This window comes from Theobroma cacao, chromosome 10, assembly GCF_000208745.1.
Source record: "Theobroma cacao cultivar B97-61/B2 chromosome 10, Criollo_cocoa_genome_V2, whole genome shotgun sequence".
Classification (NCBI taxonomy): Eukaryota; Viridiplantae; Streptophyta; class Magnoliopsida; order Malvales; family Malvaceae; genus Theobroma; species Theobroma cacao.
Window position 1 is genome coordinate 14,767,543 of NC_030859.1, and position 72,089 is coordinate 14,839,631.

Sequence of the window (72,089 nt, forward strand, 5' to 3'; positions counted from 1 at the left end):
TTTGCTTTTGTCACAATTCCTAGACATGGACACCCATGGTTGTTCCATAGGCTCATCTAGGGCATCTTCTTCTCTTGTGGCCCTTGAGGCAACTCTTGTCTTAAGCACCATCCTATACCAAGATGAAGCAACACCATATTCAAAATTCATAATTTAAAATTCGTGGGTAGACATACTACGAACTTGGGAGTTTTTGTAGCCTTCGACTCATAATTTGCGCTGTTGTCATAAACCATGAACAAGACTCTACACTAATTCCAACACTCTGTTGACAAACACGGAACAACTTAGGACACTTTAGAACTTAGCCTCTTATCCAACTTTGTCGTGACCTAAATCTTATGTTCGTGACCGATGCATGAGCCTGGTAAGCGAAGCTCGTGAGACTCGAGCAAGCCTTAGAATTCAAAACATACTCAAATATCGAAAGGTTTCAATTCCACATATTCACATATAATATTTAAATTCAAATACATAATGTTGCCCCTTGGCACATAATTCATACATATTATTCATAAGGCCATATATTGGCCATCAAAGCGAGTTCGTCCTTAACAGCCCTTACACAAATTTAGATGGCACATCGTGCCTACATACATAATAGTTAAATAGAATGCAGAAGCTCATGATAGACTCAACGAAGTGAACATGTCAGGTGGGGACTTATTAGATGCCAAAATTGGTATGTCAATGGATAACCCTTGCCACACAATCCTGTTACCTGTTTATCTGCACATGGTACAATAAATGAAAGAGTCATCTAATACTCAGTGAGTGGTGCAAATAAATCAAATATATGTATTTTACAAATATATATACATATACACATACTCACTTTGAACTGTCAATGTGGCCAAATGTTCCAACAAACATCTCCAACGTTAAGGGCATATCAATTATCCTTAAGGGTTTCAAAATTTCATACATATCACTAGGCTTATTATTTAAGCCATTCAAAGTCATTCTCCACGGCACACTTTTGTTTCTAAAGTATCATATCAGATTTCAAATTTATCCAAGCCTAGCCCAGGTTATGTCACATCACTCATAACTCAAATCATAATCATCAAGTGGCCTTTCCTTGAATATCATCAAATCATGTGCGGTGGCCAAGCAACGAAGTCAGATCATGCTTAGGGCAAAGTCGCTGGTGGAGAAACAAATCACGTGTATGTCGAAGTAATGGACAAAGAATCAAAATCATCATTTAGAGTAATCTCCCAGTAGACGACATCACTCAGAGTATTCTCAAACAGGTGGCATCAAAGCACTGTAATCAAAAATCATGAGTGGGACTAATACCACCATTTTTATAAGATATGTAAAAACTACAAAACTTTAGGTTTTTCTTGTAAACTTTAATATAAATTATTTTAACTCAATAAGATATTTTTCTCTAATTAAAAGAAGCCCTTACTCACCTTGTAATGATAAATCCAGTTATAGCCTTTGATTTTTTTTTATTCTCCAAACTTGTTCTTCAAAAATCCTTAAATTTTACACAAAACAATTCTTGTGAAATTCACTTCATAACCTTTGTTTTTCTCTACCAAAAAGTGGTTGCTATGCTTAAATGAATTATTTACACTAACCCTAGTTATTTTCTAATAAACCTACTATAAGAAATGACTTAGGCCCAAATATTTATTAATAACTTGATAGAGGCCTATTTGTCACACTTTATGATGATGTAGTTATCTTTAGTCCAAATATCATTTAGGTTGAGATAATACATTATCCCCATCTTATAAAAAGTTTCATCTTTGAAACTTAATTTACCTTCATTTTCAAATAAATAAGGATATTGCTTATTCATATCCTCTTTTCATTTTCGGAGTGTTTTTTTTAGTGTATGATTGCTCCATTAGACATTTACAAAAGTAATGATTTGATACCTTAAGACTCATTCCTTTTAGTCAACCATTTGAATAAGATATTTTGTATATGTCAAATCTTCTTAGACTTATAAAGACTCATTTTTTCCAACCTCATGGTTCAAGTCGGAGATGTACTTTCTTAACATAAATACATGAAACACATAGGCACACTAGATAACTATGGTAGCAAGGCTATTTTATATGTAACTTCCCCAATGTATCAAGAATTTCAAATGGCCTTACATAACATGGGCTTAACTTTTCTTGCTTTCCAAACCTTATAACACTTTTGATAAGTGACACCATTAAGAAGACATAATCCCTTTGCTAAAATTTTAAATCCTTTCTCTTCTTATCTGTCTAACTTTTTAGAAAATCTTATGAAGCTTTAAGTCTTTCCTTAATCATCTTGATCTTCTTTATTTCCATCTAAACCATCTTTGGTCTAAATAAGTTTCCTTTCTCCAACATCATTCTAACATAAAAGAGATCTACATTTCCTTTCATATAAAACTTCAATAGGAGATATTCTAATACTGAACTAATAACTATTATTGTATGCAAACTATTTCAACAGTAAATGACCATTTCAACTACTATTTTGATCAATTACACAAGCCGAAATCATATCTTCCACAATTTGATAAATTTTCTCCAAATTCAAAAATCCAAGAACTTAAGCCTTATCCAACTTTCAAACAAATCTAACATGCACTTTTCCTTTTAGAAGGGTTCACCAATTATAGCTAAATAAGTATCTATCATAAACTCCTTATGATCATTTATCCAATAACAAAACCAACACAAATATTATTTAATTCTTCAATTTCAATTCTTATCCTGATGTAAGATAGAATTACAAAAGTGCAAATTCTCACAAAATCAATATGCTTCAAAACATGTAAAGTACAGATATCTTAATCATGGTTGATAGGTTAACTTCAAAAGAATTTTAACCTTCTACAACCAATATTCCATTTTAACAAGATCATACATAACAAACACATCACAATTTCACAACTAATATAGGTTCACAAAGTCTCAAGTAAGAAAATCCATAGCTTTTACATAACTAATACACAAAACATCCTTCATTTAATAATGATTATCACTTAACTAAGTTACCAAGAAACCAAAATTCATAACTTAAATCAAATCATACTTTCATTGCGCACTCTGATATTTCATTCAAATATAACCTCAAAGTAACATAATAGATTTTCATACCGTTATAGTTCACCAATGTAATCACATATCCACAAATCTCTTGAGAATTTTCTTCCAATTCATGTCAAATAATTATAACCACATGCCACCTTAAATCAGCATCAACATTAAGAAATTCTTTGGTTACCTCAAAATGTCATAAATTATCCTTTATTCAATAATGATCAATCATGTTACTATGTACCAAATAATCCAAAAATTGTAGCTTGAAACAAAATCATGTTTCCATTGCACACTCTAATACTTCATTCGAATATAACTTCCAAATAGCAAAATGGACTTTCATAACATTATCATACACCAACATAATCAAATGTCCACAAAATCTATTGAAAATTTACTTTTAATTCATGTCAAGTAATTGTAACCACATTTTATCGTAAATCTGTTTAACAACATTAAGAAATCATTTGGTTGCCTCAAAATATCACTTCCAATTTCATTTTCTATTAACTATCAGAATATTTTTTAGCAATTTGACCATCATTAAATTGTGACAAAGATCATACCAATTAATAGATTACATCCATAAACCTTGCACCATAGGAATTCAAATATAAATCCTTGACTATTCAAGTTATCTCCAAATTCAAATATTATTTGCTTTCAGATTTCATAAATCAATTATCAAATAAAAACCAAACTCCTTAAAAAGCATAAATATCAAAACATCCAAAAATTTCTTAAATCAAGTATATTACTATCAACTCCAAGTCAAATTCAAAAAGTAAGAGTAATAAGCAAAATCAATTTATAAATAATTTCAACCAACATAAACTCTAAATAATCAAATTCATGTTAAGGGCAAAGTTACAATTACCAATCAATAACATCACTTAGTATCCTCAATTTTCTTAAATTCTTCAAAATTGATACCACACTCGAAATTCCCAGATATACAAAACTACTATTTAATTATTAAGTCTTACCATAATTAGAAACATCGTTTGTACTTATGATGTATCAAAGTTATTCTTAGCAAAACACATTTCTATACCTCAAAATACTCAATCAAAAATCAACTTTCTTTAAAAAAATCTTTCAATAACCATAACCTTAGCCTTTATGCACAAATTCATAATCTATGCCTTATTGTTGACTCCATATATTTTTGATGATATACCAAAACATTCTTTATTCATTAATATCTAACTTCACCGCTTAAGTGTACAGGACAAAGTTTAATTCCTCTAATAAAATTGATGATTAAAGGCAAGTCAAGAAGTTTGCTCACTTAAAAGATGGGTTAATCAATTAAAGAAGGAAAGAAAAAAAGATTAAGTAGAAATAGAATATCTTTAGCTGATTAACATGGAGCCTTAACCAATTAAAGCATAACTCGACGCTATATAAAAGTAAGGTAGAAAAGGCCTTAATCAGTTAGCACCAAGCTTAACTGATTAAGAAGGTGTTGGAAGTTAAAGACAAAGGCGTGTTAATTAGTTAAGGAATGGGGTTAATCGGTTAGAGCATAAAACCTGAAGTACCTTCAAGCACTAAAATGAAGAAATTCAAATTCAAAAATTTTTTTAATTGGTTGAAGTTGATTTTAATTGGTTAAAGTTGAATGAAAAGAAGCCTAAATCAATTAAAGGGGGGACTAACCAACTAAAGGAAGATTGCTAGAGCTACCAAACAATACAAGTCAGAGAAGGCTTAATCGGTTAATGCTCACCTTTAATTGGTCAATAAAACACTGTTTGCTTATTTGAATTTAAATGCTATAAGACAAAATAGCGGCTAGAATGACATCAAACATGTTCATAATAGCTAGAAACTGTTTCTAACAAAAAAATCTGAATCTTTAAATATAAAAGAAAGCTCCAATGGTCAAAGAAGAAAGAGAAAAGCTATCAAAATCACATTTTGAGCAAAAAGTCAAAGAACCTTTTCTTACACTCTTATTTTTCATTTTTATCCTTGTAAAAGTATTTGAGCTTGATTATATTTATCTTAGATCAATAAGGGTGATTTTTTTTTTTGGTTAATTAGAGAGTAGGAAGCACTCTAAGACTTGTTGTAAAGGATTAGAGCTTGGGTTAGAAGCTCATCTTGTAAAGCTCAATAAAAGCTATTAATTCCATTGGTTTAGTGAAGTTGGCCTTAAAATCCTTGATTGGGAGATCAAAGTAGTGGATGTAAGTCAAGGGAGCTGAACCATTATAAATACTTGAGTATTGTTCATTTCTCTCTACCTTTCTTTACTTAGTGTCTTTTAACTTTAACTAGTTTTAGACCTTTTATCTTATATTTGATGAAGAGCTCTTCAAGTTCAAAAAGCTACCTTCAAAATTTTTAGTGCTATTCACCCCCCTCTAACACTCCATTGAGACCAACACTTATACCATGAGAAGAAATGTTTTCTAATAAAGTATTATTCTAATGAGTCTCGAATTGTAGCTCAATTAGAAACTAATATCACAAATTTATTATTTGGACATTAACAAAGTCATAACACTCTAAAATAGAAGCTTAATGTTCGAACTTAAAAAAGATCACTCAAAATATCAATTCTTATAAACAAGTTTAAGAATTTCTTTTCAAAAAAAAAAAACCCAAAGTCAAACCAAATTGAGCAAATATCTTCTTCGAATGAAAACGTCCATTCATCTCAAGTGTAAGATTGAAATCAAAATTATCAACAAATATCTCAAGATTTGAAAATTTTTATCTCTCATGTCAACTTTAATAATTCATACTAAACTCCAATGAGTTACAATTTAAATCATGATAAAAAATTCACTTAAATTATCCATAAAGAACTCCAAAAATCAAAATTTTAACAATAAGTCTAAAGTACTCATCTTTTGTCATTTGCAATAATGTAAATAATGGATTGAGTAACCATAATTCAATAAGTATAGCGACACACACCTTACCAAATCAAGCATCATTTTTCAATAGAGGAAATTGTGAGAAATAGACTTCGTGATAAGGTAATTTCAGAAATAACCACCCATATAAAGTTATCTGTTTCTAGCCAAAAAGAAGCATGAGTAGACCAAAATACCCTTAAAAATATTGGTTCAAATTAAGGTCTCGATATCTCCCTTCCGCTAGAGGGAAAATAGAAGAAATAAAAAAAATGCTCAACTATTTGAGCTCGGTCATCTTTCTCTCTCAACTTTCTGAACTGTCTTAACTCTGCCAACTCTCTGTTGAGCACCATCGTCATCAGCTTTCTGAACTGTTTGAGTTCTGTCAACTTTCTATTGAGCACCATCGTCATCGGGTTGTGGTCTATCTCTCGACATCTGGCCATATTGTCGTAAATTAACAGACCCTATAGCAGATATGACATCAAGGTATGCTATTGGGTTTGGGTTTATTGCTGCAACACTTAAATTTCTGAAACATTTGGTGCAAATTAGAACATGGATTAGAAACATTGCCCAGAGTTGTTACACGCCCTGCATCTATAACATGTGTTAACGTTATTTTAGCGTGCCACGACATTGGTTATTTTAGGACAGTTCATGTAACAAGTCAATAATTACACTGATTGACGTGTCACATGCCATGGGTATTTTATGCCAGTTCGTGTAAGGACACAGTAATTATAGTGATTGGCGTGTCAGCGTTGGTGTTATATGCATGGCGTGTTACCACATTTTACATTATATGCATGGCGTGTTACCACATTCTACCTTATATGCATGGCGTGTTACCACATTTAATGTTATATGCATGGCGTGTTACCACATTCTATGTTATATGCATGGCGTGTTACCACATTCTACGTTATGTGCATGGTGTGTTACCACATTATACGTTGTATGCATGGCGTGTTATAACATGACTGACAAATTCTAGAAAACGGCATGTCATGCAATGTGTTAAATGATTGACAAATTATTATTGTTTCAAAATTTCAGTGGGGTTCCAATTGTGCAACTTGTGATAAGACACGGTGATCAGTGGGTGGATGGCATTTACAATAGTGGGCAGTCACGAATGCGAGGGGTTAGGAGTGATTTGTCGTTTGTGGGATTGATGAAGCTGGTTGAAGATGTTGTTCGGGTAAATTCAAAAATTGACGAGATTGAGTTACATGCATTGATTAGTACACCTGGAGAGCTATCACAACCAATTATCAAGGACGATGAGGATGTTGCATTAATTTTGCTAGAACAAAGGAATGTTCTGGCTATGTATGTCAGCATTAAGGGACGCCAAACAAATGTTATGTCACATGAAGAAGCTAAACAACATGGTAATCAACTCAATCAAAATGAGATATACAATGCTTCATATGTACCATAGCATTTCGGTCCGTAACCCACAATAATGGCAATTGACGTATGCACAAGAGTTTGTGCAGCCCGATAGACACACGACATTCACAGAATAGTTGGCTGCACAATTTCGATCAGGATGTGCATCTAACCAATTAGTTACTTTTGTCCAACAAATGCAACGATCAGGTGAAACTGTACAGGATGTAATGACATTTTCAAATGAGAATGCGACACTTAAGTACAACACTGTGAGATTGGAGGGTGACACTACGACACTCGAGGATAACACTACATGTGATGAAGGAAATGAGGATTTGTTCCCTACTAGTGAAGATAGATTTTATGACAATTCAGATGATGGGCCTAATGAATGGCATGATGAGAGTTCAAACGAGAACTAGCTTTATGATAGTGACATTCCAATTTGCAATAATGTTGAAGGCGAAACGGAACTTGTTAGAGCTGTTGATGGAGGAAATGTTCAACGTGATGACCCTATATACAACAACCCCATCGTTGATGAGAACGGGATTCGTTCCCTTGGAGCATTGCTCTATGACATTTATCTGGAAAAGGGAAATGTAGGGATATCTCATACATGGGTAATTTCATGTGCAGAAAGGTTCTCCTTCCAAACAATTACAATTGACGAGTCGATATGTGCCGATGAACGCTTATGCAAAGGAAGAATATTTTCCTCGAAAGTCGAGTTGAAACGAGCTTTGAACATGTTGGCTCTAAAAGAGCAATTTGGGATAAGAGTAAAAAGGTCATGTAAAGCTCGTTATGAGGTTGGTTGCAAGGACAAGGCATGCAAGTTCAGTGTGCGTGCAACGAAGTTACTTGAAAGAGGAGAATATTGGCAAGTTCAAACGTTCCATAAAGTACACACATGTACTGTCGATGGTTTACAAGGGTGATTTGCAACCGCAAGTGCGAAGATAATTGGTGAACTTATGTCACACAAGCTTCAGGCTAATGGAGTAGCATTAAGACCTAAGGACATAATTGCTTAGATGAGGGTTTAATGGGGATTGGAATGATTGTATGGTAAGGCCTGGTAAGCGAAAGAGTATGCGGAGAAGCTTGTTTTTGGTCCCTCGGAGGAGTCATTTCAACTATTACCCTCATATTTTTATATGTTAGAATAAGAAAAATCCTAGTACAGTGGCTACTGATGAGGCAGAAAGATTCAAATATTGTTTCTAGGCATACGGGGCTTGTATTCAAGGGTTTAGGGATGTAATGCGTCCTACGGTTGCAATTGATGCGACACATCTGAAAGGCAAGTTAAGGGTGTTCTGTTTGTCACTGTATGCAAAGATGCGAATGAGTGCGTATACCCAATTGCTTTTGGCATTGGCCATGTTAAGGACGAAGACTCGTGGACGTGGTTTTTTAGCAAGCTGTGTGATGCGATTGGTTGTCCTGAAAACGGTATGTTCATTTCTGATCAGCATCTCGGCATTAAGAAAGTAATCCAAAATGCATACCCAGAAGCGCACAACAGTTTATGCAAGTACCACTTGAAGAAGAACTTTAAAAATAAGTTCAAGCGTGACAATGTTTCTATGATTTTCACCCTTGCTCGAGATTGCTATAAGGTTTTTGATTTCAACAGACATATGAACCAGCTCAAGTAGATTCATGTGAAAGCCCACGCTGACCTTATGAGAATAGGCCTTGAGAGATGGGCAAGTGCTTGTTCACCAGCAAGGTGATACCAAATAATGACATCTAACATTGCGAAATGTGTTAACTCATGCTTGAAGCATGCAAGACAAATGCCAATCACTATTTTGATCAAGTTCATCAGAGAAATGTTCCAGCGTTAGTTCCATGACTGGTATGAGGAGGCCATCAAGGTGACCACGCCCCTCAGCCCTTGGGTTGCTAGGCAGTTGAGCAAACGGTTCAATGATGCACATCGCTTTGTGGTTAACCTATCAATCAAGTGGAGTTCGAAGTTAAAGACGAGAAGATGGACGAACTTGTAAACCTGTCCATAAAGATGTGTTCATGTTGTGAGTTCCAAACAGATTTACTGCCATGCAGCCATGCCATTGTAGTAATAAGGTCATAATATCTTTATTTCTTATTTGAACCCTAATTGACATAGTATTTACATTGTGCTTGAAGATTGAGTTCATTGTATTTTTTAGTAAATGCAAACGTGAAGCCATTGAATTCTACGCTGACTACTATAAGACAACCATTTTGGTGGAGGGTTATGCAGGGTCCATTCGCCCGGTAGGCCATCCTAGTGAGTGGGACATCCCCCCTCATGTGAAACAAATTGTCGTCTTGCCACCACCTTGGCAAAGCCAAGCAGGAAGACCTAAGAGGAGAAAGATTCCATTGGCCGGTGAAGGCAATCAAGCACAGAGATGTTCACAATGCAAGACGTACGGCCATAACAGACAAATTTGCCCATCACCATTTACAGTTCCATCCACAAATCTAGCACCATCTCCAAGTCAATCGACGCCTCCATAAGTGCGCTGACCGAAAGCATGTTAAAGTTGAAAACAAATCGGTCACACACACAACAACTGTCCAATACAAAGGACAATGTTTGAAAACTAGGGTGTCTTGTGGATGAAGACAGCTTGTCGGCCTAACTAAATCTGTAACCCATGTGCAATACCTTTGTCACAATTTGCTCTTGCAGTATCTTACATTCATTCATATTTAGATTTTGTGTTTGTTAGTTTGCTATTGTAGATAAGTCTTTATTTTTGTTTATTAATTTTGTAGATATATTATTTCATTATTCATTTCATTTTGCCTGTAGTTTTGAACACTAAATAGACTTGCAAAGTCCTTCTACTGTTACCTCCATATAAAACTTTAAGCCAATCAATTAACAAAATAATAATAATAATCTTGTACCAAGGAGTTTACTTCAAAGGATGCAAGTCCAGAAAGAGAAAATTTTGGACTAATTAAAAACATATGATATGAAATTTAAGATTAAAACACATGACTTGACCAAACAAATTTAAAAAATTTATGGATCATCCAATCAAATTTGATCTATGAATCATAATAATTAATTTTTATTAAATTAAAACATTTTAAAAATAAAATTGAAATATAAGGATGAAAATTTCTGAAAAATATATTATGCTAAGTTGACTGCTGAGTGCATGCAGATTTCTGTGGTGACACACTAACTTCTTGCAGTATTATGGGGTGACACAGCACGCCCCATCTTGTGGTGACACGCTAAGTGGAACCAGATACTTGGCGTGACACGTTGAGTGCATGCAGATTTCTGTGGCGACCCACTGACTTCTTGCTGTATTGTGGGGTGACACGACATGCCCAATTGTGGTGACACGCTAAATGGAACCAGATACTTGGCGTGACATGCTGACTTGTTCTAGTTTCAAGGGTGACACGCCATGCTTGAATTGTGTGACACGCCACGTGGTTGCAGTATTAAAATTTAAAGGCAGTATGTTTTAATTGAGAAAGAAAAAGTAATGTATAAAATAAACAAATATTAAAATTAATAAAATTAATTGTATATACAAAAAATGTACAGACAAGGGCCGATATGTTCAAGGTTCGCTCTCACAACTGTTGGAAAAAATTTCTAAAGCGTATTGGCGACGCATATTTGCAATCATATTTTGCTTAACTCTAATCGATTCTTATTGCAAGATATCATCAATGTACCCTATCATGAACATATCGCAGCTAACACTATCATCCTACCAATGCACTTTAGCTTTTGGCAAATGAATGTCCAATGGCATCGGCATCAAATCCCGTGTCTTCCGGTGTGTTTTGTTGAAATAATCGGCTTGGTGCTAGATAATTGGCATAAATGTCGTAAGGGGTATCATCTGAGCCATTCGCACTCCATTATCCTTAGCATCCAAAATTCTTGCGGAGTCCACCACCTTAATCATCCACCTTACCAAGTCGATCTTCGCTACCACCCAATGCCCACCAACATTGCAAGGTGTGAGGATGAAATCGACATCTTCCCATTTTTTCCCATATGTCGGCTTCTCAACCTCCACGTACGTCCTTAACTCATAGAGAATTACCATAGTCGACCAAGCATATTCAGTTGGAAATGAGGTGTGTAGCATATGGATGGTGTCCTGTGAAGCATGTATACATTAACTAACACTTAATGCAATCAAAACTTAGTATTTTCATAATTGAAAATTTTTCAAATAAACTTAGGAAGAATATTGTGTCAACCACACATGCATGGGTAGTGTACAACTTCGACTTTAGCCTTGTCATCCACTTATAAAGTATGTTGAGGCATGCGTCTATATGTTCACTACTCATTTCTTCTTTAGGATCCTCTAATGTTTTGAAAAAGTCAGCCCTTTGATTCCCTAAAATCTCAACGTTACGCCTGCATATGTAACAGAATGAGTTTGAAAAGCCTTGGTGGATTAATGTTTCATTAAAAAACAATATTTGCAATGTTATTTATGAGCTTACCTCGTGCACTCTTCTTTCTTGAAAGCTTCGTACGCTTCAATAGTTGTGCTCTTTACATCCCGATGGCTCATTAAGGGGTTGACGTATGGACTTGCCTTGTATTTGCTCGCCATTTTCACCCGAGCCGCCTCAATTGGGTCTGAAATTTCTGCTACACTATGATGGACATCAGATGACTCTGTTGTCAACAACCGTGAGCCGCTGGCTTTAAGAGTGCTTTAAGGAAGATGGTCCCCTCTTGCTGCTGGTTCCACTAATGCATCGGCCTGAGGAAGATCCTCTCCTTCCGCCATGACTAAGTGAAGGTCCTCCTCCCCTCTCGCAGATGCATCAATAACCGGATCGACCTCAGGAACAGGGTTTCCCTTAGCATCAACAATGTCATCGTGAATGTGCACACCAGGTTCATCATCGTGCCCATCATTAGCATCATCGTGGTCCTCACCAGCACTGTCAGATGAAGGACCGCCCTACATAACGAGACAAATGGGAAAATTCGTTAGCTCATATAATACCACAAACCATAAATCGAGAACAAAAAATAGAACTACACCTACTAAACATAAACGACCAATATATGAGCGAAGATAGAATAATGTACCTGTGATTTCAGGCCATCTAGAATCCGAGCAACGACACGGTCCTCAAACATTTGCATCGCCAGAGTAAACGACTAAATTGAAGCCTTCAACTCTGTCATGTCTTTTTCATACCGGTTCATGATCCGTCATAGCTGACGCTTCGTGACAACCCGTCATTGACTCTTATCGACTAGGTCAATTGTAATAACATATATTACTGTGTTATTCAATAATCATATATGGAATTATTGAACATTACCCGTTAGAACTTTAATATCCTTACCGGTGACTCTTTAACACTTTACGGTTGAGCAGGACCAATTGGCAATTGAGGAGTTATCGCCGCATCGTCCAACTGCAAACATAGATATGTTATTTGATAATCACATATGGAATTGTTGAACACAAACCGTTATAACCATCCTTACAGGTTCCTCGTTACCATTGTGATTTTAAGGAGGATCTATCGGTGGTTGTGGAGTTATCGTCGTATGGTCCAACTGCAAACATAGATATCTTATTCAATAATCACATATGGAATTGTTGAACACAAACCTTTAGAACCGTCCTTATCAGCTTTTCACTACCATTGCCATGGTCGTCACTTCCCCCATTAACTTGGGGAACGAAAGCTCATTGACAACAACAGAGGCGGTGCACCTTCGCTTCATGGAACTGATGGCTCTTTTGTGCTTCAAGTTTCTCCTATTTTCCCTCGCACCTAAGCCCCAATCCGCCCAATCCTCCATGTGCCCTATTGGCACGCATTGGTGGCCCTCAGATAACGGGACATCAATGTCTACAAAATAATCTCAATTGGCTTCATTCAAGTTAGGCTCCAAGGTTTCCACTGCCCACCACTGCAAAATAGGGATTGTGATTAAATTTTAGGGAAAATTATTATACAAATTCACAGAAGAAATTAGTAACTGTTCACTCACCTGCTGAGATGACTCCAACATCTCAACTGCCTTATAGAAGTCTTTTGGCTTCTGGTTGCATTCCCATCTGCACATGAGTGGGTAGACATCCTTCGGAGCAAAGGGGGCAACTATCTTTTACAAGGCCGAAATTGCCTCCATTGCTCAGAACTGCAAGTCAAATGTAACCATTATTAGACCGTAAATGATAAACGATTGCAACCACAAATTATTATGTCAAAAGGAAAATGAAAAATGTTACATGACAGTACTTGTATCACCCACGTAAATCCATAAATGTTGTACCGTAAACGAGCATTCTGTACGTTCGAGGAAGGCACTTCGAACCCCTTCAAAAGATAGTCCAAGGTTAGCCTCTAAACGTAGTGACCCCATAGAAAGACATTCTAAGCGTCGATCTCCTCCACCAACGAGAAGAGCCAAGGCGTCACCCGTCTACGGTAGTCTTGACCAAACAAAATGTTATTCGCGATCAAGATAAGTGCCATCTTGGTCGCGTCTCCCGATCGCTGAAAGTTGCCTTCGCGGAATGTATCAAGCAAGGCCTACAACTTAACGTTCTGCTGCCCATTCCAATATCGCACATGAATTTCGTCTGCAACAACCTCGTACGGTCGTGTGAACACATCCGGCATTCGACCAAACTTCAGTCCAATGATAAGGCAGAACTCCTACTTTGATATACGCGCCTTGCTTTTCCCAATCGTAAACCATAGCTCATGCTCCATTGAATCTGTCACAGTGATTCGATGGATCATGATGTTATGCAAGAGACCAGCGGAGAAGTAGCATTGTGGATATACGTCCAGCAATTACCCGAAGCATGTACGCTTCACTACATCATACTCCCTTTTCTCTTGAAGGGTCTTATTGATGTAATAAAGTTGGGACCACTTACAGTGGGTGTTAATAGCGACATTGAACGCCCACTTCTCTTTCTGCACAATAAGCAAACTGTCAAGATCCTCATGCTGTGTGGACTGCATCTGCAAAACATGGCACACATGCACGAGTGAGTTAACCCATAACATGGTAACACGCCATGCATATAATGTAAAATATGGTAACACGCCATGCATATAAAGTAGAATGTGATAACACGCCATGCATAAAACGTAGAATGTGGTAACACGCCATGCATATAACGTAAACTATGGTAACACGCCACGCATATAACGTAAATTGTGGTAGCACGCCATGCATATAACGCAAACTATGGTAACAGGCCATGCATATAACATAGAATGTGGTAACAGGCCCTGCATATATCGTAAAATATGGTAACACATCATGCATATAACGTAAACTATGGTAACACGCCACGCATATAATGTAAACTGTGGTAACACACCACGCATATAACGTAAACTGTGGTAACACCCCATGCATATAACGTAAACTGGGGTAACATGCCCTACATATAACGTAAAATGTGGTAACACGCTATGTATATAACATAAAATGTGGTAACACTCCATGCATATAACGTAAAATGTGGTAACACGCCATGCATATAACGTAAAATGTAGTAACATGCCAACGCTGACACGCCAATCACTATAATTACTGTGTCTTTAGATGAATTGGCCTAAAATACCCGTGACGTGTGACACGTCAATCAGTGTAATTACTGACTCGTTACACGAAATGCCCTAAAAACCCCAAAAAGTAGTTTACCCACTATACGCCATATCTGTTATAGTTCAAAACTTTGGTACACCATAATATCGGAAAAAAAATAGTTTAAACATAACAATTGAAAAAGATTGAAAAAACACGAACATATCACACAAACCCAACAAAAAATCAACGAATAGAAGAAAGTTTTAAAAGAAGTTTTATTTTCCAGATCGACTGACCTCTTCACTGATAACAGACATTGTTGCTGTGGTGTCGTCAAGCTTGCAAAGAAGAAAGTCAAGCACTCTGCTATATTGGGAATGGGGAATGAGGAATAAGGAAAAACACAAACGTTTGTGATTTCTGGAAAATATTTAAATAAAATGAAATGGCCTCATAATTTTCGCTATAAATATTCATTTATTGAATCCATTCAGTTGAAGTCCAATCAGTTTCCTCGTTATTTGCCCGTTTTTTTTCCTTTTTCAAACCATGTCGTGTCACCCATCAATTTCCATGCCATGTCACACACTCTAAACCCTACCGTGTCACGGATCTCTATAGAGTCTGACAAACTCTAAACGCTGGTGTGTCATAGATTCCCTCCATGGCATGTCATAACTCTAAACGCTAGCGTCTCACAGATTCCCTCTATGACATGTCACTATGAGACCTTGACCCTTATAGGCTGTAACTAGGTGTAGACGCGATAACACGGGCTAAGGGTTATTTCATCATTTCTCTAGTGAGCCCCTAGAAGTATGCTTTCAAACATTATTAAGGCCTAAGTAAACCTAAGGCATAAATGAATGATGAAAATAAGGATAAAATGATGCAAAAAATTGAAATAATGATGATTTCCAAGGTATGGGCAAAATGGTCATTTTTCATCTCGGATCGAAATTTTAAGTTTTCATGAACTCGAGTATTTCTAGACTATTATGGACTTTGTCTCAACGTCAAAAGAGTAAAATGATTACACTAAGGATTGGAGGAGAACAAGGTAACTTGTTAAGGGCATTTTCATAATTTTAGTAGAGATTGGATAAGCTTTGGCTATAAATATCATTTTTTTCCAGTAGCTTCTTCTTCTTCTTCCTCCCATCTCACATTTCTTTCATCCTCCATGGAAGCTTGTTTTGAAACTTCCATAACTTCTCTCAAGCTAGCTCCAATTTTCATGCTTTTGTGCACCCTTTTATAGAACCTTTTGTGCTCTCTCACTCTATCACTTTATAACCCTTGGAAAGTCTTACTTTCATACTTGCTCTCACTAGCTAGGTGTTTTAGAGAGAGAAAGATGGAGCTTCTATAATAGCTTGAAAATTTTTTGAAAGAATTTTAATTACAAAGCTACCAAGGTGAGTAGCGAATTAAAGTTGACTTTTAAGAGTTAAGAATGGCTAGTGATTAGACTTGTGAGTGCTTTGTAGTTAAGGTTGTTCATTCATTTTAGAGTGATTAGGATAGTGAAAATAGATGGCCACTTAATGGCAATTGGAAGCTAGTTAAGAGATAGCTTTTAGAATTTATAGTTATGTGAATTGAGTTAATTGTGATGCTAATGTGATGATAGGTTCCAACGAAGCCCCACCGCCCCATTTGGACCATTAGAGGAAGTTGAAGTTGAGTAAAGATTTAACAAATACCGGTGAGTGAACTTGCATTTCAAAATTTCTTTGGGAAATGTAAATATATTTGGATGAAACATTTGAATGATTTTATCCAACCTTTCTTTAAAAATGTGTGTCGAGGAACAAGCCCTTGATAAAATGTTTTGATGTTGTGAAAATGTAAAATGTGTAAAAGGATGAATCCATGTGCTCCTAAATTATGTTGGTATGTATATATATATATGAATATATGTTGTGCATTGATGAATAATGTTGTGTGATGATGTTGAAGTGTGCAAGGAGGGAGTGCACACATGATGATGTTAGAGTGTGCAAGTAAGGAGTGCACACATGATGTTGTTGAAGTGTGCGAGTAAGGAGTGCACACATGATGATGATATTGCATTGAGCTAAGTGTGGCAGGATGGTATGCATGATGATATATGTAAATATATATATATATATGTGTGTGTGTGTGTGTGTGTGTGTGTGTTATAGAAAGTTATGAAAATAATTGTGATTGTGTTGTATGTTGGTATTGTTAATTGTTCCCAAATTGCTTTTCATTCAACAAGAAAATGGCTTTTTGATGTAACAAGATCCTTTTAACTAAATTGCTCTATTTCTCGCTGCAGCGAGAAACTCTCAAGTTTGGAAGGTTTACACTAGCTTGGTTCTCTCTACAGCGAGAATGTATTCTCGCTGCATCAAGAAATTTGCTGAAGCTTCTCGCTGCAGTGAGATTTATTCTTGCTACAGCGAGAAACTTTTTGTCTTGCTTGTTACCTTGTTCGGTTGCTGCCCTATTCTCCACTTTTTTAGCACCATAATTGATCATGGACTTCCAACATTAAGGAATCAATTAATTAAGTTTGAAATGAGGGGGGGTTTAGTGAGAAACCTTCAGCCAACTAACAAACCCTCGACCAATTGATAACGAGAATGCCTTTTCCCTGCAGCGAGGACCCATCGTTTCACTTGACTTGCTTGAATGCTATTAAAGTTTTCACTCTTCAAATCCTTTGTTGTGCATGGATCCTTTATAGTCAAGTGATTATCTCATTAAGGGTTTAATGAAGGGTTTTAATAAGAACTAAACTAAATTGCATTGTTTTTGAAAATAAGTGCAGCATGATTTCTTTAAACCTTCCTTATCGTTTGCTTGTTCCCTTCCTTATTCACTCACTAGGTTTATACTCACCGTTTTCAACTTCATGTTTTCAGATCAAGAGGCAGTCGGTAACTAGGTCGAGGTGTCTTCATAGATTCGTCTCCTTGGTAGGTATCTCGACATTCAATAGTTGAACTTTCGCTCAAGTCTCTCTACTGAAAGTCGAGTATTCCTTTTGTTGAGTATAGACAAACCCGATGTAAATTATTAAGATATATGTTTTAGACAATACATGTATATTTTGATTGGTAATGCCACTATGAGTTGGCAATGGTTAACATTATTTTGAATTGAAATTATGAAATGTGACTTTAGCAACTTATGATGAAATGATGAACAAATCATACAAATAGGCTTGCTTGGGCTTAGTGGGCTACGTCCATTAGGCCCATGCGCTCGTCATGGCCCGAAATTTGGGTCGTGACAGTCACGACTTTGAACACTAACGTCTCACAGATTCTCTCCATGGTATGTCACCAATTCTAAAAGGCTAGCGTGTCACAAATTCCCTCCATGGCGTGTTACCAACTCTGAACTCTGACGTGTTATAGATTCCCTCCATGGGGTGTCATAGATCCCTCCATGGTGTGTCACCAACTCTGAACTCTGGCGTGTTATAGATTCCCTCCATGGGGTGTCACAAATTCCCTCCATGGCGTGTCACCAACTCTGAACGTTGACGTGTCACAGATTCCCTCCATGGCATGTCACCAACTCTGAACGCTAGTGTGTCACAGATTCCCTCCATGGCGTGTCACCAACTCTAAATGCTGGCGTGTCACAAATTCACTTCATAACGTGTCACCAACTCTAAACTCTGGCATGCTACAGATTCCCTCTATGGCGTTTCACAGATTTCTTCCATGACGTGTCACTAACTCCGAACACTGACGTGTCACAGCTGTGTCACACATTCCCAACATGGCGTGTCACAAACTTAAACCCTACCGTGTCACACATTCCAACCATGTCATGTCACAAACTCTAAACGTTGTTCTGTCACAACCCTGCCACACATTCTCATCGTGTTGTGTCACACATTCCTAACATGCCGTTTTATAAACTCTAAACCCTGCCCTGCCATAGCTGTCTTACATATGGCCTGCTGCAGTACAACAATTTCGTGCTTTGGATTCACATATTTGTCCTTTCGATTCACCACTGTATCACAGATTTCTGGTTTCACATCATTCTCCAAGCTTTCGATTCATCACGATCGGTTCCTCGTTCGATTTAATATCACTTTTCTCCTGTTATCTGCATGTCATGTCCAAAATCCCTGAAAAACCATCTCATACAACATTATTTTGTTTTACACAAGCTTCGCAAAAAAAAATGGATGTTTTTAAGGAAAATAATTATCTGTGTTTGCAGTTGGACGATAATTCAGAATATGGCTAAAAGAAGATGGCTCATTAAGGGCATTTTTGTTCCAAAATCTATTCTTTTGGCTAAAACTAGTTAAAATTATCTAGAGGCTTATTTACAAAAACACGTTATTTTTAAAAGCTAAAAAAAATTTCCCCTTTTCAATTTATCACATAGATCATTCACGAATATTTCAATAAATCATATTTTCAAATAGTTAAAAAAATTATTATATCCAAACCGAATAATTTTATAAGTTCATAAATCATTGACCATCAAATATCATTCTTCAAATATTATTTGAATATTCATAAATTCAATCTTTAGAACTCATAAAGTTTTATCATTATTAGCTACAGTCAATACTATAACCCGTGATAAGGGCTGCATCGACAAATAATTCTCATGATCATTACTACCTATTATAACCCGTTAGTAAGGTCGTATGCGAACTAATTTAAATCAATTTTCGTCATATGAATAAACCAAACAAAAAATAATTATATGCTTGATCTTATTTTCATATATTAAAAATAATGAAATAAAATATTCAATTCTTGCAAGAAATATACATATAAAATGGTTTCAAAACAAGTAAGGTGTGTAAGGATACATACATTTACTTTTAAAAATAGTAAAAGGCCTAACAACAATTATTTCAACATATTATAAACAATCTAGCTTTCTAAAATTTATTTATCACTTGAAACTACACAAAATAATCCAAAATCTCTTAAATCTTGATTTGGACAACTTACACATCACTCGCTAAAATGATTATATCTTGAGATACAAAATTCAAACTTTAGATTCGTTTAATGCTTTGAAAACTATACTTAATAGGCTTTCCATCCATTTAAACCTCAACACCTAAATCAGTGTAGAAAAAGTGAAGAAAGTTTCTAAAATTGCCCTTGGTATTGTTGTTAGGCAATTTATACAGTCTTTACAACAAAAATTCATATCTATACTTAGGAAATTCGGATCCACTTTCGTTTGATTCTTTTGAAAATATTTTCATGTACCTTTCCAACCATATATAACTCAAATAGTGAAACTTTATAAATTGGTACAAAATCAAAAATAAAGTGACGGGTACAATACACGAAACTTGGTTCTTACAAGCTAATTTTTCTTTTTAATTCATAAGAATTTGGATTTTCCCCATCTAGCCTCTAAACCAAGCATATAATTATGTTTAATTAAGAAATAATTGATCACAGCAAGCACAACTTTTGCTAGATCATGAAGAGATGTGAAAACTATGAAACTTTTAGATTTTTCTCATAAATATTAATATAAATTCTTAGCTCAAATTATACAATTAGTTTATGTAATTTAGCAAAGTGGTGGATTTATTCCTTTTACAATAATTTGTGAAAATTAAGTCCTTATACTTTCTAAAATTGACAATGTTAGTCTAATGTGTTAAAATTTTTTAGTTATCTATATTGATATGATGTTTTGCTATGTTGATGTGATATTTTCTTGCTAATGTGACATTTAATCTGATGACATGGTAATGATGATGTGCCATTTCATAAATGATGCAATAGTAGTGCTAATATGGCGTGACCAAACACTAACATGGATTTTATAAGTGTGAATATGAAAATGTCTAAAGTAAGCTAATGATTTTAAATAGGATTGGAAAAGAAATAGATAAAAAATACAAATAGATTTCTTGGATTTCAGATAGAAAAGAATTAAATTTTTGTGATTCATAATTTAAAGTAGTAAAAAGAATGTTGTGAAATAAATAAAAATGTCATGTCAACATTAACACATCATTATATCCAATACCATATTAGTAAGAAAATGTTATATCAGCATAGATAATAAAAAATTTTGAACTTATTAGACTGACATCAATTTTTGAAAGTATAAAGGACTCAATTTTTACAAATTATTGTATAGGAACTAAATCCATCACTTTGTTAGAATATAGTGACTAATTAATAATTTAACCTAAATTCTTGCAATATTTTTCTCCAATTAAAAGAATACTTTTACTCACTTGTAATGATAAATTTCAGGTAAAAAATTTGATTTTTTTTATTTTCCAAGCTTGATTTTGAAAATCCTCAAATCTTACGTAAAGAAATTCAGTTCATAGTTTTTATTTTCTCTACCAAAAAGTGGCTGCTTGTTTAAATGAATTATTTATACTAAATTTAGTTATTTTCTAATAAACCCTAGTATAAGAAAATGGTTTATGCCTAAATATTTATGTAATTATTTTAATAATGACATTATATGTTATTATTCAATTATATATGATTTAATATAATTTAAATATTGGTTGAATAATAAAATATTCATTACAAAATAATTTGGCATTAAGTATTATATTTGTATAAAATCATAATTAATATTTTTAAATATTAAATTTATTAAATAATTAAAATGTTCAATAATTTTTTTAAAGTCATATTATATAATATAAATAATTTAATAATATTAAATTAATTTATATATCATTAAATTATTAATACGGTAGAAAATATACATAAATATTACTTTTTAAACATAACACTAATCTAATTAGATAATATGATTAAATGAATACGGATATCCATAAGAAATAATATAGTTAATATTAAATTATGAATAATTAGATAATTTTAAATATTGTATAATATTAATAAATTATATTTTATTTAATATATATTCATTATATATTAATATTAAAAGTAAATTTATAATTAATTTCAAATGATGAGTAATTGTATAATACTAATAAGTAATATAAAATTATATAATCTTAAATATTATATGATATTAATAAATTATATTTTATTCAATTTATATTAATTATGTCATATATTTTTCATACTTTTTTATATTCTAATATAACATTATAACAACATAATATCTAAAAAATTTCCTAAACTATTTAACAAAATTCAAATAATTCTTTATACTTTTATTGCATTTAATCAACTACTTATATTTTTATTTTAAGTCAAATAAATTTTTATAATTAATGATTGATTTAGTGAACATAACATTTGTTATGTTATAGCATGTGAAGCTGGCGTGATATGTTAACATGTTACAATAGATGATGATATGGTATGCTAACATGTCATCATGAATGATGACATAGTATGCAAATGTGGCATTGTGACTTGGTTATGTGACATTTTAACTTATCACATTAATGTTATTAAGTGTCGAAAAAAATAACAAATGATATTTTAATTTATAATAATAATTAATTATTAATTATAAAAATTTATTTGATTTAAAGTAAAAATATAAAGATTTAATTGAATATAATAAAAAAATAAAAATTTATTTAATTTTTTTAAATAGTTGAGGGTTTTTTTAACCATTATGTTCATTGTAAATCTTATTTATATATTTTTTTCTCTTTAAGCACTCGTAATAATTAAAGCTAACAAAAAGAAGAGTTGGCAAAGGTTTTTGCAACCTTTTTCCTTATTGGCCAGAAAGGGTTTTTGCACCTTAAACCCATAGCAAGACAAGAAGAAGCCGGAGTTGCTTGGCTTGCCTTCTCATCCACATCGTTACTAGTTCCTTTTCTATTCACCAAGAAGAAGCTGCCATGGCTATGGATAGTGGCGCCGGTGAGCAGTCGCACAAGGCTCACCGCTCTCGCCAGTCGGGCGCCTCCGCTAAAAGGAAAGCCCAAGCCAAAGCCGCAAACAAGAATCAAAACTCTGACCGGAGGCAGCAAAACCCTAAGGTTCCATTGCTTTTCTCCTTTTCACTTCCTATTACTTTGCTGTTTTGCCTTTAGCTAATAATTTTATTTTTTTTAAATTTGAATTTTGAATTAGGCATTCGCTTTTCGTTCCAATGCGAAAGCGAAGCGATTGCAATCACGCGCCGTAGAGAAAGAGCAGCGTAGGCTTCATCTTCCTGTTATCGATCGTTCCTATAGCGAACCGCCTCCCTTTGTAGTTGTCGTGCAGGGCCCCCCTCAGGTACACTTCTTACTTCCGATAAATGGTATATTATTATTCTTTGTTATAATTTGTTGGGAACCGAAGGAAAAATAAAATAAATTATGTTGTTTGGAGCTGAGGAATATTTGAATTTCATTGTGGTTTAGGATATCAAACATGGTTTGTGCTTATAAGAATTAGGCTAAAATAGAGGTTGTTCTGTTTGTTTTTGGAACAATAGTTACCTGTTTCATAGAGTGGAGAAGAAAGTTATAAGAACATAAAGTCCTTTGCTAATACCCTGGAAAAATGAACTATTTACATAAAATTGAGAACAGATATGAAAGGAGATGGAGATGGAGAGGTGCAACTTAATTTTGGTGTGAAAATTAAATGTTGAGGAGGAAAACTGGTACGCCTAATTTCCTTGTTTGGGCTTTCTGGTAGAAGGGATTGCTACTCTAAATTAGAAGTTATTTCATTGTTTTTTAAAGAAGCTTAGATATTTAGGATAACATATTTTCATCCTTGAGTATGTGTTGTATAGACAGTGAAGAAACTTGGGAAAGAGAGATAGAGAAAGTGGGGGGGGGGGGGGGGAAGGGAAGTAGGAGAGAGAAAAACAGAAACTTCTATCCGTTTTGATGGAATTTGCAAGGATAATACTGAAAACGTGGATTTACAATGTTGAATTTGAAATCATTGATCTTTAGGTTACCAAGCAGGGAAATCCTGAAGCTAGAAATGAAATTCAGAAAACCTTGGAAATTATTTGTTCCAAATGCCAATTGATGCCTACTTTTCAGTTGTTTTCAAAGTCAGGAATTTTTTGTGTGTGTGCACAATTAACTCTAGCTGGTACCATCTAGATTTCTTTTCCCAATGATTTTATGGTTAATAATTGTTGAAAGTTTTACTCGGTGGCAGGTTGGAAAGTCTCTGGTAATAAAGTCTCTTGTAAAGCATTACACAAAGCATAATTTACCTGAGGTTCGAGGACCAATTACCATTGTATCAGGTTGATGATTCCCTAAATTTAGTAGTTATTCCTATTTATTATCTGGTTTAGAAAAGTTGCGGAGTTGAGGCTCCTTGTCTGATGTGGAATTGATTGAATATGTTAGGAAAGCAACGGCGGCTGCAGTTTGTTGAGTGTCCAAATGATATCAATGGCATGATTGATGCCGCAAAGTTTGCTGATCTAGCATTGCTTCTCATAGATGGAAGTTACGGCTTTGAAATGGTGAGATATTGAAAATTTTGGTATGCTTCCCACAGCTTTTAAATTTTGGAAGATGATAATCAGCTTTTCTGGAAATTATTATTCTATAAATCTCCTATTTTGAAAATTAGTTTTACATCCTCATGCAAGAACAATCTCCTTTTCCTTTTTTCCTCCATTTGTTTTATTCTGTCATAATCATGAACTTGCTTCCTTAATGATGCTATCTGCACCCTATATGTTCATTTTCCTCCCTGTGCATTTTAAGCATATCAAGTTTTCGATCAATGAGATTTTTAATGCATTTGAATTCCTTTTTATTATCTTGTAGGAAACATTTGAATTCCTTAACATATTGCAAGTTCATGGCTTCCCAAAGGTGATGGGGGTTCTTACTCACCTTGATAAATTTAAGGACGTAAAGAAACTAAAGAAAACAAAACAGCGTCTTAAGCATCGTTTCTGGACAGAAATATATGATGGCGCTAAATTGTTTTATTTATCTGGTCTCATTCATGGGAAGTAAGCATCTTACCTAAGACTTTATTTTGATTACACTTAATGATGAAATTCCATGGTAGCTCATCCTGATAAGTTTATTTGTTGCTTCTCCCCCTTATCTGACAGATATCCAAAGCGTGAAATTCACAATCTTGCAAGATTTATCTCTGTTATGAAGTTCCCTCCTTTGTCGTGGAGAATTTCTCATCCTTATATCTTGGTTGATCGTTTTGAAGATGTTACTCCCCCTGACAGAGTGCAAATGAATAATAAATGTGATAGAAATGTCACACTTTATGGTTATTTGCGGGGTTGTAATTTGAAAAAAGGAACTAAGGTATGTCTTATGAATCTTAAATAACAATCATTACTATGCAGCAGTTTAAGTTGATGGATGCTTTAAAGATTTAAAAGCTTTTGCCTGTGAAGGTCAGAACTAGAGTCTTTCAGTAACTGGTGATCTATTTGCCCTACATGAATGGCCTACGTTATGACCTCAAACTTGATGATGCATATGCTCTAGCCTTCGCCATTTTCTTTTGCAAGAATAATTCAATGATTTTTTAGAATCTTATTTTCTAATCAGTTGTCCTAAGACCATTTCTTTGGTCAATGATATGAATTTGAGCTTCCTATGTGCTCATGTTGGTTACTGTCCACTAATGTGTTTCTCTTTTCCTCATTTCTTTGTTCAATTTTATGTGGGTTATATATCATGTCAACTAAATTGGTGTAAATGAGTATTTTCTTTCAGTTCTTGGTCACCAAACTAGTATTTTGTGTTATAAATTTTATTTAGGCTTTGGGGTGAAATTTAATTCAGGTGAATAATTATTCAAACAATGATTCTTATAGTTGTTAATCTTAAAATACTGCATTTTATAATGCCAGTATTTTAAAATTCATTGGAAGTTTCAAAACCTCTGAAAAGCATCCTAAGAGTGTGTTTGGATGAGGGATTTCATTTGTAGAGAGCATTTCAAAATTCCAAAATAAAGTCATTTTGTTTGGTGAAATTGGAATTTTCAAAATGATTGGAATTTAGATGAGAGAATTTGAAGGCCCAAATTTCTCAAGCGGTGGAATTTGTGAAAGTCCATGGTTTTGTACTAGGTCATCAATATTTATTATGCTTCTTTTTTAATGCAACTTTTTTTTTCTTTTAACTCTAACCATACCAAAACTCATTTTTAATTATATTTCTTGATTTTTTCGTATTATTAGTAATATTTATATATTTATTTTCAAATTTGATGACACTCATAATGCCATTTTTTCCCCTTTTTTTGTTTTCCTATCCCTAACATCATTATTCTTTTATCTTATACACTCAAATTTCATTTAAAAAAATGCTTATTCAAACAATGCAATTATAAATGATTTATTTTAAATTCATGCATTTTAAGAGGCCTTCTTTTGGAAATTTTTCAAGATTTCAAAACTTCTTGTCCAAATACACTCTAAATGAAGCTCTTAGGATGGGTTTGATTTTTGTTTAAACATTATGTAGGCAAATATTCTGCATTGCTGGTAATCTGGCTGTTTTACATACTTGCTTTCATTATGTTTGCTCCATTAAGTAGTTGTAGCAAAGCCCACTACCTATATATGTACCCAGAAAAAAAGTCCACTACCTATAAATTATTACTAAAACAAAGGTAAAGTTTCCATTTTGAAACAAGTATAAAAATAGTCATTACTAGGTAGGACTGCAAATGGATTGTGCCGTTTGGTTGTTTCAGTAGATCTGCTTTAAGGACATTAAAAGTAACATTGACAACAAATACCTTTTCCATTTAATCTTTTAAAGTAATATATTGTTATCCTAATCTATGAGAAATGACTTATCGTAATTTTTGCTGTACTTAAGTTTCATATATAATTTGTGATCAGGTCCATATTGCTGGTGTTGGAGACTTTAGTTTAGCTGGTGTTACAGGCCTATCTGATCCTTGTCCTTTACCATCAGCTGCAAAAAAGAAGGGATTGCGTGACAAAGAAAAACTTTTTTATGCCCCCATGTCTGGACTTGGGGACCTGTTGTATGACAAAGATGCGGTCTACATAAACATTAATGACCATTTTGTTCAATATTCTAAAGTTGATGAAATGGGGGGTACACTACGTAAAGGTTTAAAATCTCTTTCATGTTCTCAGTTTCTGTCTTTTGTTAAAGGTATATTTTGGGTAAATCCCTCACCCATTTCTTTCTGTTTTTATAGGGAAGGAACGAGATGTTGGGGAGGCCTTGGTGAAATCACTGCAGAATATAAAGAACCCAATTGATGAGAAGTTAGAAAAAAGCAAAATTTCCCTATTCAGTCAGAATCCTAATGGCTTGTTGGAAACTGAAGGTGGCAAAAAGGATTGTGACGAATCACCAAAGCATATTCGTGATATAGAGCCTTTGGAGCAATACCAGCCTGGTGAAGAAGATGATGCTGCTCAGTTTGATGAAGAAAGTGCTCACAGTGATCTGGATGGTTCAAAGTCTTCAGATCTTGATGACGAAGGTAGCAATTTTGGTGAAGAAAATGCTGATGCATTAGAGAGACCAGGTCGAGTTATGGAACAGGTTGAATTTCACAATGGTAGGAAAAGGAGAAAGGCAATCTTTGGAAACAGCATTGATCATAGTAGTCTCAAGGTAATTAATGCTGATTCTTATTGTTTGTTCTGAAAGAGCCATAATTTTATTCCACAAGGTGTAACTGGAAGAGTCATATAGCAATATCCTTTCCCTCTCTGCAATGTGTTATTAAGGCTGTATTGGTGGGAAAAGCTTTTGTTTTTTACATTCACTTTATTGCAGGTTGTAGATGAAGAGAATGCAGATGATGAATATGATGATGATGATGAAGATGAAGGTGAAGATGATGGAAGCGATGAAGACACCCAGTCATTTTTAGGTTCAGAGTTTTCAGATGGTGATAACGAGGATCTGAAGTCTGATGGTACTGTTTATTATTTATTAATTTAAGCTTAAATTTGTGTGCTGGTGATTACTTTATTAGCAGCTTCTGCAAAATAATATGGACTCATCCATCACTGATAGCCATGATTCTCTGAGCTTGCATGTAGGAAGTTATGTTAAATATAAAGCAATATAATGAATTTTGGGTAGATAACATCTGAGTTGTCCAAGGGCTAGGCTACCCAACTTGGCCCATAGGCCCTGCCAATTTGGGCTGGAGTTGGGCTTCATTTTTGGGAGTGCCCAACTTGGTCCAAGATTAACTTATTAGTAAATAATAAATTTTTGTTTAATTGTAATTGAAGAATATATTTAAAAATTCTAAAATATTAATATAAAAGACTTTTTCATTATCTTAATAATAAAAAATACTATCTAGATGACGGGCTGGGCGAGGTTCAGGCTTACTTTTTCAGAATGTTGGCTCGATCTGGCCCAGCGCATGGACACCTCTAGATTCACAGTCTATCAATTGTGTAATTTCTAAAGCGGGTATATCATTATGTTAGACTTGTTTTTTTGCAAGTTTTTGTTTTTTTTTGAAAGATTTGCTAGTTTTTGTTTTGATTGTAAACTCCTTTTTCACGATGTCCTTCCAGAAGATGGCATGGGAAACATATCAAAGTGGAGAGCATTGTTGGTGGAAAGGACGGCTAAGAAACAAAATATAAATCTTATGCAGCTTGTATATGGAAAATCTGCATCAACATCAAATACTTTTATTAATGAAGTGCAGGATGATAGTGAGAATGAAGAGAGTGATGGTGAATTTTTTAAGCCAAAAGGAGAACAGAAAAAGGTCTGTCCTGGACATAACTTGTGGCATGACTGTTTTTTAATCTTTCAAGTGTTGCATACTAGAGATGCTCAAGTGTGCCATCCCGTTGACCATCATATTTTTACTTATTTTCACCCCTCTCATTGTTATTCTCATTATTTTTTTGGTATTACTGTAGAATTTGAAAGAAGGATTAGACAGTGATAACATCAACACTGAGGACTGTTCCAAATCCACAAATTATTCAGCGCTTAAGAACTGGAAAGAGGAAGAAGTATATGGGAGTGTTCGTGATCGTTTTGTCACTGGTGATTGGTCTAAAGCTGCTCTCAGAAATCAAATGTCAGAAGCTAAAACTGAAGCAGAAGATGATGTGTATGGTGACTTTGAAGATTTAGAAACTGGTGAGAAGTGCGAGAGCCATCAGAAAGAAGATTCCAGTAATGGTGCAATCCAGAACAAAGATGATGCTGCAACTGAGGAGCGGAGGTTAAAAAAGCTAGCTCTCCGTGCAAAATTTGATGCTCAATATCCTTTTCAGTTAAACTATTTTGAATATAGTGTTTTATTTTCTTATTTTATGCTTGCTTGTCTTGATCCCTACCTGTCCCTGGTGGTAAATTCTATTAATTAGAGGGGCTCGGTTTGAATTTGCTTCATTCATCGGCCATTTCTGTCCATGTTCTCATCTGTGCCTGAGATTGTTGCTTCCACTTGTGCATTTCTGTAGACAGCATGATTTTCTTCTTTCCTTATAAGAATAGTTTAATTTTGGTTTCTGTTCAAATGGGATGCATCAGCTGGAAACTGTTTAAAGTTTCTTTTGTGACCTTAACTTAGGTTTACAGATGATGGGTCTGAATCACCAGAAGAAGAAACTGATGCACGACATGGGTTCAAATTTCACCAAAGTCAAGCAAATGACAGTGGTTATTATGACAAGGTAGACTTTGTGGCATTTCTTTTGATCAGATATATAATCTAATATCAGGTTTTAAGCATTAAATTATTCTTGGTTCTTCCAGTTGAAAGAAGAGATTGAACACCAGAAACAAATGAATATAGCAGAACTCAATGATCTTGATGAGGCTACCCGGCTGGAAATTGAGGGATTCTGCACGGGGATGTATCTAAGATTGGAAGTTCATGGTGTTCCTTTCGAGATGGTTGAATATTTTGATCCCTGCCATCCTGTTTTGGTTGGAGGAATTGGTCTTGGTGAGGAAAATGTGGGATACATGCAGGTTAGAATATGCTAAAGATTATTAATATTGTGCCATTGCAATGCTGAATAATTTTCTGCTCTCCTGTTATATATTGGGGTATTTTATTGTTTTCAACTACCTGCTGGGAGATGTTTTACTTTGGAATCTAGAGTTCTATCTTGCATGCATTTCTCATGCCGATATCTTCCACTAGCTTTAGGTGCTTCCTTTATGTGTTCACTAATTCAAATGTCTTTAACATTGTGAGTTATGGTTCCTGCTATGGAATTTGCAAGAAACTAAAGTATGTAGTGGAAGTCTCATGATTGTCTGCCATGCCAAGTCATTGGTGCTTCTGGTGGAAGAAAGGTTCTTACTACTTCAGTAACTATCTGAATCTAAAAGAAACAAGTTTTTTGAATTCCAAAATGTGAACACTGAATCAGTTAAAAGCTATTTCTCAGTTTTTAGTGAGGTAATTTTAATTTTATATATATTTCTATTTGGTAAATTTACGCTTTCCCCCTTTTTTCTGTTTTCCACTTACCTTGTGTTTCTTTCTTTCCTTTTATCTGTTTTTTTTCGCTTGGCATTTGACACTCTATGACATCGATTGAGTTTAGGCTTTTCATGTATGACTCTTTCACCTATTGCCGATTGGTTTTATATATAATGCTTAATGTTGTATTAGAGCTCAAGTTGTTTGTGACCCCTTATTATTGTCCATGTATTCAATTCATATCTTTCAGTTGCTTATATGGGGTTTAAAAGTGAGGGGGAGTTAAGTGGTAATATCCCACATTGGTTCTGTTTAGGGTTTGGTGTGGCATTATGTTCAAGTTGGGCCTCTCCCCTATTACCAATTGGTTTTAAACTGGATCTTAACAATTGGTAATTTGTTTTTGGTAGTAGACTTTAAAACTAAAACATTATTGAATAAGTAAAACTTAGATTTGAACTGAAAGGTTGTCAAATCATAGAATTCTACAAGACTTGGTGCATATTTACTTGATAAATTCTTGATTCTATAAAATAACAATTTGGTAGAAATATCCACATTGCACTCTGATTAAGAGATTCTCTTGTAATTCCAATGGTTTTTGTATTTTGTCTTGTTGAAGAAAGTATATGTATTGTAAAAGCTCCTTTTTTTCCCCTTCCAGACAAGGCTAAAACGGCACAGATGGCACAAGAAAGTGCTGAAGACTAGAGATCCAATAATTGTTTCAATTGGATGGAGGCGTTACCAGACCACCCCAGTTTATGCCATTGAGGACCAGAATGGAAGGCATCGCATGCTCAAGTACACTCCAGAACATATGCATTGCCTTGCAATGTTTTGGGGCCCCCTTGCCCCTCCCAAGTCTGGAGTGCTTGCTGTTCAGAGTTTATCAAACAATCAGGTGACTTTTCTCAATTGTACTTTTCATGTTAAGAGCTTTTGCCTCATAAAATTATGGAGCAGGTGGGGGTGATGAAGGGATAACATGTATGGATCTTGATTAAACTTTTTCACTATGGTAGTTAGAATTTCATAGTTCCTATATTGAAAATAGTATTTCAAGTTATTGACATACTTGGACTTGTAAAGGGAGGGTATGAGGATCTGAAAATTAAAACTATATTACCATTTATTTATTTTTTTGGTTCTGACAGATCAGTTATACACATAGCTACATATTTTTCTTTAACTAAATTACATGCAGCCTTAGAGTCCTTTAATTTGTGTATGGCATGTAAAACTAGAAAGTGAATTTTTAACAAGGGTCCTGATGTTTCTGCTGGTTGCTGAATTGAAAGTGTCAGAACAGAGCTAGTTGTGTTATTGTACTTTCTGGAAATGATAATATATATTGCTAATCTTCTCCTGAAACATAAGATTTGAGTTGGGGAATTTCAAGGTGTTGTCTTTATTTGATGTTTCCATGATTTAGGAGCTTACATAGGCTGCTTAATTCCTGTTTCAGGCAATTCTAATAATTCCAGGTTTCCTCAAAATTGCTACAGCTGTAGTCATGAGTCTTCAATCAGTACTTTTATTAATGTCTTTGAGGTTTTATTAACGTTCCAGGTGTTTAGCAGTCAACCTTTATCTTATTTTCTATCTTAGGTTTTTAAGTTCTAGAATCAATACTACTAAAAGCCCCTACATGTACATCCTGAAAGTCTCTATATGTGCATGTAATCTTTCAATTAGTGGAGAACAAGTGTACTTGGAAAGATTTCAGCAAAGCCTTGAACTATATTTTAATCTTCTTATTTGAGATCCAGCTCTGTTTGGATCTAATTGCAGCCCCATATCATTTCCTTTAAACCCTAGAAAGGCCATCTATAAGATCCCAACTGAACACTCATTATTTAACCATCAAACTTTACCTTTGATACCAAGGTTTATGTTCACGACTCAAAGGTGAAATCCATAGATAAAATTCTTGGCTGTGGCCTAAATGTTGCCCTTTTAATTTGATGCAATCCTCTGCTGCTGTTGGCATAGGAATTTCAGATGTTTAGTCTTCCTAAGAAACAACCTTTTTGATATTCAAGTAATGTTTAAATTTCTTTATTTTTGTTATTTTCATGATGGTAAACCAATCTTTAATAAGCCTAATTGTAGACCTTTACTGAACTACAGTCCACAGTTGACTTGGTAAAGTTGGAGCCTTAAGGCAATTCTAAACCTTTGTTTCTGTCAGGGTTCTGTTTCTTCTCCTTGTTTCCTTTATTATCTTATAGTTTTCACTACTCACCAAGTTGCTTTTATTTGGCATGCCAGGCAGCATTTCGCATCATAGCAACAGCATATGTACTTGAGTTTAACCATGCAGCACAGATAGTGAAAAAAATTAAGCTGGTTGGTTACCCCTGTAAAATATTCAAGAGAACAGCCCTCATCAAGGATATGTTTACTTCAGATCTTGAAGTAGCTCGGTTTGAGGGTGCTGCAGTTCGAACTGTCAGTGGGATCCGTGGGCAGGTGAAAAAGGTATGTTTGTTCATGTAGAAGTTGATATTCTTATGACTATTTGTATTATGTCCTCATAGATTCTTTTAGTTGCATTTACTTTTGATTACACATGCTTGCCTTTTGCGCTAGATTCTTTTAATAAATGAAGAAAGTGAAGGGCAGACAAGTAAGCCAGCCCAGCACTAGTCTTATTTGAGAGTGGCTACTCTAACTTTAAGTTGGTAAAATGTGGAGACATGTCCCGCTATCATAATCCTTCCCAGGATCTTTCTTTGGCAAGACCATAATAAATCAGGGTTTTTTGTTGTCTTTAACACGATCCAAATAGACCTTACTCCTGCTAAAAAGAAAATATGCTGAAAACTAATGGTGTTCATCCTCTCAGGCTGCGAAGGAAGAGATTGGTAATCAGCCCAAGAAAAAGGGAGGGCAACCTAGGGAAGGAATTGCAAGGTGCACCTTTGAGGATCGGATTTTGATGAGTGACATAGTCTTTTTGCGTGCATGGACTCGAGTTGAAGTTCCTCAGTTTTACAATCCATTAACTACTTCATTGCAACCTCGTCAAACAACCTGGCAAGGAATGAAAACTGTAGCAGAATTGAGGAGGGAACACAATCTTCCTATTCCTGTTAACAAGGATTCCCTCTACAAGGTTTTTTTTTTTTTTTAAATTGTTTCTTATTATTATTAATATGACGCTGGTGATTAGAGCTGGCTATTGGGAGGTTGGGATTTTAGGTTTTGAGTCATTTCAGGTTCAGATTACATTAAATTTATTCCATTGACTTTTTAGTTATTTCTGGGGTATCGGGTTTGGTTTTGGGTGGGTCTTTCAGATTCAGATGAATGTTTGCTACATTTACTTTGCATTTAGATAGCAGTGGAGTTCATGTGCCAGATTTGGGAATGTTGGCTTTTTGAGTAGATAGACTGGAGTTGGGTTGGCTTTTGGACGGGTTTGGTGGGTCATTAAAAGTCAGCTGTTGCTACCTCTACTGGTGATTATGTTGGACCTTAGGTCTTTCAGTCACCTCCTGCCACCTCCCAAAAGAGGTTTCTCTTTGTTTGGAATCTGTTAATGTTTATTGTTTTTGTTGTGCTTATATTTGTGTTTACAGCCAATTGAGAGAAAGCCAAGGAAGTTCAATCCCCTGGTCATTCCTAAGGCATTACAGGCGGATCTTCCATTTGAATCAAAGCCCAAGAATATACCTCATCGGAAACGACCACTTCTTGAAGATAGAAGAGCTGTTGTCATGGAGCCTCATGAACGAAAAGTTCATGCTCTTGTTCAGCAACTTCAATTGATTAGGAATGACAAGGTTTGTGATTCTAGATATTGGCTCAAATATCTTATTTTATCCCTTGTAATTTCAAATAAGTCATTTGCTCAGAGTAAATGTAGAGCTAGGTGTGCATCAGCGATAGGAACAAGTCGATGAGCTCTCAAGGGTTTGCTCACCTGCTTGATTAGGCATTTATTACTGATGTTAATTCCCATGTTGAAAGGTTTTGTATCATCATCATTATTGCGAATTTGCAGATGAAGAAGCGAAGGCTCAAGGAGGAGCAAAAGAGGAAAGAACTTGAGACACAGAGAGCAAAGGATGAGCAGTTATTAAGAAAGCGCCGGAGAGAAGAAAGGCAGGAGAGATACAGGGAGCAGGACAAACTAAAGAAGAAGATCCGGAGGCATGCAGAAGCCTGATTGTTATTATGCAGGAATGTTTTGAGGAACATAATGCTATTGGATCTTGCAGACTAAATTTGATCTTTAATCAGTTTTCTGCACATCAACTATGGCCTTGGTGGTTTCTAACGAGTTGACATTGGTGTGTACTGGTTGATGTGGATGGTTCTTGCTGACTGCACCTTCTGGGTTTTGCCTTCCTGATCATTTCCTTGCAGATAAATCTTGCTACTTACTTAAAAAGGTGGCTTGGTGGGTAGTTGAGTAGCATAAGCTTGTAGGAGGCCTAATATTTCTGATGTAAATCAGGTAGTTCCTGCATATGTGCTAGCCAAATTTTGCCCTAAAAATTTTGATGAGATGTTTGCTTTCACCCTGATTTGTTATAAACATTGCAAAAATGCAGATCATTGGATGCACGCATTTCGATTCTACGTCTGTACCATCTATACACATAGTAGCTTATAAAAAGTTCCTAGTCTTGTGAAATTTAAGAATTGGGATTTATCACATTCATATCAACATAGTGTATATCTTTCTTTCTTGTTTTTACCATTTATTCCACCAAAAGTTACTTGAAAGCGTATTTGTGAAAATATGATTTTAGTTACAAATTTTCAACGTCTATAAGATGTTCTTTATTCATTAAAAAATAAAAGAAATTGAACTTGAATATGAAAGGAAAGCTGGGGGGCAATTGGAAGAGTGGTGAATTCAAGTCGGATAATTTTGAGTTTGGATTTACGTAAGCTTCGGGTTATGGTACAGTTATTGTCAATTTAAGTGGTTTTAGATTTCAGCATACAAACATTTGATTTAATAGTAAATGTATGAGTTTTTTATTCAAAAGAGTTGGGTTAAAATCTCTCATTGCAAATGTAACACTCCAAATTTGACATAGTTGATCCTAGGCTGCTAGTTCAGCTAAATTTGGGCTTAGAAGCCTCAAAACTCGATTTTTCATCATTTCCTCTCTGCACCTACATTCTCCACCCATTTTCTCTCAACTCTTACATCCTTCAAACCCATTAGATTCCTTAAAAAACCAAGGATTTTGAGTGTTGGAAGTAAGAGTTTTTACCTCCTAAAGGCTTGGTTGATGATTTTCACTTTCTCTCTCTAAAATCCAAACCCTAACTTCCAAGAATGGATTTTGAAGCACTTGGAGTTATTTGAAGTAAATTTGGAGCTTGGGAAATGCTTCTAAAGGTAAAATTAATCGTTTCTACTGATTGATTTTCAATTTAAACAGTTGATAACTTAGATTTTTATTTGGTCTAGCTTGGAGAGATTGGCCCCCTTAAAGTTGACAGGAGATTTGGGATAAATAATTGTGCAATTTAGCTTCTTAGGTATGGGTTTAGCTCATTATTGAAGGATTTGAGCTTATAGGTTGGATTGCTAAAGATTTAATTATTTTTAGAAAAGCTGGTATTTTCGAAAGCCATGATTTAATTAGTCACATAATGTTTTGATGTGTTCTAAAAGGGAAATAGAGTAAGTTGACTCGTTAGCAAGCTATAGGATGATTGGAGGCTGAAGCTAAGCTTGGTAGTGGGAGAACTTCCAATTTGTCATTGTGAGTGGGTTAATTAAGTGCATGTGATGCATAACGCATGGAAAATGCATTGCATTGGTATTATATTATGAATGTAGGCTTAGTTGAATATGCCTAGGCTAGAGAACTATGCATGTATACATGTGTATGTGATTGCCTAGATGGGTGTGCCTAGGCTAGTATATTATTAATGTACATGTTGGTATATTGTTGGTCCTAAGTAAATGTGCTAGAGGGGGGGTGAATAGCACAATTTGACTCTTTCAAAAATTAGCTCTAAGTGGGAACAACTGCAAGTGAAAAGAAGGAATGAAAATAAGAACAAAAACAGAGTAGATAACATAACAGAATTTAGAGTGGTTCGGTCCAAGACCTACATCCATTACCTTGATTGTTCAACCAAGAATTTTCTAATCAATCCACTAAGAATGGTGAAATTCACAAGATTTCACCAAGCTTTACAATGGCTTTTACCAGGCATAGCCAAAACCTTTCACAATAGTTTTTATCGGGATCAACTAAAACCCAAAGTGGTTTTTCAAAGGCTCAACCACAACCCTTCACAATGATTTTTAATGAGCTCAACCAAAACCCAAAGTGGTTTTTCAAAAGCTCAACCACAACCTACAACAATGATTTTTCTCACGGGATTAACCAAAACCCAACAACTAACTTTTCAAGGTTAAGTTAGAACCTATACACTCAATCAAGCAATCCAAACTTGATCAACCCCTTAGAGTGCCTTGCACACTCTAAGTAATCAAGAAATGAAAAAAAGATGAAGTACAATTGATCACCTAGTTGATCTAAGATGTACAAAGCTAAGCTCAAACACTTTTCAAAGGATAAGAGTGAAATACAAGTGAAAAGAGAAGGTGTTTGGTCTTCTAAGCTCAAAATCACTTTGGATAACTTCTCTCTCTTGTTTTTGACTATTGGAGAGGCTTTAAATACTTGCAAAATCAATTCTGTCCGTTGGAGATAGAAAATAGCCGTTTCTAATCGTTATTTTATCTTCTAGTGCTCAATTTAAATTTTCTGGCAGAATGATCTTAGTTGACTAACTGCGCTCTTAGTCGACTACGTCGTTTTTGTCTTCTGATCTTAGTTTCTAGCAGTAAGCACTTAGTCGACTAACTTCCTTCTTAGTCGATTAAGTTGTATCTATCTTGAAGTTTAGATTTCTAGCAGTAGGCTCTTAGTCGACTAACTTAGTTCTTGGTCGACTAAGTCTTCTCTGCCTTTTGATGCTCTTGAGCCCGCCAACTTATAATTTGAATTTTAGCTAACTAATACCCTTCATTATCCAACTAAAAGGCTTCTGTTTTGTTGATCAATTGTAGCTCCCTTATTCATATAATTTTTGATATGTGCCTATGAATGATTTATTTATTCTTGGCATACAATTTTTGTCCTGCACACTCAAGTAGAGATATTAGACATCAATGAAAGAGAATATTTTGCTATCATAAAAAACATACAGAGTCAACATTCTTTATCTCTTATTTTTGATGATCACAAAACACTCCAAGATTAAGAATGCAATGTCTATGTTCAATATGAATGCTTCAAATCTTTATGCATAATGAGGTGCTCCCCCTTAGTCAATGCATCTACTTTTCTTTACATAATATTCAACAAAACCAAAACTGAGCATCACACACATAAATTAAACATGAAGACCTATTTAACTCTATTTGATTTAGTATTCATTCTCTCTTGTTTTTTTCATCGTTAAACAAGATATTCAAAACTCCTCCTTAATGAGTGCATCAATATTTTTCTTTAATCTTTAAATCAAACTTTAATGAATGAGAATCATAAGCACTCATACACCTAAGTCATACAAGCTTATAGATATAGTTCAATAACTTCAAGAGTCAAGCTTATGTCAATGTAAGAACAAGTGTATGGGAGTTAAATCATTTCAATAAATTGTCAAGAATTACTCAAATAATGCTTAAGAAAATTTGATCATTTTGTTATAATCAAAACTATAATAATGTTAGAGCTAACAATCTCCCCCTTTTTGATATGACAAAACTATGAGCATAATTTGGATTTGAAATGATTTTAAAATCTCCCCTTCAACATATGCATAAAATTAAATTTGCTCATAAACCTTCTCCCCCTTTTTGTTTTATCAAAAAGGTTAAGAAGAGTGAGCATTAAACACTTAAGCTCAAGAAATAATGGTTAGCAAAATCCATCAAGAATATAAGCGTTAAGATCATGAATATGTAACCATAAAGTCTCCAAGTCATCATATATATGCACTTAATATCTTTAACCAAGTCATTAAGAAATATACCCATTAAGCACATTCAACTGTTAATTCATCAAAAGAATCATCAATAACAAAGCCACATGTATATATACCTGTAAGCGAAATGTGGACATAATAATTATGCAGTTCAAGAAAGATAATCATAAAGATGTTCAATAAGCACATAAGCCATATTTGAACTCCAATACCGAGTGTTAAAGCTCAATATACCAATTGATAGATATAAGTAAAATCTCCCCCTTTGTAAAAGCACAATATCAATTATGAGAGATGGAATTTTTTTAAAGCTCATTATATCAATTAGTAAAGCACTAGTAAAGACTTCCCTTATCATTAAGCATTTTAAGCATATCAACTTCAAGGCTCAAAACATTTAAGAAAGATATGATCAATTTAAAGCTCAAGAGAGAAGAGACAATTATAAAGCTTGATACTAATTTTAAAGCTAGACAATAATTGAGAAAACTTAAGGCTTGATACCGATTATGCATTTCAACATTCAAGTTTAAGGGAGAAGCAATATAAGGCACAATATCTATTTTGGTGTTTAGAAAGATGTTACTGGCAGCGAAGAACACCAAATGTGGAATCTCACCAAACCTTGTTGTTGAAGATCTTAATTCCTTATGATATCAAGGACAATGATTGCCTCCCCCTTAAGAAATCATAAGCTCAACACAAATTGTTAGAGATCCTCAATAAATCAAGCATTAGGAGAGAAATCATGAGCCTAGAATAAATGAGCATTCAAATGGATATTCAATCTATTTTCTTAATACTCAAGTATTCATGAAACTAAAAAAGTATGAGCATTTGAATAGATGTTCAACATATGCATCAAATACTCACATTTCAAGAAATATTTGTAAAGTAGTTCCTAGGCATGTCTAAGATATCATTAGCTTTCAAGCATCATTCTCAATTATCATTAAGTGTTATCAATCATCATCAAGCATTCATTATTTATTCTCAATATCAATAAGCCAAGCAGTATTAATCAAGCATTTCTTGGAAATTCCCTAAAAATAGCAACTCAAGGAGAAATTAAAAAATATCATCATTAAGCATTTTTAGCAAGTATTCTTCCAAATCAATTTCAAGCAGTTATTCATCCAAGTCATTTTGAACCAAGCATTGCAAGATGTATTCTCCAAATTATATATGAAATTGTCAATTCAAGGAGAACTTTCACAAAAGGCATATCATTATTAATGAAGCATGACTAAAGCATTTTGCATTTATTGCAATCTTTTATGAAAGTTATGATCAAGTAAACACAAACATGATTACAAGAAATAACATGGCTATCTTCCTTAATCATGATTCCAATTTTGTTCATCAAAATGCAAGCATGAGTTCAATATAGACATATACCCATTGAAAAAATATGCAACCATTGAAGTTTAAGGCACATGCAATTTTTTAATAATTCTTGATTCATGAGTGATATCAATTGTTATAGAATTGTGAGACCTTGACCTTTATAGACTCGTAGATAGAAGTACACGCGATATCCTTGATCAGGGATAATTTCGTTATTTCCTTAGTAAGCCCATAAAAGTAAGATTTTAAACAATAGTATGGACTAAGTAGGCCTAAGGCATAAATAAATGATGAAAATATGGGTAAAATGACAAGGAAACAAAAATTTTGATGATTTTCACGGTAGGGGCAAAATGTTCATTTTTCACCTCAAGTTAGAATTTTTAAGTTTTCATGAACCCGAGCATTTCTAGACCATTATGGACTTTGTCCCAGTGTCAAAAGAGTAAAAGATTTCATAAAAGATTGGAGGGGAATAAGCTAATTTGTAGAGGGGTAATTTGGTAATTTAAGTGGAGTGGATAAGCTTGGGCTATAAATATCTCTTTCTTTCAGCAGCTTTTACATTCTCTAGCAGCTTTTCTTCTTCTTCTTCTTCTCTTTCACGTTGCTTCCCAACCTCCATGAAAGCTTGATATAAAGCTCCATAACCTCCCTCAAAATAGCTCCACTTTTCATGCTTTTGGTGCATTTCATAAACCCTTGTGCTCTTCCATTCTCTCACTTTAAAACCCTTGAAAAATCTTGTTTCCATACTCTCTCTCACTAGATAGGTGTTTTAGAGAGAGAAAGATGAAGCTTTACAATAGTTTGGAGAATTGTTGGAAAGAGTTTCAAAGTTTCAAAGCTATTAAGGTGAGTAGTAAATTAGAGTTGAAATTTTAGTGTTGAGAATGACTAGAGAATTGACTTGTGAATACTTTGTAGTTGAGATGGTTAATTCACTTTAGAGTGATAGGATAATGAAAATGGATAGCCATTTAATGGCAAATGGAAGCTAGTTAAGAACAAGCTTTTAGAATTCATAAGTGTGTGGCTTGACTTAGTGGTGATACTAATGTGATGATAGATTCCAACGAAGCCCCATTGCCCCATTTGGACAATTAGAGAAGTTAAAGTCGACTAAAGGATTCAACAAATACCGGTGAGTGAACTTGCATTTCAAAATAGTTTTGGGAATGTAAATGATTTATTCAATCTTTCTTAAAAAAACGGGTGCCTTGGGAACAAGCCTTTGATAAATTGTCTCTATGTGTGACATGTGGCTGTTATGGATTGTTGTATTACTACATTATGTTGATATATTTATATATATGAATAATGTTGTGTAATTATATTGACTCGGCTATGTACGAGTAGGAGTGTGCATAAGTCGATGCTGACCCTGCTATGTGCGAGTGGTAGTGCGCATAAGCCGCTGCTGACTCGGCTATGTGCGAGTGAGAGTGCGCATAAGCCGATGCATATGAGCTGATGATGATGGGAGGGTGTGTATGATGATTGTTATATATATATATATACACACATATATGGTATATGGTTGTAATGAAATGTGAGAATTTGACATGTTGAATTTTGGGAATTTATATGTGTTTCATGTTGTTTTTTTTGTCATTTTAGCAGGATGGCTTTCTCTTGAAAGAAAGGAAATTTTTTTTATGCTGCTCTGTTTCTCTTTGCAAAGAGAAACTCTCGGGTTAGAGGGGTAAGGCTGGTCGAAAATCTCGCTGCAGCGAGAAACTTTATGTTTTGTGACCAAAATTTCGTTGTAGCGAGATTCATTCTCGCTGCAGCGAAAAACTTTCTATTTTGCTCCTCATTTGGTTTGGTTGCTATCCTATTTCCATTTCTTTGGTACCATAGTTGAGCATGGACTTCCAACATTAAGGAATAAATGAATTAAGTTTAAAATGAGGAGGTTTGGTGAGAAACCCTCGGCCAGTTAAGAAACCCTCGGCTAGTTGATAATTTAAGTCAAGTGTCGCTGCAGCAAAAATTCATTCTCTGCAGCGAGGACCTGTCTTTTATTTGACCTGATTCGTATATATGCTATTAAAGTTTTCACTCTTCAAATCCTATGTTGAGCATGGACCTTTTTCATAAAATGATTTACTCATGTGGGATTTACATGAGGGGTTTTAATAAGAATTAAAACAAATTGCATTGTTTTGAAAAAAATGAATGCATTATGATTTCGTTAAACATTCCTTATGGTATGCTTGTTCCCTTTTTGTTCACTCACTAAGTTTATACTCACCGTTTTCAACTTCGTGTTTTTAGATCAAGAGGCAGCTGGTAGCTAGGTCAAGGTTTCTTTGTAGATTCGTACCTTTGGTAGGTATCAATGGCATTCAGTAGCTACACCTTCACTGTGGTCACTCCGCTAGAAACCCGGAGTCATTTTGTTGTAAACATGTACAAGTGATGTAAATTATTAAATTATATGTTTATACAATATATATACATTTGATTTGTATGCCACTATGAGTTGGCAATGCTTTGTATTATTTTGATTCAAGTTAAAAAATGTGACTTAGCAATTTTGATGGAATGGTGAACAGGTCATATTAATAGGCTTGCTTAGGCTTAGTGGACTACATCCATTGAGCCCATGCACCGGTCATGGCCCGAAATTTGGGTCGTGACAAGAATATTGAAAGCAAAGCACTCAACTCATGAATGTATTCAAAGTGAACATTCAATCATCAATGAATACCAATTATCAAGATTCAAGAAAGAGATATTTAATCAAAGCACATTAGGCATTCATTGCTAACTAAAGCTATAGGCCATATTTTATTTGACATGTCAAGTTGTTTATGGTGACCTATAAGCTAAAGTTGGATGCACACAAAATCTTTAGATCATGTAAACGTTAAGGCTCAATGAAGACATAGTTAACATTTAAATGCATATTCAAAATAAATTTCAACTATTTCAACTCACAATATATGCCATGATCAAACTTGACAATTAAATTCATATTCAAATGCATAGCTCAAGTCAAGTTTTAGACTTCAAACCTTAAGGTCAAGCATAAAGAAAAATCATATAAGCATGTGTCTTGACCAATATAGTAGATGAACCAAGAATATTTTCATTAAGTTCAATGAGTTCATCTTAATCGAATAAGTATGCATAATCAAGAAATCAATTTTGAAACAATCATTTAAGCACAAACGTAAATTATATTTCAAGAATTGTTCCTAGATTAGCATTTGAACATTTCAATTTTCATGAGAAGATATTTTCTATATATGCACATGAAAATCCAATCGGATTAATAAATTCAAGCATTGATGGACAATTTCTCATATTTGTATTTTGTCGTTGTAAATACATAAGAATTTATGGAATGAATATGAGTGTCATGCTTGGGAATAGATAGATTTATGTCATCAAAAAGGATTTCCCATTTTTCAGCAAGTTTTGCAATTTTAAGAACATGTACTTGCACCAAATGATCATGCAAGTATTCATAATGCATGTTTTTAAGAGTCAAGAATCATCTTTGAAGAGGAAATTTAGAGAAGAAAATATTGTAATGGACAAGAAGTAAAGTAAAAAGACATTTTGGAACTCAAAACCTGTCCATTTTGGATTGAGAGCACTCAAAAGTCCACTACATATCCCTTGGGTCCACTTTTTATCATTCTAGCAACATTGTTTGCATTTTCTTCTACAATAGTCAACTAGCTATGCTAAGAAGTCAATTATGCTTGATTCTTACATATTGAAAAGCCAGAAAAAGGTGCAAAACATGCAATGTTCTAAGGTATAATTATCTCAAAACATGGATTAGTGTGAGAACAATTTAGAATTTCATTTTAACCATGTTAAAACATCATTCTAGACATGTATGATCAAAGATTCTTCAAGAAAAACATGTGAACTCAAATTTTAGCTTTTATTACTCATTGTTCACAAGTGCTAAAAAGTTGAAATGCTCATTTGAAGAATCATGCCTTTAATATGCTCAAACATACTCAATTTACATCATAATGCGTAACTATGACTTATAACATGTACAACAAGCATTTAAACAAAGTTTAAGCATAATAAGCATCAAATTTAGCATTTTCAACAATTTTCCAGCATATGGATAAAAATGCCCTTGAGGTCATTCAAGCATTCATTTGCAATAAGATCAAGTTATATTAGCATTTTCAACATAAGGCACACTTCTTCAAGTTTTATATCATTGAAATCATTGTAGCCTCAAGCATTACAAGAAGATTTGTTCCTTTGCTTGAAAAATGACATCAATGCCAAATTATCACACTCAAAATCATGCTTAAGAAATCATTTTCAATCAATTTCATCAATCATGAGAGAAATGCCAAGCAAAATGGGATTTATGCAATTCATGTATCAAATCAATTTTGCTCAACCATGCTATATCATCAAAAACAATGAATCAAATTCAATCAAAGAGAATAAAGAGATTTCGCAAGAAAATCAATTGATAAAGATTTAATCTTTCTTTGTAAACTTTTTAACTTGAAACATTCGAGATTAGACTTGCTTTGTGAAAAATCATGAGCTTAATGTCACTCAATTTGTTTCATTATGCTCTAAATGATTTATGAAATGTGTAATGAGCATAATGAATCATGTTTATGCATGTCAAGGGTCATTTGCAAAAATCTCACAATTATGTTCCAAAAATACCCTTATGACCATTCAAGTTTACAAGCAAGTATACACATCCAATAAGAACAAGTCATAAGTATTTTTCATTATGAAACAAACTTGTTCAATTCATAAATCATTCTAAACTTAAAGGATGGCAACATTTTTTTCATATAAGCTCATTTTGCTTTAAAAGTACTAATTAAAGTAGTCAAAACTTTCAAGTTCATTATCAACCATCTTGAACTATTCAAACAAGTTGTAGTATGCAAATCAAGATTGTTCAAATGGTCGACTTATGTTAGGCATAAGGAAAGCAAGGACAATTTTTTTTTAACTCAACTTTCCTTGTTTTAGGCTACTTGAACAAATGTAAGTGTAAGTCATCAAGTATGCGCATATTTCTATCACATTATCCAACCTTTTATGTTTCAAAATTATGTGAAAAAATCATTTTTTCTCAAAGAAGTAGTATGGAAACAATTTCATAAATCATGAGGAAATTTTATAGAAACAATTTTCCATAATCAATCAATCTTAATAAAATAATTTTCTCAAAATAAGAATGATAATATATTCAAGATCAAATATAAGTACATACTCAATCATTTGATTCTTACTTCCTTGCAACTTATAGTATGTATCATATCAAATCAAGTTACATAGCCAAGTTTGATCAATAAAGCCCAAAGAATTGTGCACTTAATATTCAAGTAAGAATAGGCAACTAAAATTTTCAATGTAGCAAACAATTTTAGAAACCAAGCCAAATGAAGGAAACATTCAATAAATAGGCAATCAAGATTCTCATTAAAAAAAATTTTAGCATAGAAATCACACATTTTCCTTTACGTGTGACTAAAGAGCATCCATTTTTCAAGAATTGTTCCTTCTTGCTCTAGCACACCTACAAGAGACATTTTTCATTTGATCTTTGGTATCCAAATTGCTTTGGATCCTTGAAAGTTAGTCTCATTGCATAAAGTTCCTTTTGGAACCCACACTTGTTTAATTTTATAAAGTAAACATTTTCTAATTAGACAAGTGTATGAACAATAACTATAAAATGTGCAATGATTGCCTTTAGTTATTTTGGAAGGTGAGGAATTCATGAAAGCCTTTTGTTTCTCATTTATTAAATCTTCAAATTTTCTCTTCACATTAAAATTTCCTTCTTCCAAAATATCAATTTTCTTTTGGTAAGATTGAAACTCCTTTTCCAAATTTTCATTTTCTTTTTCCAAGTCAATTTTTGCTTTCATCAAAAATTCATTTTCAACATCGAGTATGGAAATAATTTTCTTGTGCTTCATATTCATTTTCTCAAATTCAAATGCTAAATCCTCAAAAACATCATGCAATTCATTAAAAGCATATGAATTAAGTTCACAAGATGAAGAACTTACCTTTATCTCTTCAAGACCCATGAGGCATAATTCAATTTGATTTGAGGATTCATCTTCACTTGATTCCTTGTTTGCATTTGCCACGTTGCTTGTTGAGCATTGATTCTCACAAGAGTTGTCTTCCAATTCTTTTTTCATATTTGTTTCTCCATATAACTCTTTTAATTTTTGCCAAATTTCCTTCGCACTTTTGCACATAAACACTTTATCATATTCTCTATAATCAAGTGCACAAATGAGAGTGTGCATGGCCTTAGAGTTGATTTGCGCTCTCTTTATTTTAGCTTCTGTCCACTTATTTCTATCTTTGGGAGTTTTCTCACCATTTACCGAATTTGTGATGATAGGAACGAAAGGACACTCGATAATGACATCCCATATCTCATAGTCATAAGCCCTAACATAAATGGACATTCTAGTACTCAATAAGGATAATTTGATCCATCAAATTGAGGAGGCATATTTATGTATTGACCCTCAGTATCAACATATTTTTCTAGAGCCATTTGAATCTCCCATAAGGATGATAAGCCTTAAAAATGAGGGTTAGGCTCTAATACCACTTGTTGGTCTTAAGTAAATGTGCTAGAGCGGGGGGTGAATAGCACAATTTGGCACTTTCAAAAATTAGCTTTAAGTGGGAATAAATGCAAGTGAAATGAAGGAATGAAAATAAGAACAAAAACAGAGTAGATAACACAACAGAATTTAGAGTGGTTCGGTCCAAGACCTACGCCCACTACGTTGATTGTTCAACCAAGGATTTTCCAATCAATCCACTAAGAACAGTGAAATACACAAGCTTTCACCAAGCTTTACTGTCACGACCCAAATCCCGGGCCATGATCGGTGCGAGGGCTCAATGGACATAGCCTACTAAGCCTAAGCACGCCTAGCTATATTATCCTGCTCATTATTCCATCAAATTACTAAAGTCACATTTCATAATTTAGAATTTAGTTAATGCTATTCATTTCCAACTTATAATGGCATTACCAACTAATATACATGTGTTGTCTAAACATATGTCTTAATAATTTAAATTGGGTTTGTCTATACACAATAAAAGAGTACTCGACTTCCAGTGGAGAGACTAGGACGAATGTATAGCTACTGAATGCCGAGACACCTACCAAGGGTCGAATATACGAAGACACTTTGACCTAGTTACCAGTTGCCTTGTGATCTGAAAACATGAAGTTGAAAACGGTGTGTATAAACCTAGTGAGTGAACAAGGAAGGGAACAAGCAACAGTATGGAAGGATTTAAAAATCATTATGCACTTATTTCAAAACAATGCAATTTAATTTAGTGCTTATCAAAACCCCTCAGGAAAACCCCAATTGATTAAATCACTTAATGTAAAGGGTCCATGCTCAACAAAAAATTTGAAGAATGAAAACTTTACTAACTTTCATGCAATTCTAGTCAAGTAGACGATGGGTCCTCGCTGCAGTGGAAAGGCATTCTCACTACAGCGACATTTGACTTAAATTATCAATTGGCTGAGGGTTTCTCACCAAACCCCTCATTTTAAACTTAATTTGCTTATTCCTTAATGTTAGAAGTCCATGCTCAACTATGGTACCAAAGAAATAAAAAATAACGCAGCAATCAATCAAGATACTAAGGGAAACAGAAAGTTTTTTGCTGCAGCGAGATTCAAGCCATAAAACACAAACTTTCTCGCTGCAGCGAGAACCATGTCTGGTGAAACCCTCGAAAACCCGAGAGTTTCTCACTGCAGCGAGAATGAATCTCTCTACAGCGAGAAACAGGGTACCAGCAAAAATTCCCCATTTTCTCAAGAAAAGGCCACGCTGTTCACATGTCAAATGAATCTCGCTACAGCGAGAAACAGGGTACCAGCAAAAATTCCCCATTTTCTCAAGAAAAGGCCACGNATCTAAAACTTTACTAAGTACTAAAATTAGAACAATTTAATCTTATCCAAATAATCAAAATTAATTAACTAAAACTAATTGACTAAAATTAAAATCGAAAAGAAAAAGAAAAATAATAATAACTTTAGAAAATATCAAAACAAACAAGCCTAGGATTACAATATCCCTCACACTTCATCTAAATCTTACATCTCTTCCTTAACTTATTTCAATGTGTTGAATTGCTAATCTAGAGTCCTAAATTATTTATAAGGGTCTCCCGACTCATCTTATGAAAATATCTATTTTAACCAAAACACTATATCCCTATGTGAATTGAAATTAAAACAGACTCATTAAGTTCAGGCTCTAATCTGGTTACATATGGCCTATAGGTATATCATTATCCTATACGCAAATCAATTAATATGATCATATGCTATCCCAATTTTAGTTTACTTTAAACTCTCTTTCCCAAGTTTGTTTAGGTTCTTAGATCAATTTAATTGGTGGCCAAGCAATTAAAAGTATTAAGAACAAATTGGAATAAACAATTCAAATCCCAATAAAGATAAGTAAGAAAGAGATTAAAAATTTAGACTACATGTGGTTCAATTGCAATCCTAGAAAAAGAAATTTAGCTACTCATAATTGCAAAATAAAATAACATTGTATAAAATTTAACCATTGAAAGTATCAAGAAAGATAAAAGCTGAGGAAGAAAACAAAACAATATTTTCCGCCTTGATCTCCAAGTTTCAACTTCAACTTGTAACTTCTTGAATCTCTCAAAAGTTGTGTGTCTAATGTTGTTAAACATATCTTATTTATACTAATAGACTAAACCTAAAGTTCGTTAAGCTGACCTAAGGTTTAATTGGGCTTAAGAGTGTAATAAAAGGCCCAAAAATCAATTATCAGTCTTTACAAATTTTCATTCCAGGCACAGTACGTCCAGCCATTTTCCAACACAATTTTCTTTATCTTCAAGGCAGAACTAGGCAAAGTGATCTTCATGAAAGTTGTAGCTCTGTCTCGTAGCTTTCCAATGGTTGAAGAATCGTATCATTGGAAGTTCTATAGCTCGAGATATGGCCAAAATACTAAAATATACGCAAGCAGATTCTAGGTCTTTCAACACCTTACTTTCCAAAATTAAGCCCAATCACTTTTAATCCTACAAAAAAATATAAAAACCAATAAATAATAACTAAAATAAAAGGAATAACATAAAATTAAAATAACTCACTAAAAAGTAACTTAATCATAAAAACAAGTAAAAATAATTAAATTATAATTGAAAATTGAGGACTTAGCTAATATTTAATAACAAAATTAGAATAAAATAATTCTATAAAATAGAATTATCAACACTCTCCCATCATCATCAGCTCATGTGCACTCCCCACTAGCACATGACTGGGTTAGCATTAGCTTATACGCACTCCTACTCGCACATACCTGAGTCATCATTGGCTTATGCGCACTCCTACTCGCACATAGCCGGGTCCACATCAACATACGAAAGAAACACCCAATGCATATTATACATATCATCATATTGTGATAACACAAACCATTTATATAGCACATTTTCACAAGATAAAAACACTTCACCAAAGGCTTGTTCCCAAGGTACATTTTTAAAGAAAAGCTGGATAAAATCTTTCAAATGTTTGTACAATTACATTCACATTCCCAAAACAATTTTGAAATGCAAGTCCACTCACTGGTATTATTTGAGCCTTTAACCGATCTTAACTTCCCTAATTGTCCAAATGGGATGATGGGGCTTCGTTGGAACCTATCATCACATTAGCATCACCAACTTGTCAATTCACATACTTATAAAGTCTAAAGCTTTCTCTTAGCTAGCTTCCAATTGCCATTTAAATGGCTATCTATTTTCACTACCCTAATCACTCTAAAATGAGTGGATAACCTCAACTACAAACATTCACAATTCCCTAAAATATCTACCAGCACATGCTATCCATAATTTTTGTAATTAAAATAAATCATAGTTATAGGTATATATTTATGAAAATTTTTAAAATTGACACCCCTTACTCACTTTGGTAGCTTGAAACTTTGAAATTATTTCCAATAAAATTTTCAAGCTATTATGGGAGCTTTCTCTCTCTTTCTCTCTCTAAACACCTAGCTAGTGAGAGAAAGTATGAAAGTGGGATTTCTCAAGGGTTTTAAAGTGAGAGAGTGAAAGAGCATAAGGATCCAATTCCCCTTAAAATTACGAAAATGCTCTTTAGCAAGTTAACTTGTTCTTCTCCAATCCTTTGTGCAATTTTTTTTCTTTTGACAATGGGACAAGGTCCACAATGATCTAAACTACTCGAGTTTACGAAAACTTAAAATTTTGACTCGAGGTACAAAGTGATCATTTTGCCCCTATTGTGAAAATTATCGAAACTTCTAGTTTTCTTCGTGTTTTCATTTTTACACATTATTTATTCTGTCTTATGCCTATTTAGACCTTAAAATATCATAAAACCTTTTTTTGGGAGCTTTTTAGAGGAAATGACAAAACTACCCTTGGCCCGTGTTATTGCGTCTATGCGTAGTTATGAGCCTATAGGGGTTGAGGTCTCATATTTGCAATGGCTTTTACCAAGCTTAGCCAAAACCTTTCATAATAGTTTTTATCAGGATCAACTAAAACCCAAAGTGGTTTTTTAAAGGCTCAACCACAACCCTTCACAATGGTTTTTTACGGGCTCAACCAAAACCCAAAGTAGTTTTTCAAAGGCTCAACCACAACCTACAACAATGGTTTTTCTCACGGGATCAACCAAAATCCAACAACTAACCTTTCAAGGCTAAGTTAGAACCTATACACTCAATCAAGCAATCCAAGCTTGATCAACCCCTTAGAGTGCTTTGCACACTCTAAGTAATCAAGAAATGAAGAAAATATGAAGTACAATTGATCACCTAGCTGATCTAAGATGTACAAAGCTAAGCTCAAACACTTTTCAAAGGATAGAAGTAAAATACAAGTGACAAGAGAAGGTTTTTGGTCTTCTGAGCTCCAAATCACTTTAGATAACTTTTCTCTCTTGTTTATGACGTTGGAGAGGCTTTAAATACTTGCAAAATCAATTCTGGCTGTTGGAGACAGAAACTAGCTGTTTCTAACCGTTATTTTGTCTTCTAGTGCACAATTTAAATTTTATGGTAGAATGATCTTAGTTGACTAACTGCGCTCTTAGTCGACTAAGTTGTTTTTGTCTTCTGATCTTAGTTTCTAGCAGTGAGCACTTAGTCGACTAACTTCCTTCTTAGTCGATTAAGTTATTTATGCCTTGAAGTCTAGATTTTTGGCAGTAGGCTCTTAGTCGACCAACTTAGTTCTTGGTCGACTAAGTCTTCTCTGTCTTTCAATGCTCTTGAGCCCGCCAACTTCTAATTTGAAATTTAGCTTACTAATACCCTTAATTATCCAACTAAGAGGCTTTCGTTTTGTTGATCAATTGTAGCTCCATTATTCATATAATTTTTAATGTGTGCCTATGAATGATTTATTTATTCTTGGCATACAATTTTTGTCCTACACACTCAAGTGGAGATATTAGACATCAATGAATGGGAATATTTTGCTATCATCAAAAACATATAGAGTCAACATTCTTTATCTCTTATTTTTTATGATCACAAAACACTCCAAGATTAAGAATACAATGTCTATGTTCAATATGAATTCTTCAAATCTTTATGCATAATGAGGTGCTCCCCCTTAGTCAATGCATCTACTTTTCTTTACATAATATTCAACAAAGCCAAAATTGAGCATCACACACATAAATTAAACATGAAGACCTATTTAACTTTATTTGATTTATTATTCCTTCTCTCTTTTTTTTTTCATCGTTAAACAAGATATTCAAAACTCATCCTTAATGAGTCCATCAAGATTTTCCTTCAATCTTTAAATCAAACTTTAATGAATGAGAATCATAAGCAGTCATACACCTAAGTCATACAAGCTTATAGATATAGTTCAATAACTTCAAGAGTCAAGCTTGTGTCAATGTAAGAACAAGTGTATGGGAGTTAAATCATTTCAAGAAATTGTCAAGAATTACTCAAATAATGCTCAAGCAAATTTGATCATTTTGTCATAATCAAAACTATAATAATTTTAGAGCTAACATATATGTGTTTACTTGTGAATGCCATTGGGACGCCTGAGCTGTTAGACATCTAGGTGATGTATGATTGGCTACTGGACATGTTGTCGTTAGCTAGAGTGATGGTGATACTGTGATGTGGTATTCAATCACCCATTTGTTGATGGAATATTGATGTATGATGCTGATGTGATATTATTCATGTATATGCGACTATTAGGCCATGATTAAATTAAAAATCAGGTTGTCGATGTACATGTACCCATTTAGCCATCACTATTGAGGCACTATGTATGAACATATGGAAGAATAGAGACATGATGGTCTCATTGTGGAATTGTGTTCCATCCAAGGAATGAATTCTGGACGTTGACTTGACTTGAGGTTGAGTGGGTCCAATTACTCTGTGACTATGTGTATGCATGTAGGGATGGTGGTGAACGGGGGTTGTGGTCTAATCCCGCCTATGATTCCCACTTGCAGTGTTGTGATGCCACTATTGACTCCATATGTTTTTTATGATAACAAAACATTCCTTATTTATTAATGTCTAATTTTGTTATTTAAGTGTGCAAAATTTAATTTAATAAACCTAGCAAAGTTATTTATTAAAGGCAGGTCAAGAAGCTTGCTAAACTTAATGCGTAGTTAATCAATTAAAGAGGCAAAGTGCAAGTAGTGAACAAAAATAGAACCTTAGTAACTGATTAACAAGGGAACTTAATCAATTAAGGCTTGGTTATGTGATAAACTGAAGTAAAATAGAAATATGCTAATCGGTTAAGAAGTCTAGTTAATTGGTTAGAGCACAAGGTCCTAGTATATTCAAGCGCCAAAAACAAGTTTGAAAATATAGTTAATCGTTGGAGGGAGCCAAAATGGAGAAGTTCAAAATTCAAAGTTTTTCTAGCTGATTAGAGTTGATTTCAATCGGTTATAGTTGAAGGAAGTAAAGCTTCAATCAGTGAAGGGAAGAGCTAACCAATTAAAGGAACACTGTTGTGTAGAGAAAAATGAAAACAGAAAGTTTGTAATCGATTAGAGCCTACCGTAACTAGTTAGAGGAAGTTTCTTGAAGAAGAGAAGCCTAAAGATAGAGAACTCTTAATCCGTTAAAGCTGCATGTAACCGGTTAGTCGAAGTTTATCTCTCTTTTTAAATTTAAACACTAAAGGATAAAATAACAGCTAGAAGTGCATCAGAGTTGTATCTAACGGCTAGAAACTGTCTCCAATAGAAAGATCTGACTCCCCAAGTATAAAAGGAAACTCCAACGGTAAAAGAAAGTAAATTTGAAGACAGAAAAGCCATTTTTAGCAAAAAACAAACTATTCTTCACCAAAAGACTTGATCCTCATTCTAAATCCAGAAAAAGTGTTTGAGCTTGATTGTAATCTGTCCAGACTTGAAAAGGTACTTAGCTGTTCTTTTTTTTTTTTCTTTTTCTTGAGAAATTAGAGTGTGGGAAGCATTTAAAAGCTTGTTGTAAGGGATTAAAGCTTGGGTTGAGGGCTCACTTTGTAAAAGCTTGGTGGAAGCTGTTAATTGCACAAGTATAGTGAAGTTGGGTTGAAAATCCTTAATTGGGATATCAAGGTAGTGGATATAACTTAAGGGAACCAAACCACTATAAATAGTCTTGCAGTATCCACTTCTCTTTACCTTTCCTTACTTGGTGTCTTTTAACCACTACAAACGTTACATTCATTTTCTTCTAATTAGTTAAAAGCTCTATCATTCAAAGCAGCTGAGCTTAAAATTTTTAATGCTATTCACTCCCCCTCTAGCACTCCATTGGGATCAACAAGTGGTATCAAAGCCATATCCTCAAATTTAGGCTTAACATCCTTAGGGAAGATCCACATGGCATTGTAAAAGTCAGTTGTTGCTGAGGGTCAATTCACAAATAGGCCTCCTCTATTTGATGGATCAAACTACGCTTATTGGAGCACTAGGATGTCCATATACATTACAGCTCTTGACTATAAAATGTGGGATGTTATCACAGAACGACCTTACATTCTCACCTCACCTAGTTTTGTAACTGGTGAGAAAATGCCTAAACCAAGAGCTGAATGGACTGAAGCTGAAGTCAAAAAGGTCTAAACAAATTTCAAAGCCATCAACACCTTTCATTGTGCATTTACTCTCTTAGAATTAAAAAAAAATATCTAGCTGTACTACAGCTAAAGAGATATGGGAAAAACTTTAAGTCATTCATGAAGGGACTTCATAAGAAAATGAGTCTAAAATTGCCTTACTCACCCATAATTATGAAATGTATAAAATGAAACTAGGTGGAGATGTCACTACCATGTTCGGTAGGTTTACCAATATTACAAATAAGCTCAATCAACTTGGAAAAAGCATCCTTGAACATGAGTTAGTTAAAAGGCTACTTAGATACCTCCCAAAAAGTTGGAAACCAAAGGTCACTACTATTCAAGAAACCAAGGATCTTAATGGGGTCGCACTTGATGAAATTTATGGCTCCGTCCTCACATATGAACTTGAAATGGAGGAAGAAGAAAATGAAGAAAGAAATAAGCCAAGGAGAAAAGGAAAAACCTTGCACTCAAGATTAGTTCATTTGAGGAAAAACTTGAAGAATTATTAAGTGATAATGATGAAGAGTTAGCAATGATGGCCAGAAGGTTTAGGAAGCTAATGGGAGAAAATGGCAATAGGTTTGGAAAGAGAAATTATAAGAAAAACTAAGGTCATTTTTGGAAAAATAAGCACTAGGGTGATTTCAGCAAGAAAGATGAAATGATCTGCTTTGAATGTACGAAACCAAGACATTTCAGATCTGAATGTCCAATGCTAAAAGAAGAATCTTAAAAAAGAATGAAAAAAACCAAAGAAAGCAATGGTGGCAGCAAGTTGGTCTGATAGTGACTCTTCAAGCTTAGAAAAAGAAAAAGAAAAGCTAGAAAAAAGAGCTAATTTCTGCTTAATGGCAAAAGAAGAAGAAATTGAGGTAACCTTTTATTCTTGTGGTATCTTTTATGATGATTTGTGAGATGAATATGATTGTCTATGTGCTGAATTTGAAAAACTTACATTAAAGTATAAGATTATGAGAGAAAAGGTTGTTGCATTGAATAAAGAATTTGAAAAAAATCAAGCATGAGTACAGCTCTATGTTTGATCAAAAGAACATGCTTCAAATTGAAATTGAACAATCCAAAAGAGATTTTGAACTCTTGAAGCTTCAATTGGAAAGCAAAAATTTAGAATTGCAAAGAGTTGTTGATGAAAATGTTGCACTTGAAGTTGTTGGTCTTAAGTAAATGTGCTAGAGGGGGGGTGAATAACACTTTTTAGCTCTTACTCAAATTGGCTCTAGGTTGAAGACAAGTTTAAGATGAATAAAGTCTGGTTCTATGCAAGATGAGGGAATGTTTTAAAAAGGAATAAAAATAAAAACAAAAATAGAGTAGACAATACACCAAAATTTATAGTGGTTAGGTCCAAGACCTACAATCACTATCTTGATTGTTCAACCAAGGATTTTTCGAATCAATCCACTATAAAAGGTGAAATTCACAAGCTTTCACCAAGCTTTACAATTGTTTTTACCAGGCTCAGCCAAAACCTTTCACAATAGTTTTTACCGGGATCAACCAAAACCCAACAACTAACTTTTCTAGGCTAAGTTAGAACCTACACACTCAATCAAGCAATCCAAGCTTGAATAAATTCCCTTAGAGTGTCTCGCACACTCTAAAAATACAAGGAGAAAAAAATAAATGTGTACCTATGATCACTGACTTGATCTAAGTGGTACAAAGTGAAGTGCTTGAATTTTTACAAGGATAGGAGTGAAGTGCAGAAAGTATACTGAAGGTTTTTACAATTTTTGAGCTCTATTTGGACTTGGAAGCCTTAATTACATTTTCTAGCCATTTGGAGCCTCTTAAATACTTGAAAAATTAGCTTTGATAGGTGTTAGGCAGGTTTTGACCATCGAAAATAGTTTGGTGGCAGTTCTGGCCGTTAATTTGTCTTCTAGTGCTCAATTCAAATTTTCTGATAGAAGGATCTTAGTTGACTAACTACGCTCTTAGTCGACTAAGTCGTTTCTGTCTTCTAATCTCAGTTTCTTGCAGTGAGCACTTAGTCGACTAACTTACTTCTTAGTTGATTAAGTTGTTTCCATCTTGAAGCCTAGATTTTTGGCAGTAAGCTCTTAGTTAACTAACTTATTTCTTGGTCGACTAAGTTTTCTCTATCTCTCAATCCTCTTGAGCCTGCCAACTTCTAATTTGAATTTTAGTTGACTAATACCCTTCATTATTCAATTAAGAGGCTTTTGTTTTGTTGATCAATTGTAGCTCTTTATTCGTATGATTTTTGATATGTGCCTTTAAATGGTTGATTTATTCTTAGCATACAAATTTTTTCTTGCACTCTCAAGTAGAGATATTAGGCACAAATGAGTGAGAATGTTTTATTATCATCAAAAACTAATGGAGCCAATGATCTCCCCCTTTTTGATGATGACAAAACATTCCTTGATTAACAACATAGTGTCTATTGGTTCCTTTTTGTTCTGTAGAAAATGAAGGTTTTCCTCCCCCTAAGTGTGTGCATATTTTATTATTCATTTTAGCAAGTTTTTATTTATGTCATACAGATAATGACATTATATATTCATAATATATTTATGCAGACATATAGAATAATCAACAGTAGGTGACTGATTGACAGAATATCATCAATATTTCAATTAACTGTTTGTCATCAACATATTGTTATCAGATTTTATTTATGCCATTAATCATCCAACAGATATAGTATAATCAACATCCATATACATTTTCAACCAAATTCCATTCACAATATCATAGCAAAAATGGATTATTAGCATAACAGTCCAATATCAGCACCAAATCTTTAAACAGTAGCAGTCAAAATACCATAAATATCAAGAACAAATTTAAATGTTTAACCATCAGCAACTAAAAAATATAAGTAGCTTAACAGCATCCCATTTTTAACATAATAACATAAATAACAAAGTTAAATTCAAATGTTCAATCTGTCAACAAAACAAAAATAGCAGAAAAACGAAAACAGTGGACAATGTTCCTAAATTGCCCTTAGATCACTTTTGCTTTCTTTCTCTCCTAGGCTTTCTATAATTTCTCCCCCTTTTTGTCAGTATCAAAACCAAGGGGTGTTCAATCAGATTCTAAAGAGGCTGAAGGGGTAGACTCATCAGTGCCATAATAGACATTAAGGGGTTCAAGAGCGGGTTCAGGTAGTGATTTTTGTGATGAGGGTTCAAGGGATGATTTATCAAAAATTTTAAGGGGGTTTTGGGCAGAAGAGATGGCTGATAGTCTAGCTTTTTCAACTATTCTGGAAGATTTCCTTCTCTTGAGGAATTTGGTCTTGGTTGCCATTGTCTTCTTGCCATTACCAAATGGTTTAGGCTTAGCTTGTGGAGTTGTAGCAGCTTTTTCTTTTCCTTTCTCAGATTGTTCCTCTGTAGTATAAGCTGGTTCAAAGGATTCTCTTGAAGATACTGATTTTTGTACTTTCCCTTTAGTTGCTTCCTTTTCAGCTTGTTCTTCTCTAACCATTTGGTGGAAACATCTATTATTGAGACTTCCTTTGAAATGAGGGGAGATGGCTGATCTTACTATGGTTCATGATGAGATGGAGAATTTTCATTAATTGAACCAAGCACCTTAGTGGCTTGATCGGATTCATCTTTGTTCTGAGGATTAGGAGTTAGAGATTTTCTTGGTTGTTCAGCTTCTAGCTCATGACCCTCGGCTTGAAGAACTGAATTTGTAGCTTGAAAAGTTGATCCTTTTGCCTAAAAGGTAGGGCCTTCAATAGCTTGTCCTGTTGGTGCTGAGGTATTTGTAGTATCAGGTTCATAAGTCGATTTCCTTTTTCCTTTCATCATATTTTCAAGTTCTTCTAACTCTTCTTCTATTTTCTACAACCTCATAGTTTGGTCAGTAAGCTTTCCATCAATTCTCATGAGCAGATTCAGAACCATTTCATTTGAGAATTGGGAGAAAGCTACCTCAGGTTGTGCAGGGAGAGAAGATTCTTTTTCTAGAGTGAATTTGGGGGTCTTAACAAAGTTTTGTCCATCCATTTTATACTCCATCTTAAGTAGACTGCCAAGATATATAGCCTGGTCCCTGTTTTTTCACTAAATCCATTTCATACTTGGAATTTCATATTCCTTTTTTCTTTATCAGTGATGTGATAACATTCCCATATGGTAGATTTACCTTGTCAAGTCTACAGGCTCCCTTCATCCTCTCTATCATGAATTGGCCTACATTGAATGGAGCACCATTGAAAGCATGCTCCATCAGCCTTAAGTCTTGAAGACTAACATAGCTAAGACTGCCACTTCTTCTATGAATGTTGACAGCAATAAAGTAATGCAAAATTCTGATTTGGGGCCTTATAATGAGACCAACATTACTTTTGGATGAGTATTTTCTTTCTTTCCTGTGATAATCTCCCATAAAGATAATGGATCATAATTCTCAGGCATTTCATAATCTCCCTCTTCACATTCAATTTTAAGCAGACTTCCTAAGTCTGCAGCAGTCACTACAAACTCTTTTTCATTTAAGAAGACATTCAGACCATCTTCAATGAAATCATCTGGATCCTCCAGTTCATTTTCATTTAAAGCTATGCTAGCATAAAATTCTTTTAGAAGGTTAGGACTATAGGTTCGGTTCTTGAAAGTGCTAAATTTTTTCAGTTTCATTTCCTCAAAGTAATCTAATAGAACTACTTGAATTTCAGGGTTTTCATCGAAGCTCTCCCAGTCAATAAATTTGCCACATGTAATCAGAGCATTTTCAATTTTCTTGAACCTATCCTCATGGGTTTTATTTCTAAACTTTGAGGACATAATCTTAACTTTCTTGGAGGATTTTCCTTTCTCTTTCTTTTTCTCCGCTCTATGTTCGTTCTCCGTCTCCTTTTTCTTAATTTTTTCAACCTTAGAGGCGGACACAATCTTCTTTTTCTTCTTTTGAATTTCTGCTTGAGGTCTCTCTTCCATTGGTCGTTTGCCCTTCTTCTTTTCCAGAATTTCTTTAGATAGAGAGGATTTTGCCATTTGATTTTGAGATGTTTCTCGCTTGGGGTTTCGTGGGTTTGAGAGGAAAGAGTTTTAGTTTAGAAAGGGTCGGTTTCTGATGAGAGAAAATGAAGGAAAAATGAGTTAAGAGAGGTTAATTCTTCTCAAAACTGTTTGACTCCCCCTCTTTAAATGTGGTTGGAAACCTCCTCTTCAAAATTCAAAAATTTGCCTCTCCATTTTATTTTCCAGTTAGGTGGTTTTTCTCTTCTTTTTCTTCACCCGGTAGACTGTTTCTTTTTACTATTTTTTTCATTCTCTCTTTATCTGACTGAGTCTTATTATTTAAAGAGACAGAATACTTTTAGTTGATTAAGAGATTTTTAATCGACTAAGTCCCTACTGTTTTATGAATCGAAAACTCAAAAATTTTCTTACAGCTCCTGCATATTAACCATGCCTAAATTTCTTCTAATCTCACAGAATCTTTCCTCATTTAGGGGCTTGGTAAATATATCAGCTAATTGTTTCATGGTGCTAACAAACTCAATTTTAATGTCTCCTTTAATTACATGATCTCTAATAAAGTGATGCCTAATTTCAATATGTTTAGTCCTAGAGTGTTGGATAGGATTATTTGAAATGTTGATGACACTTGTGTTATCACAGAATATTGGTACATTATGCAAGATTATTCCAAAGTCTTTTAATTGTTGTTTGATCCATTAAATTTGAGCATAGCAACTACCTAAAGAAATGTATTCAGCGTCAGCTGTGGAGAGTGCAACTGAGTTTTGTTTTTTACTCGACCAAGATACAAGCTTATCTCCTAGAAACTGACATGTTCCACTAGTGCTCTTTTTATCTATTTTGCTTCCAGTAAAGTCTGCACCTGAATATCCAATAAGATTGAAGGATGTTCCTTTAGGATACCATATTCCTAAAGTTTGTGTATCTAAGAGGTATCTAAAAATTCTTTTAACATCAGTCAAGTCTGATTTTTTGGGTTGTGATTGAAACGTGCACGCAAGCATACATTGAATTGAATATCAGGTCTGCTAGTTGTTAGATAAAGCAATGATCCAATCATACCTCTATAGAGCTTTTGATCAACACTTTTTCCTTTTTCATCAGCATCAAGTTTGGTGGATGGATTAATTGGTGTGCTAATTGATTTCAGCTTCAGCATGTCAAACTTTTTCAGCATGTCTTGAATGTATCTTTCTTGGTTGATGAAGATTCCTTCCTCACTTTGTTTGATTTGAAGGCCAAGAAAGAATTTTAGCTCACCAATCATGCTCATTTCGAATTCAACTTGCATCTCTTTAGCAAAGTTCTTGCATAAAGCCTCATTAGTTGCACTAAACACAACATCATCCATATAGATTTGAACAACAATTAAATCATTCAAGCATTTTTTAACAAAAAGTGTTGTATCAATGCGTCCTCTACTATATCCTTTTTCAACTAAAAACCTAGAGAGTCTTTCATACCAAGCTCTTGGAGCTTGTTTTAGTCCATACAAGGCCTTATGAAGTTTGAACACATAATTTGGTTTTTCATAGTCCTCAAATCTGGGGGGTTGTTCAACATATACTTCTTCTTGAATAAAACCATTTAAAAATGCACTTTTTTCATCCATTTGGAATAATTTGAAGTTTATGAAATATGCAAATGCAAGCAATAATCTAATGGCTTCAATCCTAGCAACAGGTGCAAATGTCTCATCATAGTCAATGCCTTCCTCTTGGTTGTACCCTTGAGCTACTAACCTAGCTTTGTTCCTGATAAAATTTCCTTATTTATCTACCTTATTTTTATAAACCCATTTTGTGCCAACAATGGGATGATTTAATGGCCTAGAAACTAGTGTCCATACTCGATTTCTCTCAAATTGATCAAGCTCTTCTTGCATGGCCAATATCCAGCTTTCTTCTTTTTGTACCTCCTCAAAGCTTTAAGGCTCAATTTGTGAGATGAAAGCTGTGAATTCACATGTTTCTCTAGTTCTTCTCATAGTCTTGACTCCTTAAGAAATATCACCTATGATTTGCTCTTGTGGATGATCCTTGATATACTTCTAGCTCTTTGGAAGATCATTGTGTTGATTTTCAGTCCTTTGCAAGGTTTTTAAGGGTGGAGGTTCTGTTTCTCTTCCTAGGGAATTTTCTTCACTGTTTTTCTTGTCATCTAAGCTCATTTCTTCCATTTGTCTTTCAAGGTCATTCGTTTCATCTTCATCAACAGGAATTTCCTTTAGCAAGGCATTTGATTCATCAAAAACTACATAGATTGACTCCTCAGCGGTTAAAGATCTTTTGTTAAAGACTTTATAAGCTTTTAAATTCAATGCATATCCTAGAAATATGACCTCATCACTCTTAGCAACAAACTTTCCTAGAGGATGTTTTCCATTTTTCAACACAAGGCATTTGCAGCCAAAGCTTCCAAGGTGAGAGATGTTTGGTTTTCTACCTTTATATAGTTCATATGGGGTTTTTGATATCATGGCTCTTATTGACACTCTATTAAGGATGTAAGTTGATGTGTTTACAGCTTCTGCCCAAAGTACTTTGGTAAATTATTTTCACAAAGCATAGTTCAAGCCATCTCCTTCAAGGTTCGATTTTTCTTTTCTACAACTCCATTTTGCTAGGGTGTTCTAGGTGTAGAAAAATTATGATCCAACCTCTTTTCGTTACAAAAGTTTTCAAACTCATCTCCCTCAAACTCACCTCCATGATCACTCCTAATACTAACTATGATCAGTCCTTTTTCATTTTCAACCTTCCTACAATGATTTATAAATGCAGGTAGAGCATCATTCTTATGAGCAAGAAAATAGACCCAAGTATACCTTGAGTAGTCATCAACTATCACAAAGCCATATGATTTGCCTCTTAGGCTAGTTGTGCTAATAGGTCTAAATAAATCAATGTGCAGCAGTTCAAGAAGTTTAGAGGTGGAGACAACCTTCTTGGTTTTGAAAGATGTTCAATTTGTTTACCTAGTTGACATGCATCACAAATTTGATCATATTCAAATTTAAGCTCATGCAATCCTATAACCAGATTTTTTCTTATCAATTTTGAGATGGTATGCATGCTCACATGTCCAAGTCTCCTATGCCATAACTGGTCATCATTTTCAACATTTTCCACAAGACATGTTTCACAATTCACCTCAAGATCTTTAAGAAATATAACATACATATTCTTAATTCTTTTTCCTATAAATGAAACTTTGTTAGTACTTATGTCTATCACTTCACATTTATTTGAGTCAAAGTATACTTTAAATCCTTTATCACATAATTGGCTAATACTTAACAAATTATGTTTCAAACCTTTAACCAGTAACACATGATTAATTCGAGCTTGAGAGTTCTTACCGATGGTTCCTATACCATAAATTCTACCTTTTGAATCATCACCAAAGGAAATAGTACATTTTTTTTTCTTGTCCAGCTGAGCAAACAACATTTCATTTCCAGTCATGTACCTTGAGTAACCACTGTCCATATACCATGGTTGCTTCTCCCTTAGTTGAGCTCTTGAACATGTGTCTTTTAGGTTCAACTCAACCTGTAAAAAAATTTTTCAGTTTTTCTTAATAGGTACGTATACTTTGATGGGTCCTCGAAAGTCAGCTACAACATAGGACCCTTTTGGAACCCAAATTTTTCTTGTTTTCTGCATGCTTCCTTTTTTATAGCAGTCATAGGATAAATGACCAACTCTATTACAAATATAACATCTAGATGATACCTTATCGGAATTTTTCTTGAAGTATGTATTTCTTTTTGAAGTTTCATTTCTCATATTCTTAAGAGCAACATTTTCTTCAATTACTTTTTGTAAAGCTTCTGTTCTGTTTTCCAATTCCAATTTTACAGTTTCAAAATTTGTTTTTGAATGCTCTAATTCAATTTGTAGAAAATTTGTTTGCTCAAAAATAGAATTGAAGTCATGCTTTATCTTTTGCAAATCAATCTCAAGAAATGCAGTTTTTCTTTTTAAACTTTTATATTTTGATGCAAGTTTCTCAAACTCATCATAAAGATATTCATACTCCTCTTATAGTTCATCAATTGAAATATCGCAAAGGGATGAAGATACCTCGGATTCATCATCCCTTGCCATCAGACACAAATTAACTCTTTCTTCCGCCTTTTCTTCTTCAACATCAAAACTTGAGGTATCACTATCTGACCAGGTGGTAGCCACCATTGCCTTCTTTGATTTTCTGTTTTCTTGGGAGTTTCTTCCTTTAGCAAGGGGCATTCTGACTTGAAGTGTCCTAGCTTCTTGCATTCAAAGCATATAAGCTCTTCTTTCTTGTTGGACTTGTTTTTATTTTTGGTTCTCCATGATGAGCTTTGATCTCTTCTATACCCTCTCTTAGCCAATCTCCAGTTTCTTTGGCCCATAAGCTTTCTGAACCTTCTTACAACCATAGCCAGTTCCTCATCATTATCGCAAGATAGACTATCCAATTCTTTTTCAAGGATACTAGCTTTTAAGGCAATGCTTTTCTTTTTTTGCTTAGCTTCTCTCTTGTCTTCTTCTTCCTCTTCCTTGAGTTCCAGCTCGTAAGTGAGAAGAGACCCACAAATTTCATCAAGGGTTATGACATTTAGGTCCTTGGCTTCATGAATGGCAATCACCTTTGGCTTCCAATTTTTAGGTAGGCTTCTAAGAAGTCTTTTGACAATTTCATGTTTAGGAATTGGTTTGCCTAGTTGACTGAGTTTATTTGTGATGTTAGTGAACCTATCTAGCATGCTGGTGATATCTTCACCAGGTTCCATCTTAAACATCTCATAGTTGTGGGTTAAGAGAGCTATTTTGGACTCCTTGACTTATGAAGTCCCTTCATGAATAATCTTAAGTTTATCTCACACTTGTTTAGCTATGGTACAGCTTGACACTTTGTTGAATTCTGTGGGAGTTAAAGCATAATGCAGTATATTGATTGCCCTAAAGTTTGTTTGGATTTTTTTTGTTTTAGCTTCGGTCCATTCAGACCTCGGCTTAGTAATCATCTCGTTGGTTACAACATTTAAGGTTGAAGGAATAAAGAGACCATCAGTGATGACATCCCACATCTCATAATCTATTGCCCTAATGTATATTAACATCCTAGTACTCCAATATTGGTAATTCGAGCCATCAAACAGATGTGGTCTATTTGTTGATTGTCCCTCAGCAACTACTAATTCTTGAAGAGCCATTGAGATCTCCCATAGGATGTTAAGTCTTGACAAAGAGGGACCTATTTTGATACCACTTGTTGGTCCCAAGTAAATGTGCTAGAAGGGGGGTGAATAACACTTTTTGGCTCCTACTCAAATTGGCTCTAGGTTGAGGAAAAGTTTAAGATCAATAAAGTCTGGTTCTATGCAAGATAAGGGAATGATTTAAAAAAGAATAAAAATAAAAACAAAAACAGAGTAGACAATACACAAGAATTTATAGTGGTTCGGTCCAAGACCTACATCCACTACCTTGATTGTTCATCCAAGGATTTTCTGAATCAATCCACTATAAAAGGTGAAATTCACAAGCTTTCACCAAGCTTTAAAATGGTTTTTACCAAGCTTAGCCAAAACCTTTCACGATGGTTTTTACCAAGATCAACCAAAACCCAACAATTAACTTTTCTAGGCTAAGTTAGAACCTATACACTCAATCAAGCAATCCAAACTTGAATAAATTCCTTTAGAGTGTCTCGCATACTCTAAGAATACAAGGAAAAGAGAAATAAATGTGTACCTATGATCACTAACTTGATCTAAGTGGTACAAAGTGAAGTGCTTGAATGTTTTACAAGGACAGATATTAGACACAAATGAGTGGGAATGTTTTATTATCATCAAAAAACTAATAGAGCCAACAAAAGTTGATAGAGAAAAAAGATCAAAACTAAAATCAAAAAATGAAGAAAAGTTTAAAAGGAAAACAAGCTTTAGAAGGAAATTAATGTTGGTTAATGTCGCTGCTATGTGTTTGGTAAAAAAGGTCATTTGTCTTATGAATGCTATCATTATAATGGAAACTTTCCTAGAACCCAATTGGTTTATGTTCCAAATGTCACAGCCCAAATTTTGGACCATGAACAGCGTATGGACTCAATGGACATAGCCCACTAAGCCCAAGCAAGCCTATCTATGTGATTCTATTCATCGATTTCATCATTCATTCCCATAACCGTATTTCGTAATTCTTAACAACAAGCATTTCAATACTATACTATAAAAACCATATATTCACATTTATATGATTCAAAATAATGTCATCCGTGCCATCTCTTAGTGGCAACATTAATCAACATAAACATCTATTGCTTCAGATATATGTATATATATATATATAAGATATATGTATATATATATATAAGATATATGTATATATATATATCTTAACAATTTACATCAGGGTACGTATGTTCAAGCAAAAAGGACTCTCAACTTCTAGCGGAGTGACCTTGGCAAATGTATAGCTATTGAATGCCGAGATACCTACCAAGGAGACAAACTACGTGGACACCTCTGTAACACCCCGTAACCTCGTTTAGTAGGCAATAAGACCCTATAGACAAGACGAAGGGTCACTTGATGTAAATTTAAGTGTCAAAGAGCGGTTAGGGGTGAGAAAAATATTTTATAATAAAATATTATTTTATAAACAAAATAATATTAAAATATTAATATTTTTTTAATTAAAGGAATCAGTTTGAAGAAGGATTATTTGATCAATTTAAGTAAGAGAGACGAAGAATGAATGAATTTTGGAGATAAATGACGTAAATGAGATCCGCGTGTTTTATTAAATCAAGCTAGTACGAGTAAATAAATATTTAAATATTATGGTGATACCGCGTTGAAATGCAATTTTGATATTTTGGTTGTATACGCGTAAAGGAGGAAAGATAGAAGGAAATTATAATTTTTAAACAACCAAATTTTAAAATATGAAAGTTGGAGTGTTGTGTAGTAAATAAAATGAAATTGAGGATTTACATATAAATTTTAATATTTGGAGGGAATAAAATAAATAAATAATAAAATAATAAAAAAATAAAAAGAATTGGGAGGTGGCAGATGGGAGTGAAGAAAAGTCAAAGACAAGTAAGTAAAAGAAAAAAAAAAGAAAGAAGATGAAGAAAAGAGGTAGGGGCCGTCCAAGTAAACCATAAAAGGAAGAAAAGATGTAGTGGCCAGCCAAAACAATAAAGGGTGAAGAAAAAAATAATAAATAAATAAAGAAAAAAGGGGACATGACAAGCATGCTTGTCATGTCTGGCTTTCAAAAAAAAAATGCAGCCATGTTAAACAAAAATTTTATGTGTTTTACCCTTAGCATTGGCGGTGTAAGAGAGAAAAAAAAAAGAGAGAGAGCTGGTGAAAAAAAAATTTATTTATTTTCTCTTGGCTCTGTCAATAGTCACTTATGGAGTAAATAAAAAAGGAGGAAAGAAAGAGCTATGTTGCTGGGTTTGAGAGAAGAAAGAGAGGCTGTGTTGCTGCTAGTTTATGAAAGAAGATGGAGGCTGTGTTGGTTGTCGATTTGAGAAGGAAAAAAGAGGGATTGTAAGCTGTTAGTGGAGAGGATGGAGCTTGGGTATTCGTCGCCGGTTAGAGAGGATAGAGCTTGGAGTAGTTGCTGTCAGTTTAAGGCAGAGAAAAGGCCCGATCGGCTGTAAATCAGAGAGAGAAGGCCAATCGGGCAGTGCAAGTGAGGAGGAGGGAAAGGCCGACCAATTGGAAAAAAAACAGATAAAAAAAAAGAAAAAGAAAAAAAAGAAGTGAAGAAGAAAAAGAAATGAAATAAAAAAGTGGGCATAGCCCAATAAAAAAAAAGGGCATGGCCTAATAGGAAGAAATGGGAAGAGCCCATGGAAAGGGCCCAATGGCAACAAGGAAAGAAAAGTCCAAAAGAGAAAATAAAGGTGAAGACTTGGGCCTACTTAGCCCAATTTAGGAAGTGCCTAAGTAAGATAGTGCACTATAATGGCGTGTCGGAGGAGGTGATGAATGATTGACAAGTAGAAATAGCGACGTAGCGTCCCATTATTGTGAGGTGAGTGGGTGCTAAATTTTAAAACTATATCCCTATAACATATTATTTATGTTATATTTGATAGTTGACGAAATTGTGGACAGCATGAGTTGGTAGAAAGCTTTAGGTTGTTTATGTTTGTGACAAGGATTTTAAATCCTTTTTCTTTTATAATATATATGAATATATATATCTACATGCTTTTAATTACAGGAAAACAAACCTTTGATTGGCTTTCCACTTCAAAAATCATACCTTGCAAGTTTGTGTGATGTTTAAGCCAATGGCCTTTGTATTGATTCATAAAATTTGATGATAAATTATTTATTTCACTTGGCATGTTGATTTGGTAAATATGCCATGCTTTGAAATAAATTATGCATAACATTCAATTTATGATTATACGACTTTTAATCTGTCATGTTATGCAAATGTATTACATTGCAATGATTTTATTTTAACGTGATTGAGATACTCTGGGTAGGACTTGTTACCACACCAGATCAAGTGTGGTCTTTATGCACAAAATAGTAACTGTCGATTATTGATATTTAATTTAAAAAAGGGGACCTGAAGCCCCGATTTATATTGGGTGACGTGGGTAGTTCCCACGAGTAGGTAAAAGGGAGACTTGAAGCCTCGATTTATATATGGTGGCGTGGGTAGTTCCTACGAGTAGGTAAAGGGGGACCTGAAGCCCCGATTTATATATAGTGGCGTGGGTAGTTCTCACAAGTGGGTAAAGGGAGACCTGAAGCCTCGATTTATATTGGGTGACGTGGGTAGTTCCCACGAGTAGGTAAAAGGGGGACCTAAAGCCCCGATTTATATTTGGTGGCATGGGTAGTTCCCACGAGTAGGTAAAGGGGGGCTTGAAGCCCCGATTTATATATGGTGGCGTGGGTAGTTCTCACGAGTAGGTAAAGGGGGACCTGAAGCCCCAATTTATATTAAGTGACGTGGGTAGTTCCCATGAGTAGGTAAAAGGGGGACCTGAAGCCTCGATTTTTATATGGTGGCGTGGGTAATTCCCACGAGTAGGTAAAAGGGGACCTAAAGCTCTGATTTATATATGGTGGCGTGGGTAGTTCCCACGAGTAGGTAAAGGGGGACCTAAAGCCCCGATTTATATATAGTGGCATAGGTAGTTCCCACGAGTAGGTAAAAGGGGACCTGAAGCCCCGATTTATATATAGTAGCATGGGTAGTTCCCACGAGTAGGTAAAAGGGGACCTGAAGCCCCGATTTATATGGTGGCGTGGCCAATTCCCATAAGTAGGTGATAATGTCTGAGAGAGTAAGCCTAAGGGCTATATTAAACCTACTCAAGGATGATACTCACTTGTGGATTTTATTACAAAATGCATGGCATTAACACTTGAATTTTACCAATGAATGGCAAGTGAAATTTACATATTTATTGGTGATCAGTTATTTCACATTTTTATGTTTGAGATTCTTTATTCTACACTCGCCATTAGATTCACTATTGATTGGATATCAAAGTTGAAAGATTTTCTAGTACCTTAAATACAACCATTTTCATATATGTTTACTTGTGATTCATTATTTTTAAGACTTGCAAGGTATAAAAATAAAATCTCTCAGTTTAATGGAGTGTGTTTTCTACGCTTGCTCTTGGATTTATAAATATTCCATCTTTATGTTTGTTTCCCCTCTTCACCTGCTCACGGGGTCAATGATGATCACTAAGTCTATGAGACTCACACCCCTTTTATTTTCCCTTTTTACAGATAGAGATAAGTCCAACATGTAATCATTGGGGCATACGGTCCACCACAGAGTAGGTAAAGGCATCTCCTAACTTCACTCTAAGTTGCTCCGCTATTTAGGGTTGTGTCAGAACAAAATTTGCTAGATGTTGAAAAATGTTGTTAACTTATAAACATGAATTGTTATTAATTTGAATGGAGTAGATAGTAATTTAATTATTAATATTCGCTTACGCTCGTGATTATATGTATTTAATGAATCTAGCGAAAGTCTTAAATGAGGCTTGTTTGGGACTTAGCGAAAAATTCCTTGAAAGTCTCGGATGTCGGTAGTGATCAAAGGAGGGATCATTACGACCTCGACCTAGGTTCCAACTGCTTCCTGATCTGAAAACATGAAGTTGAAAACAGTGAGTATAGACCTAGTGAGTGAACATAGGAAGGGAACAAGCAAATATAAGGAAAGTTTAAAAATCATGATGCAGTTACATTCAAAAACAATGCAATTTAGTTTAATTCTTATTAAAACCCTTTATATAAACCCTTAATTATTTAATCACTTGATGATGAAGGATCCATGAACAACAAAGAATTTGGACAGTGAAAACTTTAGTAGCATTCAAGCAAGTAAAGCAAAATAGATTGATCCTCGACGCAACGGAAAGGCATTCTCGCTGCAACAAGAATGCTTTCTCACTCTAGTGAAATTTTGGCAAGGGGTTGGAATGCAACCAGTTGAGAGTTTCTCGCTGCAGCGAATACCAGGGCTGGTGTAAACCCTCACCACCCGAGAGTTTCTTGTTGCAGCGGAATGCATTCTCGCTGCAGCGAGAAATTAGGGCACTTGAGTAAAAAGGATATTTCTGCAATAAAAATCCATTTTTGTGCTGTAATAAAATCAATTTGCAAGTAATTAGCAATTTTCAAGATTCATCATGCGGGATTCAACATACAATACAATCACATATTATAATCATAAACTTTCTATCACATATACATACATAAACATATATAAACACGTACACCACCCCGCTTGACTCAGCTCATGTGCACTCCCTACATGCACAAGGCAATATCATCATCATGTGCTATCCTTACTCGTACATTTCCATATCATCATCATGTGCTCTCCCTACTCGCACATTTCAATATCATCATCATCATCATGTGTTCTCCCTACTAACACATGTCAATCTCATCACACAATGATACCATCCAAGGCATAGCATATATATATCAACATAACACAGAACACATGGATTCATCACATCACATTACATATTTCACAACGTAAAATTGTTCCATTAAGGGCTTGTTCCCATGCATTTTTAAAGAAAGTCAAATAACATGTTTCATTTGTTTCCATCAAACTCATAAACCCTAACCCCAAAACATTTAATGCAAGTTCACTCACCGGTCTTTGTTGATGTTTTGGTGGGCTCTAACTTTGACTAATGTTTCGAATGGAGGTGTGGGGTTTCGTTGGAACCTATCACACACAACAACATCACCATCAACCCAACTTGGCATTAATACCATTCCAAAAGCTATTTCCTAAATCAAGTTCTACTAGTCATTCCTAACTAGGTTCCAACTAATATTAAATGGCTATTGTTTACACTACTCTAGTCACACTAAAAATGAATAAACAATCTCAACAATAAAATACTCATAAATCTAATTATTAGACATTATCAACAACTAAAGAGATTAACCCTAACTCATACTCACCTTGATGGTCTTTGTAGTTGAATTCTCTTTCAAAATTCTTCAAGCTAATAAGGGAAATCACTTTCTCTCTTTACATGTCCAGCTAGTGAGTGAATGTACTAAAGAAAGACTTTTGAAGGCTGTTGAGGTGTAAAAGTGGAAGAGCATGAAAAACCCTATGAAATGGTGTAGAAAAACGTAAGAAATGAAGCTAATTTGGGAAAGTTATGAAGGTTTCAAGGGAGACTTCCATGGAAGGTGCAAAGAAACATGGAATGGAGAGGAGGATGGGAGGAAGAAGAAAAAGAGAAGTTGCTAAAAAACTGAAGAAAAGCTACTAGAGATTAGATATTTATAGTTAAAGTTTATCCAATTTTCATACAATTTACAATAATGCCCTTAACAAGGCCACTTGTCTTCCTCCGTTCCCTTATACAATCTTTTTTCTCCTTTGACACTGAGACAAAGTCCATTATAGTCTAAAAGTACTCGGGTTCACGAAAACTTAAAAATTTAGGCTCGAGGTGCAAAATGACCATTTTACCCCCATTATGGAAATTATCAGTATTTCCATCTTCTTCATTTACTTTACCATAATTCATCTATTCTTTAGGCCTACTTAGACCTTAATAACATTAGAAAGCTACTTCCAGGAGCTCACCATGAGAAATGATGAAATTACCCTTGGTCTATGTTATCGTGTCTATTCTAGTAATGGGTCTATAGAGGTCGAGGTCTCACACCAAAAGGATCCCATGTGACTGCTAACCCCCAAGGACCCATCAAAGTGTGGGTACCTTTAAAGAAAAATTGAAAATCTATTTTGTAGATTGAGCAAGGACAAAAGGATCAATGTTTTGAAGCTCAATCAAAAGAGAGGGAGCCTTGGTACTTGGACAGTGGCTGCTCAAGGCACATGACTGAGAATGAAAACTTGTTTGTCAAACTTGATAGGAAGAAGAGTGGTAGTGTTTCCTTTGTTTATGACTTTAAGGGTATTATCCAAGGAATTGGAACCATTGGTAACACATTTAAAACTCAAATCAGGCATGTCTTATTTGTTAAAGGTTTAAAACATAATTTGCTAAGCATTAGTCAGTTTTGTGATAAAGGTTTTAGAGTATGCTTTGATTCCCATGCAGTCAAGTGATTGATGTTAACACTAACAATGTAACATTCATTGGTAAAAGAATTAAGAATATGTATGTCATTTTTCTTGATGAAATTAAGTTTAGTGAATCATGATTTATTGCCAATGATGTTTGTGATAGTTGGTTATGGTATAGAAGACTAGGACATGGTAGTATGCACACAATTTCAAAACTGTTGAGAAAAGTCTTAATCATTAGACTACTAAAGATAACATTTGAAAATGACAAGGTTTGTGATGTATGTCAATTTAGGAAACAAGTTAGAAGTTCTTTTAAATCTAAGAAAGTCATATCAACTTCTAGGCCACTTGAACTATTGCATATTGACTTGTTTGGACCAAGCACTATTGCTAGTTTAGGAGGCAAGTCATATGGTTTTATTATTGTTGATGATTACTTTAGATATACATGGGTATATTTTCTTGCTCATAAAGATGATGCATTGTCAAGTTTTGTTAAACATTGTAAAAGATTCAAAATGAAAAAAGGGCCTCACCATTGTTAGTGTTAGAAGTGATCATGGTGGTGAATTTGAAAGTGATAATTTTGAAATCTTTTGTAATGAAAATGGTTTTGATCACAATTTTTCTGCTCTTAGAACTTCACAACAAAATGGAGTTGTTGAAAGAAAGAATAGGACTTTAAAAGAAATGGCAAGAGCAATGCTTTATGAAAATAACTTGCCAAAATATTTTTGGGTTGAAGTTGCAAACACTATAGCTTATATTCTGAACAAAGTTTCCATTAGAGCCATGATTTCTAAA

At 34.4% G+C, this 72,089-nt stretch overlaps 1 protein-coding gene across 1 annotated transcript; it reads left to right on the forward strand.

Annotated features, from left to right (window-relative positions):
* On the forward strand, window positions 22,533-34,913 carry LOC18586836 (ribosome biogenesis protein bms1). The gene is made up of 18 exons (XM_018129532.1): window positions 22,533-22,821; window positions 22,916-23,062; window positions 23,951-24,041; window positions 24,148-24,266; window positions 24,577-24,767; window positions 24,873-25,083; window positions 26,640-26,877; window positions 26,969-27,393; window positions 27,559-27,700; window positions 28,320-28,519; window positions 28,677-29,028; window positions 29,347-29,441; window positions 29,524-29,742; window positions 30,867-31,106; window positions 32,477-32,686; window positions 33,054-33,323; window positions 33,790-33,993; window positions 34,215-34,913. Exons 1-18 carry the CDS (start codon window positions 22,681-22,683, stop codon window positions 34,377-34,379), a joined length of 3,660 nt encoding a protein of 1,219 aa, XP_017985021.1. The 5' UTR covers window positions 22,533-22,680; the 3' UTR covers window positions 34,380-34,913.

Excerpts from the sequence above, each read along its gene's own strand:
- LOC18586836 (XM_018129532.1), top strand. The coding sequence starts at position 22,681 with ATGGCTATGGATAGTGGCGCCGGTGAGCAGTCGCACAAGGCTCACCGC. Across the intron at positions 26,878-26,968 it reads GGGGGGTACACTACGTAAAG|GGAAGGAACGAGATGTTGGG; the intron begins GTTTAAAATCTC and ends CTGTTTTTATAG. Across the intron at positions 32,687-33,053 it reads TCCGTGGGCAGGTGAAAAAG|GCTGCGAAGGAAGAGATTGG; the intron begins GTATGTTTGTTC and ends TCATCCTCTCAG.